At 34.7% G+C, this 72,089-nt stretch overlaps 2 protein-coding genes across 2 annotated transcripts; both read right to left on the reverse strand.

The window, feature by feature from the left end:
• Positions 1–32,343: 32,343 nt before the first annotated feature.
• Positions 32,344–36,195, reverse strand: LOC149373603 (uncharacterized). Its single transcript, XM_089596925.1, has one exon. The coding sequence runs from the start codon at positions 36,193–36,195 to the stop codon at positions 32,344–32,346; it is 3,852 nt and encodes a 1,283-aa protein (XP_089453051.1).
• Positions 36,196–36,249: 54 nt separating this feature from the next.
• On the reverse strand, positions 36,250–37,326 carry LOC149373604 (uncharacterized). The gene has a single exon (XM_089596926.1). It carries the CDS (start codon positions 37,324–37,326, stop codon positions 36,250–36,252), a length of 1,077 nt encoding a protein of 358 aa, XP_089453052.1.
• Between the last annotated feature and the right edge of the window lie 34,763 nt (positions 37,327–72,089).

The raw sequence follows: 72,089 nt of genomic DNA on the forward strand, positions 1-72,089 counted from the left end.
AAATAATTAGATAATATAGGGAGATATACATATATACATATATATATATATATATATATATATATATATATATATATATATATATACATATATCCCCATATAACTTAGTTGTACTGACGAAGGTGAGTCTCAGCCCCCCCTGTTTCCCTCTCAGCTCCCCCTCGATTTACATAGTTATTTGCTATTTTCTACGTCATTTTTAATCAAATTATATTTGAGTAACCTTCCCCCCGATCCCCCATGCTCCTCCTCAGCTCCTCTCAGCTCCCCTCAGCTCCCCCTTCCCCTTTAGCACCTCCTCAAAAAATAATTATTTATAGAATATTTTACCATCTGAAATGTTAAGAAATATCTGTAGTTTAGTACCCAAGTCATACCTCGTTTTTAGGGTTTTTCCAGTCACTGATCATAGGTCCCCTCTGTCTATTCTCTCCCCCTTACTCACTATATGTCTCTGAGAGGCTAGTATTTGTTTCACTTGATTGAACTTCTACATTCGGAAACTTTCGCTGGTCCATGTGTACTTTACCCAAATATAAAATTCTTTTTATTAACTAAGGACTTAATTTACATAAAGACATAATTCAGGAGCAGGTATAATTAAATAGACAAACACAATCAAGCTTTTAAAACAATAATTAATTCTCTTTATTCGATGTTGTGACGTTTCATACATCGTTTTAACCCATTTTTTTTTAAAACCCTTTCCACACTCTTCACATATTTTTTTTTATGGTTCTTATGAATTAACTTATGTCTGTTTAAATGTGACGATCTTTGGAGCTACATCTTTTCGAATTACTGAGAAATTACTTGCTAAACAATGTTTTTAATTTCTGATTTATTCTCGGAGTCAATTTAAATACAAATTCTTTTTGGATTCTTACATCTTGATAAAGCAACGTAAGATAATAAAGGGTTTTTAATATACAATCCTTAGGAATCAAACTCTGTCCTTGTGATTTGTTGATAGTCATAGAAAATGCAAATACAAAGGGAAACCTGGGAAACTGTTTTCTATATAAGACAAAAGGTAATGATGATGAGGTACCAGTATTCAATGATATTCTAGGAATATAAACTTTGCTTCCTTTTTTTGCCCCCTTATTATTTCTGCTCCTATGTTATACTTAAATAATTTTGTTATTTTTAATTTTGTGCCATTACAAAGACCATCTGATAGACCTATATTTCTTGCTAATATTACTACAGCATTTATATTATTTAATTTTAATTTGTGTGGTGAAGCACCTCATCTGATATTATTTAACAATTTTTTTGGAGAATTAATATATACGTCATCATCTGTGTTATAAATTTGTTTGTAAGTCGCATATGCTGCTGTTGTGAACTAATTCTTAGCCACTTATATAACCTACTGATGTATTTGCACTTTTTGTTTACAGATATTAATAAATTTATAACATGAATATCTTTTCTTATCCTTAAACTACAAAAACTTATTAGGAAAGACTTATTTACGTAAGTTTTTAATTATATGTATAATAAACGTTTTATGCATGCATGTTTGTTACGGGAAGTGCTCACAGTCTTCTGAAAAGATTTTCAAGCGTAACAAATAATAATGCACGTCAGTATTGATCACTACTGTTAAAGGATCTTATTCTGCATATAAACTTTTGTAGATAACCTAGATAACTTTATCATCTCAAGTATTATTCTACAAGTCCAATAATATTTACATCATTTACAGGCGTCTGAGATCGATTAAAAAAGAAGTAGCTAAACGTTCAGCATTAAAGTTGTTCCTCTAGGTTGAAAGAAGTTTTGTACAAATTTTCAGATCAATTTGCTTAGAATCAGTCAAGATACAGTCTTTTAGTATAGACGCAATATGTAAACAATGCCAGCGCTGCACCGGTACTGGTAATAAATTACTAAACTGATAAAACCATTTTTTAATCCCTAGTTTAATTTAAAATAGCTCTTTTGTCGAAATGGAAAACATTTTTAAGGTTTTTTCACGAAATATATATGCATGTATGTGTATGTATACATATATATATATATATATATATATATATATATATATAAATATGAAGTTATTCAAGACATTATGTCATTAAACATTACAATACGGTTTCAGCATCATAGTTATTCCCATCAATGCATATTAGTTTATACTGATGTATACGCAATATTAGGTTAGGGAGCGTGACAGCTGGGGTGGCACAGTGCTGGCATTGTTTACACATTGCGTCCATACTAAAATGACTGTATCTCGACTGATTCTAAGCGAATTGATCTAAAAATTCGTACAAAACTTCTTTTAACCTAAAGGAACAACTTTGTTGCTGAACGTTTTGCCAAGCTAAAACTTCCCCACACACTTTTTTTCGTTGAAGTTTGCAAGTAAGATATATAGTGCCCTGCTTATTTTTTATTTAATATTTATTTATTGTGATTAGTTTCTCAAACTCTGATTATTTGATTAGAAGAGCTAAAGTATTCTACGTATCCATGATAAATTTCAAATGGTTTCGAGCATAAATAACTGAAATACGGCGATTTATGTTTTAAAAAACTATTGAATCTAGGTGTTGGGAAAAAACGGTATTTATTTTTTATCTCATAAAGTATGACTTGTTTTTAAAAGTTGTGAGTACAGAAAAGACGTGGATTGTCATCTTTGAATAGCTTGTAATTTTTTTTCACCGATTCATAGGCTTTGGGAAATCGTCCCCTAGGTCGTGAACCTTTGTTTCGTTTCGAGCGTTAAGCATGTTATTGCATCCAGCCCTTCAATTGATTTTGCTTAATCACAAAAGTGTTATGAAATTTCAGTAATCTTTGAATATTTCTGCAATATTAAATAATTATGAAGCTCGAAAAAATTGTCAGATTGATTTGTACAATATACAATGACCTTTTATTATCACGATCTAATGTCCAATTTGTATTGACTTGTATGTAAAATTTTTATAAAATTAATTACAATCAAGCTAATAATAATGTGCTAAGCTGAGTTCTTATAAATGTCGTCGATGATCAAGTCGTTGCTGAAATAAAAAACCAACTCATTGAATGGAGCGACATTTTCGAAAATCATTTAAGTAAATGCAAAACGCTAAATTTGTATTAAAAAATAGGCTGCGTTCATAGTAAAGATATTTTATAAGATTGTCGATAAAAGCGCCCATGTAGTCCTTTGGTAAGTTTTTACGTTTAGAACACATGAGATATTGAACAGTTTATAGAACGACAAGTGAAACAATTGTATCAACTTCGTCATTATCTGTCAATACGGCAGATAAGTTAGGTAAAGTAAACCTAGAAAAATAGCTGTTATGTATGTGTGAAGGCAATTTTAGTGAAGTCTCGTGTATTATTGTCTTGTGTGCCCTATATTCGCCGATTCTAGCATTTTGATATGACCTGTCTCGTAAACCTCTTGCAAAACCACTCTATGACACACCCACTCATTGTTCTTGAATTTGAGGCGGTGTAAGATTGCATTATTAGAATTATCATTAAGTATCACGCTTTCTGGGGTGCACTTTCTCCATTCCACATTAGAACTAGGTAACTTTTTCCACCGTACAGCGTTAATTTAATTTGTTCTCAGTATCTATTCAGTCCCAACACAGGGGTGTGATAAGACATGTGCGTACAAACATGTTTATACAAAAATAATTATTACGTTTTAGAATACTGTGTGTTACCAACAACTTAAACTACAAGCAAGGATCTGTGATATATGCAACACTCTACAAAAATAATTTAATAAGTTGTCATACAACAATGTCAGAGTAATATGTATGCCACTCGATGTTACCAGTTTTGAAGTACATATTAAAAACTGAATACTACTCTCTCAAAAACACATCGTTATAGTGTCATCAATGAGGTACTGTGACTGCTATACGTAAACCCAGTCCGAGTACTCAAAAAGTACTTGATAATTTTTCAGAACTTCTCGATACTTCTGAATACTTAATACTCTGGGTAACAATACTAATTTTAATGAGTAGCGAATAATTTTTATATAAATAGTTGTAGTATCAAAAAATATTTTTAAAAAAAATTTTGTACGTCTTTACAGAATTATACGCTTGCTACATGTAACTCGTACTTTTAGTTGGATAAATATGTTTTTTTGAGCAGTTGACGGTTGGTCGCTTCGTCTTTATCCTGTCTATAGACAGAGATCACAGGTATATGTATCACTTAGCAAACTGAACAAGGACATAAATAATCCAGAACAAGTCATACGTTGAAGAAGACAGTCACTCAATTTAAAACAGGTGGGGATCAAATGAGAAAAAAAATTAATATTATTGATCATTCAGCTGCTCTAGCACAGTCCATTGAGTATCACCAAGTTGAATTACGCAGTAAGTCAGTGAAATACTTTAAGCTGCAGACTGAATATGATAAAAATAATAAAAATTTCTTTATTTTAATTATTGTACATGTACTTAGTTGTAGGATGTATATGTATACAAAATATATTGTTCCTTTAGCGTACTATATATAAAAACTATACACGATACCTACAACATAGTGCGTGTGCAATAAGTAAGATAAGTAATTTTTTAAATTGCTTTTAGACTATCTGCATATATACATACATACATATATATATATATATATATATATATATATATATATATATATATATATATACTTGTATACACACACCCCCACACACACATACACACACACACACATATATATATATATATATATATATATATATATATATATATCCTCCCTTACGAAGCTCTTCGATAAATGATATAATTTCATTGTCATGACTTGTATTTCCCGCCGACTTTTCAGCTATTAATGAGCGTAAACAATCTACTAACTCATTAGGATCATCCCAGTGTGTACAATCTACTTATTTTGTTTATTTGAGCAGTTTTGTAATGAGTCAGCAACGATTCACCTTTTTTACGAACCGTGAGATTGAATATTGGAGCAATCATTTTATTAAACTTATTACTATTATGGGTTTGTATAGATCCGCTTTTTTAAACCCTTTTCTGTTAACATTTAAAATTTTCAATAATACGTGGTATTTTTCAAAATCCTCCTGTGTCAACAGAGATTTATGATGATGCTTTTTGATAAGTGGCTTTATTATTCCTGAAGTCATTGAATACTTTATATCATTTATTTTAAATGATTATTTTCAAAGTCTATTCTCAAGTTGCCAAGATTTTACACCTCATTTTATGTTCGTACTTCAGACTTTAAATCCAATAAATCTTTGTGATTTTGACTAAGTATTTCTAAATAAAAATTATTTGATGATTTTTTGTTGACGAACAAAATCATAAGATTGGTCTTAAATAGTATTATGTAAGCCGGTATTATCATAATCATCATCATCACTTTTACTAATGGCAAACTCGAATGTTAAATCACTTTCACTGAATTTTTTTCTGTTTTTTTGTTGAATTACTTTATTAACTTAATTTTTTCTTAATCGTTTTTACTATAAGAATAATTGTGAGTAACAGAGTTATTACTATTATTTTTTGTTTTTTTTTTGTTTCCGCAGCAAGTTCCATTAGAGGGTCTGTAAGTAGTGTGAAAATTTAACTAAAAACTATTTCAGCCTCATTTTTCCCACACTTCAACAGTCTATACTTTTCTTTAACGGCCTCTTACACCTTCACTAACTGACACAGAACGATTATCTCTTGGTGATACATGATGATGCTCCAATATCTTGCAACAGACTGTAATGATTGTAATAGATTTTTTCTAAATGTACAGCAAAATTATCAAAGCCTTTTCTATATCAACCCTCATTTATTTGCCTATCCCTGTTTATAATAACGAATTCATGTTTATCATTATTCCAGCCATTAAAGCATAAATTTTGTGCTAAATGTAGGACATGTCTGAGTTTACATGATCATTGTACACATGCTTCAAGTTAACTTAATCTTGACAAAATAAGACTAAAAAGTTAACATTATCCCTTACGAGATGCTTTGGTACTTAAGCAGTGACTGACAAAGATAGAAGTAGTCCACATTTTTGTGTCTACCTATACAGAAAAAGGCTTTTACATTATTTTGTTTTTCACAAGCTGTATCATCAAAAATCATTATAAAATTCGGTAAAGCATCATCTGGTGAGACTACAGTTTTATGTTCGCTGAAAGGTAAGTATTTCACACCCTCTATAAGCTCCAATAAGTCTTTTAAAAACATATACTTCGGTTGATGTAGCGATTTTGAATATCCGTACACCTTCTCAAACTCAACTCTATTGGGATGTATGATTAAAACTAATAAGCTATTAGTTTTACCACAATTAGATGGACCACGAAGTACCGTGTAAATACTGTCGGGGAGTAGTTTTATATGTCGATTCAAACGCTTTTCTTGTTTTACAATAGCGTCAAAATTAGGAACTTGTAATTTTATGGATTGCTCTTCGAACTCCATATCCATACTGTATGGATAATCAGTTAAACCTAATCTTTTAATAAAATAGTACAACGCTCATATAGTATGAGCTCTTTATTTGACAACGAATTTGTCTACTATAAATACATTATTCATTTTCTCGAACGCTTAGTCATAATCTAAATCATCATGCGTCGTAAGAGAGGACACGGTCTTGTAAATAAAGTCATAAATCCTTTACCAGTAGAGCTTCATTTGCCAGGCTATTAATACTGTGGTCCAGGTACTTAGCTCGCTATGCGTCTTGCTAGAGGCGATCTAGGGGTAAATCCGCTAGACGCAGCGTGCAAAGAGCATTATATAGCGTATTAAAAAAATCGACAAGATTTAAAAGCCAGACATGAAGCAGATAAAATTTTAGCTGAGAAGGCTTGGCAAAGCGTTGAAGCTTTAGATTTAAGTATTGGTGAAAGAGCAGCAGCTGCCCTAGTGACTGGCGCTATGAAGGTTTAAAGTAAATTTGGTATGGGGTTGAAGCAAGAGAAAAAACAGAGTATTTAAAAAAGGAAAAGTAGGATGGGTAAGTCAAAAAAAAACAATGTAATGCTTTAAGTGCAGTTATTAAGGCTGCCTCACCAGACATGAATACTAGAAGAAAAAGTGCTCAAGATATTATTAGTAGTGCTTTAAAAGGTGCTCGTAGTGTGGTTAAAAAATCTGGAGGTAAAAAGTATGTAACGATTTCGCGCATCTTACGCCTTCCTACTTAGACTGGTGGAGCTTTACCTTTGATTCCCTTGTTTGCTGATTTGAGTGCAACCCATGGAAAAGCTGGAATTATAAAGAGCATTAATGCTGCTAAGTCAGCCAAACAGCAGCTAGCAGAAAGTCAGAGACATAATCAAACCATGAAAGCTATCGCTCTTGGAAAAGGTCTTTATCTTAAACTACATAAAACTGGATTAGAAGTATATTTTAAGCCTTACGCTGAAAAAGGTTTGAAAAAAAAACCTTGAAAAAACTTCAAAGAAATAAAATTACCTGATTGAGCTCTGACTAGCGTAGATTTGGTGAAATATTGTAAGATCTTAAAAATTCCTGATTTTTGTAGAGTATTCATGAGAAATAGTTCATCTGCTGACAGTTTATGATTTTGTGAATCAGTTATAGTAAATATTGATGATAAGAATGGACCTTGAACTCACTGGGTGGCTTATCGAAAACGTGGTAACAATGTTGTGTACTTTGACAGTTTTGGAGATCTGCAGCCACGTACTGACTTAATGTTGTATCTGATAGTTAGTAAAGTGAAATACAATCATAAGAGATATCAAGAATTCAACTTCTACAACTGCGGATATTTGTGCTGAAATTTTCTTTTAAAACAAATGTAACTTTCTTTTATGGGGGGAAACCACTTAGTTACACTTTAACAACCATGAAAGAAGCATTAACACTCAGCCTTTCGGGTACTTCCTCTATTTTAGAAGCACAGTATTTTCCACCAATTGAACTATCACCAAAACACAACTACGATTTTGGCTTAGTAGAACTTTTGTCTTTCAACTCAATCCCGAACATCGATGGAAATTGTTATAAATTTTATGCCGACAATTAAGTTATTGTATTACCAACAGGCAAATATGAGATTAAAGATATCACATTATTTTTTATTGAGGTATTACAACCTCGGGACATAACTTTCGATATCAAGCCAAACAATAATACGCTTCGAAGTGTTGTCAAGTGTAGTCATACTATTGATTTAAAACCCAAAGATTCAATAGGCTGTCTATTAGGTTTTACTCAGAGAGTTCTAAGAAATAATACCACTTATATTTCAGACTAACCTGTAGCTATTCTAACGATAAACGTATTATGAGTTAAATGTAACATCACAAGTGGAGATTACATAAACAGTCACAAAGTACACACGATTTACAAATTCTTTCCCGCTGTACTACCCAGATATAAGATTATTTAAGTTTCTTCACAAACAATTTATTAACCGATTATTGGACAAATCATTAATCATATGCAACTACGCATTGTAGATAAGGATGGTGATTTAGTCAATTTTCGTGGAGAAGTCATAACTATAAGATTGCACATAAAACTCTCCCCATAATTGGTATCGTTTGTAACCAGATAAATCATATAGGCAGCTCAATAAACACTCCAGCACTTAGTTGACAACGAGCTCTCAAACTATTGAGACGTCAGAGAAAAAAGTCCATCAAAGAATTGAGACATCTGAGAAAACGATTGACACGTCAAAAACTAACTCATGAAAACGTTCAGTTGATAAAAAGTCTTGGTCTAAAAATAAAAAGCTATGGTGGAAACTAAATTGGATACTTTTTTGTTGTATATAAAATGGACAAGATTCTAAGTATTCAGTCTCCAGTCGCATTTGACGGATCAATTGCGCACTATGAAATTCATACTCATCAGCCGTATGCATCATCAACATATGAAAATAGGGATAAAATTCGCATTTCAATTCAACATTAGGACTTGTGTTTTTTACTATCCAGAAGTTGTTCACATGTTTACGCAAGATTGGTCAAAGCAGATAAAAATACAGCAGTATCAAACACCACATTAATAAATTACGTCATGTGTCACTTATTTGAAGAAATACGATATGAGATAAATGTTATAGAGGTAGACAAGTGCAAAAATGTTGTTCTCAGAACCCTTATGAAAAATTGGCTTTCGCTTTATCCTAATTAAAACAAATCTATGATGAGTGCTAGTGAGCTTGGCGTTGGAGATAAAGAAGATGACAGTCTTACTAATAATAACTTTTACCTTGATATGATACTTTCGCTGAATATGATTTTAGGTTTTGCTGAAGACTATCGCAAGATAGTCGTTACTGTAAAACATGAACTTATACTTACAAGAGCAAGAAACAATATAAATGCCGTGTTGCAAACTCCAGTTAATGCTTATGCTGCTGTTCCTGCAGCCGCAGCAACTTGGGAAGACTTTAAAATAGTAATATCAAAGCTTGAGTGGCTTATACCCTATGTGGTTACGTCAGATTCTCATAAGGTTTGTTTATTAAATTATCTACAAAAAGATAAGTTTGTATGTATAAGTTTTTGAAGTTGGGAATTATATAAGTATCCCCTCTTACCTAGCACATCAAAACATATTTGGACAGTTGAGACATCAAATTAGTTGGAAAAGCCACGTTATGTTATTCTAGCCTTTTAAACAAACCGAAAAAATCAGAAAAACGTAAGCACTAGCATGTTTGATCACTGCACTTTCAGGAATGTGAAACTCTATTTAAATTAAAAATATTATCCTTATGGTGATCCTAACCTCGATATCACACATAATCAGTATGCATTGCTATATAACATGTATGCTAATTTTCAAAATTCATACTATGGCAAAGATTGTAAGCCTTCATTGGGCAAGCATCACTTTCTGAATCGAATACCTTTAATCGTCCTTAATTGTTTAAAACAAAACGAGTCATTAAAAAATCAAAAATGTTATGTGAGGCTAGAATTTGATTTGCGTGACAATTTTCCTGCCAATACATCAGCTTATTGCTTATTTTTACATGACCGTATCGTTCAGCAGAGTCCAATAAGTAGGCATGTTAAGAAACTTATGTAAAGCTACATACAGCTAGTTTATAGGCTCTACGAGCACTAGTTTATTCTCAACCATCATGGATAGAGGTTGGACCAACAGTTGGAGTAAAGAAGAAGCAAAAAATAAACGATGATAAGAAAAGTGGAAAAATTTATAAAGAAAAACGAGAAGAATGATGTGAAAGTTGAAAAAACAAAATCTGTGAAAAAATCAAAAGATAAAGACTGTAGAATTGTTTAATCAATATGTGGCATAAACAAAGGACAAGCAATTTCACAACTAATGTTAAACATTGAAAACTTTCTACTAAGGGCAACGATGATAAGAACAAGAAATCTTGGTTGAAAAACTTTGTCGATAAGTATTTAACCAACAAAGAAACTTGTCCTGCAAATGACGGTTATGAAAAGCTAAAGAAATAACACTTACTATCATAATAGCGAAGAAAATAGAGTATTTTGTAGACATGCAAGGTTTTCAGAAACCGGATATTGATTATGTACTCAAAGAATTGGCTATCCTTCCACTCGGTGCTATCGATACAGAAGCACACGTATTTCTATTTAAAGCACCCTTCAGCTGACGAAAAATACCATTAAAGTATAAACATAAAAATGTATACCTTGAACTTTATTGTTATGTACCAACCTGGGACTTTGGAGAAACTAAGTATTGAAAAAAAAATGGCTTGAAAGATTTGGATTTAAAGTCACTGATATGACAGACTATCCACGGTTGGAATTCCTAAGGTTAGATACTACTTGTGCTCATCACAACGGAGCCTACAGAGGCGCGTGTGCTCTTCATAATGTCAAGTGAATAAAAAAGTTTTACTTTAATATGGAATGCGTTGATGTTGATGTCGACTACGACGACAAGGACGACAATTATAAAGTGCTATGAAAATGTATTTTATTTTAAGAATGATTTGTTTAACAAATCATTTTGCAATTCTAGTTTTGTACATATCAAATTTTCATTTTAAAATAAACTGATTAATAAACAAAAATGTTAACAGTTATTTTCTTTTTACCTTACATCCTACAATATGATGCAACACCCTCGCTTACATTAAAAAATGCATATAACCATCGCATGTGCAAGCTGCACAAGACTTTACATATTTAAGCAGCGCACCAATCAACGCTGCAGGTGCACATGATGCGCACAACTCGAGCAGCGCTGCAGGTAGGACGCACAAGCGCTCGCAAAAAAAGGAAAATGACAGACCTTTTAATAGAAATTGTTGGTGAATTAAAATTAAACAAAAAAATAGTAATAATTTCATTACTCACAACTGTTTTTATAGTAAAAACGATGAAGAGAGTAATAAAGTTGATTTAATAAATTAATAGAAAAAAAAAATATGTAGGAAAGGTGATTTAACATTTGAGTCAGCTATTAGTGAAAGTGATGATACTGATACCAATTTAAATATTATTATTCATGAATAATGTTTCAGTTCTGTTCAAGTCCGTAAAAATTTATCAAATAATTATTTACAAATATGTGATCAGAACCAGAAAGATTCATTTAATTCAAAGTATGGCGTACTAAAAAAATGAAGTGTATAAGCTTGGTAATTCGTCAATATATTTTGGAAACAATCGTATTAAAATGAACGATAGAAGTTGTCCAATGAGTTATGGATTAATGGATCTACTCATCAAAAGTATCTTAATATATTGCTTATGACACATGAGAATTTGGAAAAATACTAATATTACAAACTTCAAACATCTATAGAAAAGAGTTTAAAAAAAAATCAGGTGTGGGTTTCGGGACTCCCAATAGATATGAAGCATCAAAGCATACGTTATCGATATCGGTAATATTAAGTTGTTTTTGATAAAAAAGAATTTACTTGTTTTACCTCAAATAATTTTAATTTTATATTTTTGTATTAAAAAGACAGTTTACTTACAAATATGTATTCTTACCAATGAATATTATAGGTTAGAAAAAAGCAAAAAAAATCATGTTCAAATTTTTTGTATTCATAAACAAATAAAAAAAAAGAACGAGAATGAACATCAATACACGGCAAAGAGTATTTTAACTACCTACCTATACATGTGTACATAGATATGTTCAACAGTACATTCACGTGTATTACTTTCTCTGTATCTTTCCTCTTTGTCTCTTTTTAGATACCTGTGCGTGATTGTGCACGTGCGCGAGCTTCGTTGACTCTTTACTGAAAACGGATTAATATGCAGGGGTTTGAGTGAACAAAATTGAAAGATCCTGAAAAAACTTTAAATTATAGTGAAATTTTGATATTTTAAAATCATCCTGTGCACCAAAAAGTAACTATTAAAAAATAATGAAAAAATAGTACTAATCTTAAAATTAATTCAACATTTTGTACAAGCACAAAATATTGATAAAAGCAGTACAAAAGAGCTATTGGTATATCTGTATGAATTCAATAGAGAGAAAGAGTGAGAGTGATAGCAGACGATAAATCACTTTTTCTTTCTTGCTTACTCTCACAGGTACTGCCAAAATGCATTTTTCATTTTTTTTTAACATTTAGCACTTGTCAAAACACAAAGAAAAGTGCTTATTATTAAAAAATTTTTCGTCCTACACGCTGGTAATTTTGTTTATTTATTTATTTTTTTTTGCATTTCAAACTGTTATGAGATATAAGCAAAACAAACTTTAAAACGTGGTTTTAACTTTATCTGACCACTTAAAAATAATTATATTTATTTGATTCGCAATAGTTAGGCTAAATTACACATTGTATACAAAACGCCGAATTGTCAATGAATATTCAAATTCAGAAGTTTCTCAGTTGATATCCAGAGGTAATAAGAACCTAAATCAGATCTGCGTGATACGTAGCAGAATGGATATGGTCCCTGACTACCAATTTAAAGTTGGGGGGCTCGATTTTCGGAGTCGAAAAAATTTGAAAATTTTTTTCAACACAAATATGTTTGTATACTATTTGCTTACTGGTATTCTAATTTATAAATTGTGATACGTCGTGCCTTGCTCGCCTTACAATCAGCAGCAAGACATGGCACTTATATAATTTTACTTTGTTATATTCACTATAGGGCTTGTTCAAAATTGAACTCAGTAAGATAGTGAACTATATAATTAATATCGCACGCCGGATTTGGGAGAGCGTGAAAAGGATGTAAAAAAAAAGGACACAACAATGAATGCACAACACACTTTCAAACACTTTAGCCGTTATCTATAAAAAAAAAATCTCTCTATTTAATTTTACTTGAACAAGTCATAATGCTTGCTTACTTGCAAGATAAAAAAAGGAAGAACTAATTTATGAGTCAGACGGAGAAATTAAGTGTCAATCGAAAATGTGAATCGTTTTTCGTTACAGAAATCTTACATAAAAACGATGCACGTGAAAATTATAAACACGAGCGCAAAGCCACTTACCGAAAAGGGCGTTTGAGGCTGACTCATAAATTAGTTCTTCCTTTTTTAATCTTGCAAGTAAGCAAGCATTATGACTTGTTAAAGTAAAATTAAATAGAGAGATTGTTTTTTTATAATAAGTGGCTAAAGTGTTTAAAAGTGTGTTGTGCATTTATTATTGTATCCTTTTTTTACATCCTTTTCACGCTCCCCCAAATCCGGCGTGCGATATAAATTATACAGTCCACTATCTTACTGAGCTTAACTTCGAACATGGTCCTTCGAGCCGGATGTGGGGAGGTGAAATATAGGTGTAGGACATTTTCCTTTTGTGTAAAACACGTGGTCGTTTTATCGGCCATCTTGGCTTCTTTTTGCGTTCTTCTCGGGCGACGAGGCTAACGCGGTCAACATGCCGGCGCGTAGTCCGTACGCACACACACACACATATATAGCTATATATATATATATATATATATATATATATATATATATATATATATATATATATATATATTTCTTTCTTTTCTTTATTCGTTTGTCGTCGGGTGCGAGCGAGTCCATTGTTTATTTCGGGGATTCACTGCTGCTGCTGGCTCCATGGGTCCTTTCATCTTCAGCGTGTGCTGCTGCCTGTCCCTGCAGGCTATTGTGATAACACCGCTGCTACTGCTCGTGCTTTGGTCATCGTGAGCGTGTGCTGCTGCCTGCCTCTGCAGGCTCTTGAGACAACACCGCTGCTGCTGCTGGCTCCACGGGTCCTTTCATCTTCAGCGTGTGCTGCTGCCAACTTATACAGGCTATTGAGTCAGCACCACTGCTGTCAAGTCCTGCAGGTCTTTCGAATCCAACATAACTACGAATACTTGGTCCTGTTTACACAGTTTGTAAAATTGTATATTTTGTGGTATGTAATATCAGTTCCTGATAGTTTTTCGTTTTTTTGTTTAACGATTGACTTGAATATATTTTTGCGAACTTAACTTTATGTGAGCACTTGTAAAAATTAAGAACACTACCATCGTTTAGTGTTATTGTTGAATTAGTTAGCTTTTGTCTGACTCAAATTTGGCTACGGTGCGTGGTTTGTATTTATTTATTGAATATTTATTACTTGAATTGAAATTTACCTTATTAAAATGGATAACCTTTATGAGGTACAAGTTAAACTGTTTAATAAAATTAAAGGTTCCTTTACAAACTTTAAGAAACTTAGCCAGGTAAAAAATGACCAGGGGTCAGGCTGACTCTAGGCTTTAACAACTCAGAGATACTTTTGAACATTTTGAATCTACTCATGATGATATTATGAATACAAAACCTTTACCCACAACTCATGATTATTTTAAAAATGAGTGCTATGAAGTGGGAGAGGATACTTTTTATTTAGTTCAGGGTGATTTTACCGATTTTTTCAATTCGCTTAGTGATCATTCGAATCCAACAGGCACCTTACCTCCTGCCAATGCCAATGTAAGTTTGTTTCAGAGTTTTTTCTTCTTTACCTTCATTAGACTTGCCATGCTATGATGGTGATTTTGCTAGTTGGGAGAATTTTTGCGATGTTAATAGAGCTATAGTCCATAGGAAGCAAGAATTACCAGCCATCATTAAATATTAACATCTTAGGGCGCAACTAAAGTGGGAAACTTCAGACCTCATTATAAATATACCCTTGTCTGAAGAGAGTTATATACCGGCCTGGGATACTATAACCCGGTATTATGATAGTAAGCGTCGTCTCATTAATACGTATACAACTACTATTCTCGGTTGTCAAGCTATGAGAGGCAGTTCTTGCTCTGAAATGAAGCGCATATCTAAGAAGATGATAAGTTCTGTTGATTCCTTGATATCTTTAGAGAGAGCAGTGGGAGATGCTGACATATTTATCGCTCTTGTAGTTAGTAGATTTGATCACAGGATTGGAGCGATAAATGGAAATTTCTGAAGTCCCATCGTCTCTGTGTTAATTGTTTTGGTCCTCACCTTAGTCAGGAGTGCTCTGTTAATAACAAGTGCTCACACTGCAACCAAAAGCATGACACCATTATGCACAGAGGGGATAAGTCCAGCTCTACATCTGTCTCTGCTAAAAACAAGCAAACAAAATCTGTAAATAACTTGACGAACTCTTTTACTGTACAAAACCAAGCTCAGATTTCTTCAGAGTCTAGTGTGAATGTACAGTCATGTAGTAGTAATAAAATCGTCTCACCCAAGGTGCTTCTAGCTACAGCTCGTGTTTTCGTGTATGCCACTAATGGATCTCGCATATTGGTACGAGCTCTCATTGATCAGTGCTCACAGAGTTGTTTTATCACTAAATCTCTTTGTGATATGCTGCATTTGAAACCGAGATCAGTTAGTTCGACTCTGTCAGGAGTGGGTGGACTGATTTCCATGGACGCTAGTAAATCAGTTGCTTTCAAATTTAGGCCTCATTTTAAGTCTGGTTTTGAGCACCTTGTTGATGCGTTAGTCGTGCCAAAAATTTCTTCCTACGAACCACCTCTAGGTAGTTGTTTGTAAAATTTAGATTATGGGAAAAATGTAATTCTAGCAGATCCAGAATTTTACAGTTTAGATAAAATTGATATTTTGTTAGATGCATCTGTCCATGCAAATATTATCGGTCAGGAAGTTCGCAAATTAGCCCCTGACTACCCAATTACCTCTGCTTCGCAAATTGGTTGGTTGTTATCGGGTCAGATGCCCTTTGGTTCAGGATTCAACTTGTCACAAAAATCACTAGTTATGGTTAATGTGGAGGAAACTCAGCTTAATGAGTTAGTTCAGTGGTTTTGGATTATTGAGGAACCTCTCAAGCCTTGAAAAATTTTGAGTAAAGACGAGATAGCCTGTGATGAGATTTTCATCAATTCACACTCTCGAGATTCAACCGGCAGGTATGTTGTACGGCTTCCTTCCAAGGTTAATCCTAAAACTCTTCCTGAACTACAGAGACAATCGTATCAATCAGCGTTGGCAGTTTTTCACCATTTAGAACGGAGGTTTGTGAGAGATAAGTCTCTACATGATGCTTATTCAGCATTCATGTCCGATTATATATCTTTGGGCCTTATGAAGGAATTACCGGTTGACAAATTAGCAGCTTGTTATCTACCTCATCATGGAGTTTTTAAAACAACAAGTTGCGAGTAGTTTTTAATGGATCAGCTTCTTGTAATTCTAGTTTCTCGCTCAATTCCATTTTACACTCTGGAGAGAATTTGTTGCTTAGCTTATTTTATATTATTATCAGATAGAGATTTTACCAATTCGTCTTTACTACTGACATTGAGAAAATGTTCCGGCAAGTTTTGGTAGCTCCTGAAGATCATGAGTTTCAGGCCATTTTATGGAGACCGAATGCATCTGTACCTATTCGATCTTACGTTTTAAACACTGTTACATATGGATTGACAAGTTCACCTTACTTGGCCACACGTGTTTTAAGGCAACTTGCCAAGGATTACACTGAATCTCATTCTATAGCTGCTCAAGCTCTTTGTGAAGACTTCTATGTAGATGATTGTTTGTCTGGTAGCCATATGTTAGAAGATGCTAAGATTAAATGTCGGCAACTAACTGAATTATGTGAATTAGGTCAATTTCCACTGAGAAAATGGTCAGCCAATTCATCTGAGTTGATAGCTGAGTTACCAGTAAGCCACTTATCTAGTAAGCCAAAGATCCTAAGCGATGATGAACCAATTGTTTCTGTTTTAGGCTTACATTGGAATCCTAGTAGTGACGAGTTTCGATTTTGCGTTACAGTAAATGTTGACACACCCGTTCACTGGACCAAACGTACTTGATTAGCACAGTTGTCAAAATTTTTTGACCCCTTAGGCTGGTTGGCTCCAACGATAATTTTTGCTAAAATACTATTTCAATCTCTTTGGTTGTTGCAAGTGTCTTGGGATGATTCTCTGTCACCTGATTTGGTTAAAACCTGGACTCATTGGTTAAATGAAACACCTTTGTTGAACGAAGTTCAAATACCTAGATGGAATCATTTTTCACTAGATTGTGAATCTCTCGAACTTTATGGTTTTGCCGACGCTTCTAAAAACGCCTATGCAGCGGCGGTTTATTTACGCGTTGTATGCGAGGGTGAGATTTTTGTACATCTTTAATTAGCCAAAATGAAAGTAGCTCCGATTAAAAAGCTAAGTATTCCAAGACTAGAGCTATGTGCTGCGGAATTGTTATCCACAGTAGTTAGTCATTTCTTTGATGTTAATTAATTGAAAGAAGTACCAGTTCACATGTGGTCCGATTCTAGGAATGTACTTTATTGGCTCAATGGACTTCCTTCCAAATGGCCAGTTTTCATAACTAATAGGTGTTCAAAAATTCATGAATTGACTCCATATGCTAAGTGGCATTATATCACGTCAAAGCAAAATCCAGCTGATGTAGCTTGTAGAGGTGTTCTTCCGCGCCAATTGCTGAATCAAATATTATGGTTTCAGGGCCCTAAGATTCTTCATGAATTGCACTCTAACTATCCAGAGTTTGGAGTAGAAATGATTGCCCCAACCTCTATAAATGTAAATATTTTAATGCCTTCTGTAAATAGTCTTGTAAATAATTCTGAGTCTTTTTATGTGACTCTATTAACTCGTTGTTCCAAGTGGGAACGGTTGCTAAGAGTAACAGCATATTGCCTTCGTTTTACATACCGTTGTTTACATTAAGTTAAACAAAAGAATTCATATTTACCTATATCTGGAAATCTTAAGCCCCCTTTACAGGCTAGTTTGCAGTTTATCGACTTGTATTCTTTTATTGTAGTTAACTTGATTCACCTTTCTACATCAGAAATTGATTGTGCTAGACTGTGTCTAGTTTATCAGCATCAACAATGTCACTTTTTCGCTGAGTTTAAGGTACTAATTAAAAATCAAGATCGTAGTTTAGAAGATAGCTTACCACTACTTTGATCCAGCCGTTTGCTTAATCTCACGCCGTTTATAAACTGCGGATTGATAAGAGTTGGGGGTAGATTGAGTAGAGCCTTACTTAATGATGATGCCAAACATCCCTTGATACTAACAGATAGAGATCAGTTAACATTTGTGCTCATTGACTATTATCACAGATTAACTTTACATGGTGGAGTGCGGTTGACGATTATTACACTTCGTCAAACGTACTGGATTGTAAGTGGTAGACGGACTGTAAGAGCTGAGCTTACTCGTTGCATCACTTGTAAAAGATACAAGTCTAAATCACAAACTCAGTTAATGGGAGACTTGCCTTGTTCTCGTGTTACTCAGAGTCCTCCTTTTCAAAAATCAGGGATCGATTATGCTGGCCCCTTTCCAATACGCTTGTCAAAACACAAGGGTAAAGGAACTTTCAAGGGTTACATTGCAGTTTTCATCTGCATGTCAACTCGTGCAGTACATCTTGAACTTGTGGAGGATTATATAAGGGAGGCCTTCGTAGCTGCCTTTCACAGATTTATTTCTAGACGTGGCCACTGCACAGATTTATTCAGTGATCATGGCACAAATTTCATCGGTGCTGATACTGAGTTGAAAAGAATGTTGGTAGAACGTAGTCGTGACCCTAGTTTTGCCTATGAATTAGGTAAATTAGGTACACAGTGGCACTTTATTCCTGCTTCTGCTCCAAATTTTGGGGGTTTATGGGAATCAGCAGTCAGATCCGCTAAGCATCATTTGAAGCGTGTAGTTGGCGATCAGATTTTGACAGTAGTTAAATTTTCTACTTTATTATGTAGAATAGAGGCATGCCTCAACTTTTGGCCCTTGGCTTGCCTTAATGATAATTCCTCTGAGCTTAATCCTCTTACTCCTGCTCATTTTTTGATCATGAGGTCTTCATTTCTTGTGCCAGAGCCCGATATTTCTTCTAAAAAGGTATCACCAATTGAACGCTGGAAGCTAGTGACACAACCTCTCCAAGTCTTCTGGAAAAGGTGGTCACTTAAATACCTTTCCACTTTACAAAGTCGTTGCAAGTGGCTGAATCCTCAACGCTCGGTTAAGCATGGTGATCTCGTGCTCATAAAAAACGAGTCTTCTCCACCTGGTAAATGGCCTTTAAGCATGGTTGTTGAAGTCCGTAAGGATGCCAAGTCTCTCGTCAGAGTCACCAAGATTAGAACCGTTTCATCTAGTTTTGTAAGGCTAATACACAAACTAATATCATTGCATACCGTGTCTGAACTTGAGTCAGGACACAATAATAACTAGTCTTATTGAGATTAATTTATTTTCTTCTTATTTACTATTATAATTATTAAATTTCATATGTAAAAGTCACTAACCTTGCAAAAATATGTATAAAATTATCAGTAATTTGTTTATTATGTTTTTTTTATTTTTGAATTATTTGCTACTGTACGTGGAAAGCGTTTCACTGCTTTATTTACACGGTACTTAGTTGTATATTATTTCTTTTGAAGCACGTTTGGTCTCACTCCTATCCATCAACCTTGGGACTATGTAAAACATCAGTATTCATGATTGTTACTGGCTGAATGTCATTATATCAACAAAAAAAAAACTTTCATTATTTAGAATTTTTGTAAGTGGAATGCGATCTACCCTTTTGTCTTTCTAAGACTTGTTATTAATATACATTCGTTACACTTCTGTCTATCAACCTTGGGACTATGTGCAACATCAGTAACATTATACTGATGTAAATAAAAAAATTTAGTTTATGAGAATTAAAATCTCGCGCTTTAGGATATTCTCTTACCTATAAGGGCCAATCATAAGCGTGCACGCGTCTATTAATACACCAATAGACTCTGTTTATACTTACCTTTGTCCAGCAGCTTGCTGCTGCTGTGGTTATCGTCAGTCAGCCTCAAACGCCCTTTTCGGTAAGTCGCTTTGCGCTCGTGTTTATAATTTTTACGTGTATCGTTTTTATACAAGATTTTTGTAACGAAAAACGATTCATATTTTCGATTGACACATAATTTCTCCATCTGACTCATAAATTAGTTCTTCCTTTTTTTATCTTGCAAGTGAGCAAGCATTATGACTTGTTAAAGTAAAATTAAATAGAGAGATTGTTTTTTTATAATCAACGGCTAAAGTGTTTAAAAGTGTTTTGTGCATTTATTATTGTGTCCTTTTTTTTTACATCCTTTTCACGCTCTCCCAAATTCGGCGTGCAATATAAATTATACAGTCCACTATCTTACTGAGTTCAATTTCGAACAGGGCTAAATAGATAGGATGGATAGCTGGCAATCAAACATGCATAAATGAGCGAGATCAATGTTCAAGCATTTATTTGAATTTAACATATACTCAGAACTTAACATTAATTCTATGCAAAGATTACCCTGCCTAACTATCCGACCTGGCCTGACTTCATGCAGTCTTAGCTCTGCGGGTGCAGGCTCGGCAGTTGCTGCTCGGCACAATGCTCAAACACGGTAGGGACAGAATATAAAAGAAATAGGCCTACCGTTTTCACTACTGCTGGGATCTTTTCAGCAGCACTATTTTCGGGCACCGGGAGATCTGACAGACAGGAGTCGGCACTTGGACCCAACAGTCCTTGGTAGTGTGTGCGTGTAGGTTGTCGCAGCCGTCCGGGTCGTCAACAGGTAGCCGTTGCTACGCCTCCTGCTGTCGCTCGGTACAGTACAACAGTATTATGTCTCGCACACACGCTCGTGGAAACGTACTACGCAAAGAAGCCCTCAGATCACACGTCCCGACGGAAAGCAGACAAGAGCGAGAGTGTCTCTCCTGTCTGCCCGCGAATTCGTGCAGCCCCGATACCATAGCTACCTACATAGGTATGCGTCGATGCGCACACATACCCGTCGCTGCACTCGGTCAAGAGCTGTCAGTGCTGCCTATAGTAGAGATAGGTGAAGGGATAGGTCAGTACAAGGGCCTTGGGTAAGGTAGTGTTGGTGTGCATTGTACCGCCTCTTCTCTTGTCTGCTACTACCACATATACATTTCTACGGTGACGTTGGTTTCCCACGTCACAAAATAAATACACGCTATATGCATAAAATACATGATATTTAATTACAAACATAAATACACACTTCTATACAGCTATATATACGTAACTTACGGTTAATACACAATGATACACTTTAATTTGAAAAAGGCTATATATCTACGTTAATAGTTATATAGTTACCGTATAAACATACATATATATACCCAAGATAAACCACGTGTGTATATATTCAGAGAAAGTGGACCAGAATTTTTGTTGCATATTTCCCCTCACGTGGCTGTTCACTGCCCGTCATGAGATCTTGCACATCATAAAACGGAGCTGTACGAACCCATAATGGTAATAAGTTTAATAAAATTATTGCTCCAATATTTGATCTCACGGTTCGTAAAAAAAGGTGGATCGTTGCTACCTCATTACAAAACTGTTCGAATAATGCAACAAGTAGATTATACACACTGAGATGATCCTAACGAATTAGTAGATGGCTTACGCTTATTGATACCTGATAAGTCGGCAGGAAATACAAGTCATGACAATGAAATAACATCAAACATTGAAGAGCTTTGTGAGGGAGGATATGTATATATTTATGCATGTCATTATTGCGGTAGCCAAGGTCCTCCTAGTACTGGGTCTAGTCGTGTGGGAGCGCGACGAGGTAAGTTTGAGAAAGCAGACAAACCTTCGGTAATCGCACTACTATTTACGTCAGATTTGCATACTTGAATTTTCAAATACCGAAAAACAAGTATTTTTGCCGGTATGCCTATTGTATTTTGGTTTAATTTAGTCTCTTTAATCCTACTCTACAGCTTTACGTTTTTATCATGAAGTTGGCTGCAAGCTGAAGTTTTCCGGTTTATAATTGGAATAGGCGTGTTCTTAAGATCAAGCAGAGCTACTAGTAGTGTGATGTTCGCTACAGGTATTTCCTACAACATGATGGTATAAATCGCGTGTAGCATTGGAAGTTCTCAGTGTCTAAGATAGTAGAGTACTCGCTTTCCACCTGGAGGGCTTGGGTTTGAGACTCCGCTCCGTTTTTTTCTCCCGCGTAACTCTGTGGTGTTTTGTATGTGACCTAATCACTAGGATATCATAATAGTATACAATTGGTCATGTGATGCCTATTTATCGTGGCATGCAGATTTGCAGATAATAGTACAGAACATCAATGCTTCAGAAGAGGGGGGGGTGGAGAATTCTCTCATAATAAAATACAAATAATGGAATAGATGTGGTGAATCAAAGTCTTGTATATCTGAGTATATGTGTTTTTACAGCCATAAAACAAAGACAGGCAAGACGTTGCGTTGCTAAGGTAGGATACTTACTCAGCGGTAAATTTTGAATACGCATGAAAGGTAAGTATCTCAAATACATCAATATACTGTCGTTCTAATCCTGAATTTTATGTGCTTTAAATATGAACACCCTAATAGTAGTATCTGTATGGAGATTTGTAATAAATTAAAAAGTTATCAGCAATGAATTTCATGACTTTTTAGTAACAGTAATAAGTTATTATTTATACCGTTTCACCGTAGTAAATATAAATTATAGATAAAAAATAGTGTTTACTCAAAAGAAAATTAAAACTTTCTATCTTAATAATAAGATCATTTCAAATAACAAGTCAATTAATAAAATTTACTAAAAAACTACTATTTTATTTTTAAAAAAAGCATTGCCACTTTACCCTACAGTTCCTAATAATTAATCAAGCCCACATTTGGTGACATAATTTGGAGCTCTAGGAGAAAAATAAGATGACTACGATTAAAACATAACCTTATTTCTTATTTTACTCAACCGTGTGTCATGAATCAAAGATGCAATCGAAAAACTAACTGATTTAGATATAATTTAATAAAACAGCTAACTACAACAAATCTTACAACACAGCTGTAGTACTATCAAAATAATCGATGATAGCCAATAAGTAGCCTTTCAAAATCACAAATCCCTGCTTGTTGGACCGTATTAAGATTTAAACTTAAGAGCTTCCTCTGAGAGCTTTTATGGTTTACTGGCTACCATGTATAAGGATAGTAGGTGCGATGACGGTATCCTTAAAAATAAGTATTCTTTATTATCCCCTTAACTTCTTTTTAATTTAAATAGCCCTAAGGGATCTCATTTCAACTAGATTACTTATGAAATATCGAGTCTTGGGCATCGAATATTTATAAGGTATCGTATTTAGGATTCGATATTTCTAAAAAAGTATCGGAGTATCGAGTAATGAGCACTTTTTAAAATCTTATATATATATATATATATATATATATATATATATATATATATATATATATATATATATATATATATATATATATATTGATGCATGTAATGATTGCTTCAGTATCAAAATGGGTGTTGACGTATTTGGTCAAAAATTGGATAGGACCAAAGGCGGTAGTCGAGGTCCTGCCGGTATTAAATATAAACTTACGGCAGATGGACAGTATGACTCAGATAATAAAAGGCTGTGCAATATTGGAACACCAAAATAGCCTTAAGATGCTGTAAATTACGCTTACTTGATTGAAGTAATTAAAAGACTTGAAAAAGAAATAAATACCTTTTGAATGTTTATATACAACTTGCAAAACAATTTTCATTTATTTAAGCTGATTCAAAAAACTTAAACCTAGAAAATTAATACATGGAGCAAATTGTTAAGAAACTCTATAAGGCAGCTAGGCGTAACTACCCTCGCCGAAAATTCAACATACGTGGCTTAGACGAAACTTGGCAAGCAGACCTTGTAGAGATGCAGCCTTACGCTCGTGAAAACAAAGGTTATCAGTGTATGCTAACTGTAATAGACGTTTTCTTCAACTACGCATGGGCTGTAGCTATTAAGAAAAAAACTGGTGAAGAAGTAACTGCAGCAACGCATTCGATATTGAAAAAAGGACGGGACAGCAATCTCAAAGCGCTATATGCAAGCGATTCAGTCGTACTTTGAAAGATTTGATGTGGAAAAAATTTGGTTTGCAAGGCAATTATAAATGGTTTAATTTGTTACAAACCTTACTTAATTTTATAACAATAGAAAAAACCGAACAATTGGTTTGAAACCAGAAGATGTAGTTAAAAATTAAGTTCAAATTTTAAAGAAGATGAAATAAAAATGTAAAAACAGTAGTAGTAAGTCTATGCCTAAATTTAAAATCGGTGATAAAGTACGAGTAAGCAAAACCAAACAAGCATTTGAAAAAGGGTATACGCCAAATTGGTCGACGGAAGTATTTACAATCATTCGAGTAGTAGCAACAAATTCAACAACGTGTCACGTACTCACAATAGTTAGACGAATAAATAAAAGTTTTTGTAAATTTTTTTTTTAAGATTAAAATTACAAGATTGTTATATGCATCGAATAATAATAAAAATGTTACATAGAAAGAATGTTAAATAAATACTCAAATTTAGAGAAAATCGTAATTCATTTTGTCTTTTTTTCACATTACGCATAAGAAAATGTAATGTGTTTTCCATTATACACTATAAATAATTTAAATTTATTTACTGCATCTAACAATTCATTCTAAAGTTTTTCGTTTTCAAACAGAGCTGAACTTATTCTAGTCTGCAGAAAAATTTGAAATTCATCGTCAAGTTCTGCAACTATCTTAGGTCTGAATTTAGTATAAACTTTTCTTAGTTTTGACACCATTTAATTTTGACTAATCAAGTGTGTCAATTCAGAAAGTCTCTTCGTAGGCAGAAAATCGCTGTCTGCAAGATCTATCTTTAACAAAACAAAAAATAAACATGATAATTAGCATAAAATACTAATTTATTACATACTATATGTAAATATGTGTAAATCTTTACTGTGGAAAATATATTACCTTTAATGTATCTAGGTTTTTTACATGGCGTTTCGATTAAAAAAACGAGAGATAAAGCTGATTTCAGCTTCCGTTAATTAAGTTCAACCTTGCTGGAATCTCTGCTTGAAAGTAGACTGAGCTTATATCGCTGCGACAACTCCTTATATAGTGCTAAACCCCTCCACTGTCGACTTATCTGTTAGCATTCTGCCTATTTTTGGCGAATCCAATACAGTAACTACCTTTACAGCTTCTCCTACGTAATTGGATATCCCTTCTATCGAGTCTTCCCTCTTATTGGATGATCCTACTTCCACTATGCTGTAATGACCTCACGGTAAATTATCTGTACAATCAAGTAGAAAATATCGTTTTTCGTCAGAAGCACTTAGTGCAATTTTTGTTTCTTTTTCACTAAAAAACTGATGATGACGCGATCTTATATTTTTTTGCTCTCGTTTAATAATAGTGTTTTCATGCAAATATGTTATGTAATCATCAAAAGTTATTGTTGCCTTTACAATGGAACTTTTCACACCTTTTGCTTTCTTTACAGGGTTTTGACCTTGAATTTTCACAATATACATTTTGCTTCTTAGTCCCACGAATTACAACATGATTTTCCTATTGAATTCGTCCTTCTTTCAACCAACAACTTTTTCATTAACGAGTGCTATTAGTATCTGTATACAAAAGTATGCACTGATCTTCTATTTCATTTCTCATAATGTTAGAATGAAATTGGAACACAAGTGTCTTTGACAGGTTCAAGACACTTAATCTAACGTATATTGGTTTTTTTATACAAACATCTGTATGGAGTAGTTGTATAGCCACAAGCTGCTCATCAAAAATATCACAGCTATAGAAATTCAGTCGTGTAATTTGTGTCTCAGCACCATATCTCCCCTCACATTTATTAATGAGTCTTACATCAGCTCATTTACGTTCATTTTCCATAGTTTTTTCATAAACGGCATTATTAAATATTTTATATAACATCTTCTCGAAGTTACTATAAGCATTTTGATGTTTTTTACTGTTCAAGTCGATGTTTTCCTTTAGCCAAGGACTCTGTTTAAACTGTAGAATTCTATGAATTTTTTTCATACGGAGACCATGACTTCCAGCTTGCTTGAGTGCACGGTAGTGTATCACATATCGTTCTTTGTCATACAAGGTGGTCATTAGTTTATTTTGGTTGGATCCAGGAGGTGTTATAATCTCAGCACAGAATGGTAAATCTTTATGAGCGTCGTGAAGGGTTTTATGATACTTAAGATCCACTTCAAGTATATAACCGATTTCAGCATCATCAGGCACGTTTAAAATACCTATTAACTTTGTATTTTAATTCCATTTAAAACCTGCATATGGTAACGGTTGGGTCATGGCCCTTCCATATAAGTTATTGACATCACAGTACATGAGGTATTTATCATTTTTATCTTCTTGATAGTTTTCTTTCATGTAAGGATTATTAGCTTTTGCATATCGATTGCAACATTGACTGATCCCACCTCGTATGCCGCGCTTGATAAACCTTGATAAATAAATTTAAAGCCAGATTCTTTATTTTGAAAATCATCCATATTTTTGTGTATCAGCTGTCGTACATTCATCTCAAACCGTTTATTCAAGTTAGTTGTCTGGTAAATAGTATGCGATTTCGTATTAAAATATTTTAGATTCACATCCCTGACATTATCTTTTACTATCACATATTCAGCTGTCAACATCGTATTAACTTTAAGTGCTTCATTTACCGCTAAAGATTGTTGAATTCATTGAACAAATTGTTCTTCGGCATCTTTAAGAAACTTTTTTATATCTAAGTGTTACAAATTCACAATTTAAGCCGTTGTGATGCGATTTTAAAATGCACTATTCACATCATTCAAACTTACGGATGCATCATTTTCATCACGAGGAGCTTATTTGCAGGTGCTATACCATCACCTTGAACACATACTGTAGGTGTTGATATTTTTGCTTCTCCTTCACTTTTACCTTGAATGCAATTAGAAGCTGCTGCTGGTACAATATCCTTATTATTATCATTACATGTAGTGGTCTTAGTTTTACATGTCTCAACTGATGTTATAATATTTTTGTTACTTTCTTGTACAAAAACTTTAGGCTCATTTGTAAATACCTCGACTGCTGTTGCCACTTGTTGCTCACTATCTGCCACTAAATCTTCGGGTTCATTCATAAATATTTGTTTTGCTTCTACTACTTCTAAATAATCATACAGTAGTTGTATAACAGTGTTTAATAAAGCCTCAGTAGATTGGAATTTTTGTTTTTCTGATGTTATTAAATTACTCCTTTGATTGAAAATATGAAAATCCTTAGCAATTGTAACGCTGGTGTTTATCAATCTTCGAATTTGAAATATATCAGTATCACTATTGATCACTTGTTAATATGACTGCCATATACAATGTGTCACATCTTTAAAATATTGAACAGTTGCCATGGCTAACTTGAAACTAGAAGTTAACCAAACGAACAATTTTGTAAAAGTAAGCGGTATTGGTGCTAGCAACTCCTTTAATATTCCAAGTTTGGCAATTATGAGAGGAATGGAGAGGGGATGTCAACGCATGCATGTATGGGCGTTAAACTAAAATTTATATATTATAAATCACATTTAGCTGTAAAATTTATTTATTTCATTACACTTGGCTAAGTAACATTAATTACATTTTTTGTATATAATGAAGTACATTGTAGATTTTCAAGGCTTTAAGAGCTTTGGTAACAACTTTATTTTCAAGGAAATTTCCTTTATTGACCTTGACATGGATACTTTCCTGGTCGTCATTTTACTCAAACCACCTTTTCCATTGGAGGACTTATCAAAAAAGTACCAAAAACACAATCAATGGTTGGAAGCTAATTTTTATGGTATAAACTGTAATTCTGGTAATATTTCTTACAAAAGGGGAATAGAAAAATTTGAACGTATGCTGTTTGACGTCGGAACAGTTTACGTCAAAGGTCGTGAGAAGAAAAAATGGTTGCAAAACACACTATCATGCGAGTATGTATCATTAACTGAATAAAAATAACTTAAGCATAATAATAATATACGTTTCCTTGTAAATAATAAATATACATTTTTCAGAGTTATTAATATTGAGGAGTATGGGTGCCCTGCTCTTGCATACTTCATACAAGACTACGTGTCATGCAAACATCGTAGCTTTCATATTAATTTAATGTGTGCTGAGAAGAATGTGCTAGCAATAAAAGATTTGATGCAAAGTCGTAAGAATAGTAAAATTCGAAAGATTACATAGTTACCTATTAATTATTCAAATGAAAATGAAACGAAAATTTTTTTTAATTAATGTTAAAACAAATAATACTTTTTGTAAGTAAATGTACTTTTAATTTTTTTTAAATAATTTGTAGTATTATTGTTGCCTGCAAGAAAAAATATATCAAGTTGAATGTTTGTGTAATTGAGACGAAATAGACAGGATTGTTATTAAAAAGTAGAAAAATTTGTTACATCACAAAGTTATTTTTCTTTTACATAAAAATTAAACATTCGTATGACATATTTTGTTTACATATGTACACTTAAACTTTAAATTTATCAGTTAATAATTTTTGAGGTAAAGCATTCTTATGATAATTATTTTTTTTGCATCTTTCTGTCTGAAATAAATCAGCTTTCCACTTCTTCTCTATTGCCTTTTGTTTTTTTTTTTTTTTAAAGCCCCTTTTCTTTGTGATTTTTTAATAATTTCTTTTTTATCTTTAATAAATTTTTTTCCCGAGCTTTTATTTTTCTTCCTTTTTTTTCAAGACATGTGTACTCTTACCATAAGCGCACATTTATCTTCTTTAGACCTCGTCTCAAAATTTTCGGATAATGGACAGTTTATTGCAAGTGATTGCGGTGGATATCACGTTGGCAAAAGGGATATATTTTTTTCTTCAGTCGTAGTTGGGACAAATACAGACTTTGAAACTTCAATGTTGTCGTTACATACTGCTGTAGCAATAATTTCATTTCTTTTAATAATTTTGAAACAATTTTCTAAAATTAAAAATAATCCTAACTTTTTTAAGTAAGCACCTACAGTATAACGTTGCTTTAAAATTTTTCTATCAACTATGTACTGCTTTGTATAGAAAATGCTCTAAACCTGTCGAGAAAAGAAGTCCTGTTAGGTATTGTTGATCTTCGGATTAGTCAGCATACGTAAGGGCTTTGAACTATACATGTAGAGCCATAATTATATGAGACAAGGTATGTGTTTGACATATAAATCATGCAAGGAAAAGAAAACTACTCGAACATTAAGCTGTTTTAATTTATCATAAAGGGACAAATTTGGAGCGACTCTTCTAAGCGGAAAGCATGAAAAAGTAAAGTGATGCTTCTAACTACACAACTGTTCAAGTATAGTCGCAGCTTTTTTTAGTATACTCACAGCTTCATGCGAGCTCTGATATACTCGCAGCGGCTAAGGCGCGCGGAAAAAAGAGAAGTTGTATCTCATACTCGCTTACAGAGAGGGGGTTGCAGAGATTTTACGCAAACTCAAGCAGCGCTGTGGTGGGAAGCTAGCTCTGATAAAGAGAAGTTATAAATAGGGGTTGTATCTTATTCTTTTCTCAGTTTCACTAATGCAACACAAGTAGTAGCAGCAGTGGTAAAAAAGAGAAGCTAGTAAAATAGAGAAGAAATTGAGAAAAAATAATTTTGAACCTTAAAATTCTCAATTCGTAGATATTTATCAAACGCATCATCATGAATTATATCATCATTATCCATGGCTTTCATAATGCTGATAGATGCATCAAACCAAAAAAATTTTCCGTGATTTCAACGCAAGGAAACGTTGTCGGGCACTAGACAGTCAAATCATCTTGCAATTTCAATGATATACCGCTGGATATGATAAAGCATAACAATTACCAGACACTAGAAGTTCACGAAATCGAATAACTTATAGGTGATATTACATTAAGTGACTTGAACTATCGTCTCACAACTATAACTGAAAATCTTTAAAAAATTTATACATGTGGAAGTGATGAAACCCAGTACTTTAGCTTAATTCTGACGCGGCAAGATCACGATTTATCGCAAATATGTTGTCTCTTCAAACATCTCGAAGATAAAGTTTCTTCTCTCAAATGTCTTGTACACGGGCACAATCATTTTGAAAAGAGAAAACTATTTTGTACCCTACATAAAGCGCACTTATTAAAACAATGGTTTATTACTAGCTCATCAGTCAAGTCATTAAAGAAAGGCAGTGATTCATACTATGCAGCATATAAACGTCTTAAAATGAAAAAACTGATGCCTAAGTGGATAAGTGATCACGACGTAGTTAGTTAAGTATAGCATATGGTAAAAGAAAAAGTAATGAAATTTTCACTGTACATACTTTTTATTTCAAGAATAAGGTGTCGTGTGGGAGCACAGCCGATCCAACATGGATTGCCTGGTCCAAATTAAAAAGGGATTAGGGCAGAATGAACAAAAAAAAGGGGGGGGGGGCTTACGTAACAAGAAATCAATCAAAAAAAATAGATAAAATAAAAACAGAAATAAAATTTAAAAAAAACGGGGGGGGGGAATAAATATAAATAAAGGGAAATAAAATAAAAAAAATAATAACAAAAAAATAAGTTGAGAGTTTAAATATTGATAATAGGGGTTATGATGCGTTGATTACCTGAAATTGAACAGAGGTTAATAAATAAATAAAGAAAACCAATTTAATGGGAAAAAGCCAGCGGCATAAAAAACCCAGATTTATTAAGAAACGAAGACAAATACAAATCGATGAAATTGTTAACTAATGAGATATGAAAATGCGGAATTTTAGATACGGACTGGTCTTGTGTGCGTAAATGCGGATGTGTGTGATTGTACGGAAGGACCTACTGGTAACGACTTCCGGTGTGTGAATATGCGAGGAATTAATGAAGGTAGGAACAGGATTCCCTTGCGAACCGGCGGGCCCTGCTCGGTCGCACGAGTCAGCGCAAGGCTGGTGAAAGCGGACCGACGTCCGGAAATGCGGAATTGCCCCTTGCGACAATTCAGACGCAGCTGGCGCTGCGATCGATGGATCGGGCGAGGAGTTAACTATTCCGTTTCGAGAGGCGTACAGGTCTAATGATGCGAACAAACTCATGCGAGAGGAGAGAGCGATAGCACGTTGGTTGGGTTGGCGAGGATGTAGAATATGCCCTGGTAATGGTAGCAAAAATGGCGGACTACAGAAAAGTAGAGAGAGAGAGAGAGGGAATGTACAGCCACTGGGAAAGGATTGAATGAAATGTGGAGCGTGTACGAGCAAGAAAGAATGAGAAAATGGATGAAATGAAACTAAGTATGTAGAATGTAAAGAAATGGGGAGATAGCAACAAGTAGAAAATAGCTTGAGAACGAAGGTGAAGATAATATAAAATTGAGAGAGATATAGATATATATTGAATAGGAAAGGGTTAGAGAGAGAATGTCAGACGTATAGGAGCAATAGATCAGCAGAGAAAAAGAGAGAGAGAGGTAGAGGAAGACGTGGAAGGGGTTTGAGTATGCGGAGATATGTAGAATGTTAGGAGAGAATGTGGGAAAGATACAGAGGGAGGTTAAATGATTAAACGTATAAGAGCGAGTATAATGAAAGGATGAGGTGACTTAGCGTTGGCGTGATCCTCTGGTGGTAAGCGTCTGGTACAGCCGTCGACTCCTGGTGTACGATGACCTGGAAGCGAGAAGGCAGCAAAATGCAGGCGTTGGTAGCAATGGAGATGCGTGTGGTTAGGCGTGCAAAAAGCAATAGAGCGAGAGAGCGCCGACAAGCATACGCGTAAGTCTCGACGCCCCACCCACTGCCGCTCGTACATTGGCCAGCCGTGAGCCAACCAGCGATGAGCTTAAGCGGGCGCAGAGAAGACATGAGAGAAAAGGTGTGTTTGAGTTGAACGGTATACAAACGCTCCGTTTGATTTCCGTCTCTCGACGGAACAGGCTCCCCCCGTTGCGAGATTAAGCGAGCAAAATTGTGGGTTATAGCGTATATGTTCGTGTGAAGTGTGCGCAACACAAGACCTGTATGTGATTATTGATTTTCGAGCAATGGACACAGATCGGTGATGTTTCGTTTGTATATTCCATTCCTTATCTTGACGTCGACGACCCTGACGACACCGTCGCTCCCAGGATACACCTTGATGACTACTCCCAGCGGCCAATGACAATTCGACTGAGATTTCTCCATTAAGATGACAACAGATCCGACCTTGATTTCTCCCTTTCCCTCGAGCCATTTTGTCCTTTTTTGAAGTTCGTTGAGATATTCTAAATGCCACCGTTTCCAAAAGTCCTGCCGCGCCTTCACAATGAATTTCCATGCTGGTAGTCGGTTATCTGGAACGGAAGTCAAATCGTGATCAGGCATCATCGTAAGAGGACGACCAATAAGGAAGTGTGCGGGTGTAAGCGCTGATGGGTCGTTTGGATCGCTTGACATTGAACTGATAGGTCGCGAATTTAAAATTGATTCGATTTCGATGCAAAGGGTATTGAGTTGTTCAAAGGTAAGCACTTGCTTTCCGATAACGCGTTTGAGATGATGTTTGAACGATTTTACCGCGGATTCCCAAATCCCACCGAAATGTGGTGACACTGGCGGATTGAAATGCCATTTGATGTTTTGCTTCGCAGCGTAACTGCTGATTGTATCGTGGAAAGAGTCTGAGTGGACTAGGTTGAAGATTTCGCGTAACTCATTATTTGCACCTACGAAATTGGTTCCGTTATCTGAGTATACGTGCGATGGGATTCCTCGTCGCCCTATAAACCTCTTAAACGCTCCAAGAAACGCTTCTGTGGTCATGTCGCTAGCTATTTCGATGTGGACGGACTTTGTGGGCATGCAGATGAAAACGCAACCGTAAGCTGGTAAAATCACTCGATTTCGGAACTTCTTCTCCTTTATGTTGATTGGCCCAAAATAATCAACGCCTACGTGCTGAAAAACCGCATTTTGTTGGACACGCGCTCGCGGCAAGTCGCTCATTTTGGCCTGAAGATTCATGGGTCGATGCCTAATGCATGTAATGCAATGCCTGACGATCCGCCTAACCTGATTCTTACCATCTAACAACCAAAAACGTTGACGAATCTTATACAGCGTGCCTTGAATTCCCGCGTGCAACAAAGACTGATGGACTTCCCTAATGATAAGATCGGTCACGTGATGATAGGAGGGCAACAAAATCGGGTACTTCTGACGATCAGGAATTTGTGCGTGTCGTAGTCGACCACCTACTCGAAGTAGACCGTCCGCGTCAATGAATGGATCGAACGCAGCGAGTTTGGTGTTCTTTGTACTTCCGGTTCCCTTGATCTGCTCAATCTCCTTGCCAAACTGTTCCTGTTGAATGAAAATTAAAAGCCTTGTTTCTGCTCTGGACCTTTCTGCAATCGAGAGTGGTGCCTTGGTTCGATCAGACGCATGACGCCAGCGCAAGCAATAAGACAAGGAGCTAACTAACGCAAAGTAGGATGAGGATCGCTTGTAGAATGGTGGACTCGTGGATGATTCCTGAAACGACAAATTTGACGCAGTTGGTGTTGCGGAATGAGAGGGTTTCGAAGTCGATAAGAGACAAGTTGACGCCTTCAAGCCTGGTAAATCGATGTTGTGATTTCTCGTTGAATTTGGCCATGCTTCTTCTGGACCATACAACCAAGACTTTCCTGACTTCCACTCACGATTCTCGACGAACTCGGCCGGGTTTTGTCCCCTGGAAAGAACATCCGCGAAATTGTTTTTACTTGCCACGTGACGCCACTCTATCGTTGATGACAACTCTTGGATTTCAGCGACACGATTTCCTTCAAAGACTTTGAGGACCTGAGGGGATTTCTTGATCCACTGCAACACGATCTCAGAATCGGACCAAAATACGACCTTGTTAATGACAAAGGGAAAGGATTCCCTACACTCCTTGAACAATCGAACCAGCGTTAAGGCGCCGCACAACTCAAGTCGAGGAATCGTTGTTTGTTTGACTGGGGCGACGCGGGATTTCGCACAAGCTAAGCGCACGAGAACCTTCCCAGACCTATCCACTGATCTCACATACAAACAAGCCCCATATCCTCGGTTGCTGGCGTCGCAAAACCCGTGGATTTGAATCGTGACAGCGTGTGGCAAAAGAAGGTGTCTTGGAAACGATACCCCTTCCAATAAGTTAAGCTGCTTAGCAAACGAGGCCCACTTGGTGAACAGGTCCTGAGGTACAGATTCGTCCCAGCCTACCTTTGATTTCCAACACTCCTGCATAATAACCTTGGCTGCGAATACAACTGGACCTAACAAACCTAGAGGATCAAAAATTCGAGCTATTTCTGACAAGATGTTTCTCTTCGTGATTGTTGCGGGCAACTTGATTGGATTGACCGTGTATAGGAATTCATCGGACTTTGAATCCCATGTTAGTCCTAACGTCTTGACTACAGGATCTCCCTCGACGACAGACTCTGTTCTAAAAACTCGTCCCTCTAAATTATCTAACGCGTGTCGATGGTTCGAAGCCCATTTCCTGATAGTAAATCCCCCACGAGCCAACAGTTGAATAAGTTCGTTGCGAATCTGTACGACTTCTGCTACTGAATCAGCCCCACTAAGCAAGTCATCTACGTAAAAATCGCGTTTCAAGATGGCACTGGCCTTTGGAAAATCTGCCTTTTCGTCCTCAGCCAATTGATGGATTGTACGAATAGCTAAGAATGGAGCGGACGACACGCCAAACGTGACGGTGTTCAACTCAAATGTCCTGATTCTGCCCTCGTGGAACCAAAAGATTTGCTGATACAACCTATCACGAGGATCGACAAGGATCTGCCTGTACATACGCTCTATATCAGCCGTGATAACGAACGTGTGAGTGCGGAATCGAAAAATGTGATCGAAGAGTTTTGGCTGTATTGTAGGTCCCACCATGAGCATTTCATTCAAGGAGAGGCCTTTATCTGTTTTGGCTGAAGCATTGAACACCACTCGAGTTTTTGTGGTGGTACTAGATGGTTTGAGTACTGCATGGTGAGGCATAAAATACCCTCCAAAACTCTCATTATTGACGAGCGTCATGTGACCTAAATCGATGTACTCCTGCATAACCTTAGTGTACTCTACACGAAGTTCAGAGTTCCCAAGAAACCGTTGTTTCATGGCTTGGAATTGTCGGAACGCCTTAGCCCGTGAATTTCCGAGAGGTACAGCTGACTGCTTGAATGGTAATCTAACGACATATCGACCACTACTATCGCGTCTCGTGTTTTCGACATAATGGGTTTCGCACGCAGTCTCTTCTGGGGTGTAACCTAACTGACTACCAACCTCTTCTAATTCCCAAAACTTCGTGAGCTGTTCGTTCAACTCGACTAAATTGCACGTAGCTACGCTATCTCGATTTTGGTCTATTCCCCCTACAACCACCCAACCAAGCTGCGTTTTCTGCAAGTAAAGATCGTAGTTTTCTCGAGCCAAGTGAATCTGACCGACTGACAGAAAAGATAGAGTCTCACCTGAACCTATAAGAATGTCGACCGGACGAGGAACGTGGAACTGCGGATCAGCTAATCGAAGGTTATGCGGAATATCGATTACTTCCCGTGGAAATGGTTCGCTTGGAATCTTGCTGGTGATATTGGGGACTACAAGGCAATTTAGAGTCTTCTGGAATTCATTGACTCGCGAACGAATGACGAGTTCAATAGACCCCTTCGATATGGAGCCACTTCCTCCAAAGCCTCTAATGGGCATTTCGCAAGCCTGCAGCTGAAATTGGAGTTGTTGCACGAAACGCTCCGTCACGAAATGATTAGTGGAACAAGTATCCAACAGTGTACGACCTTCGATGAAGCTCTCCTTCTTTGACTTGACCCAAATGACCGCGCTCATGAGAAGTTGAGATGTGAGTGACCTAGACACAGCACTGAAAATATCTAAACCTAGTCATGTGTGAGAAGCGTTGTTGGACGAATTTCCACCAAGAGTTCCACCAGACTTCGCTGTTGACTGGGACGTCTTCGGGTCCGCATGCAACAAGGTGTTGTGGTACTTATCGCATCGCCTGCAATGCCCCAGGTTGCACTTTCCGACATGTGAACGCAAACAATTGAAGCACAAACGATGTGTTCTGACGAAATCCCACCGAGCTTGGACCGACAAAGTAGCAAACTCTGGACAACGATACAGCGAGTGTGCTTGACCGCATTTCACGCATGGCTGCTCTGCTGTAGTCACGAGGATCCGAGCACCGTCGTTGGTCTTCCTCGCTTTCCTGGGTTCCAGATTCGGCTTGCCGGCTGATTCGATGGCGTCTTTGAACTGCGGACAATCATTCTCCATGGTGTACATCCTCGAAACTACCCCTTCGATGAACGAATAAAATGTTTCAAGGTTCGGGAGCTCGTCCACCGCAAGCGAGTCCTCCCATCTTTGACGAATGGGCGATGGTAAGGCCCTTTCAAGTAAGCGAACGACCATACGGGGAGGTTGCATACCACCAAGAGACTCCAACGAATTCAAGTGCTGCTTCACCTTGTCAACCATTATGGACAAATCCTTGGAAGTAGCAGTTTTCAACGGCGGAATGTCGAGGATTGCATCAAGATGCTTGGAGATCAGAATACGCCGACGCTCGTACGAATCGACCAGAGTTTTCCAAGCCTTGTCATAGTTCTCCGCGCTGATGGTATAAATCGAGATCTTGTTCAACGCTTCGCCCTGTAAAGTATTCCGCAAATACATAAACTTGACCAGTTTATCGATGTCACTGCGTGAATTGATCATCGTCAAGAAAGTGTTTTTGTACGACAACCATTCTTCGTGCCCACCGCTAAACCTTGGAAGTTCCGCTACTGGGAGTTTTAAGAGACGCTGGTGTTCTACAAAAGTCGAAGAGCCCATTCCTCCTCCCTGACCTACTAAAGACGCATTGTTCATCCCGTCGGGAGCATTCAACTTCGCAATGTCGCTGGCTATCTTGTAATACCGCTTACTGATTTCTGGCCACGTCTCTACTTCCATTACCTTTCCGTTCTCAACACTAAGCGCTTCTATTAAGTCCTCACATTCTTAAAATTTACGGGTTAGGTCCCCCCAACGTAAAGTCGCGCTGACTTTGTCGACGTCTGGGCCCCCTACAAATTTTTCCAAACCGTCTAATCGATCCGAAAATAGCCTTGCCTTTATCGATAAACTCTTGGAAGTTGCAACTGCCATCCTGATGGCGTTAATACCACGGGTCCCTCTTCTTGTTTATAAAATAAAAACTACCCACTCTCCACCTTTATGGTTCCCCCAAAAAAAAAACTAATGTAAAGAAATATCTTAAAACCAAGCTGATTCTAATTAGAAAAAAGTGAAAAAGGTTAACAACAAAAAGAACAAAGAAAACAAATCTTATCTGTATTGACGACGTTGACTCAACTTCTGACAGCTGGGAGAAGGTTGATCCGTGGGAGCGACGGCGTTGGAAACAACGATGATTGATGGGGATGTTGATGAGGCAGTAAACTTCAAACCTCACAGGAGGCACCAAAATTGTCGTGTGGGAGCACAGCCGATCCAACATGGATTGCCTGGTCCAAATTAAAAAGGGATTAGGGCAGAATGAACAAAAAAAAGGGGGGGGGGGGCTTACGTAACAAGAAATCAATCAAAAAAAATAGATAAAATAAAAACAGAAATAAAATTTAAAAAAAACGGGGGGGGGGAATAAATATAAATAAAGGGAAATAAAATAAAAAAAATAATAACAAAAAAATAAGTTGAGAGTTTAAATATTGATAATAGGGGTTATGATGCGTTGATTACCTGAAATTGAACAGAGGTTAATAAATAAATAAAGAAAACCAATTTAATGGGAAAAAGCCAGCGGCATAAAAAACCCAGATTTATTAAGAAACGAAGACAAATACAAATCGATGAAATTGTTAACTAATGAGATATGAAAATGCGGAATTTTAGATACGGACTGGTCTTGTGTGCGTAAATGCGGATGTGTGTGATTGTACGGAAGGACCTACTGGTAACGACTTCCGGTGTGTGAATATGCGAGGAATTAATGAAGGTAGGAACAGGATTCCCTTGCGAACCGGCGGGCCCTGCTCGGTCGCACGAGTCAGCGCAAGGCTGGTGAAAGCGGACCGACGTCCGGAAATGCGGAATTGCCCCTTGCGACAATTCAGACGCAGCTGGCGCTGCGATCGATGGATCGGGCGAGGAGTTAACTATTCCGTTTCGAGAGGCGTACAGGTCTAATGATGCGAACAAACTCATGCGAGAGGAGAGAGCGATAGCACGTTGGTTGGGTTGGCGAGGATGTAGAATATGCCCTGGTAATGGTAGCAAAAATGGCGGACTACAGAAAAGTAGAGAGAGAGAGAGAGGGAATGTACAGCCACTGGGAAAGGATTGAATGAAATGTGGAGCGTGTACGAGCAAGAAAGAATGAGAAAATGGATGAAATGAAACTAAGTATGTAGAATGTAAAGAAATGGGGAGATAGCAACAAGTAGAAAATAGCTTGAGAACGAAGGTGAAGATAATATAAAATTGAGAGAGATATAGATATATATTGAATAGGAAAGGGTTAGAGAGAGAATGTCAGACGTATAGGAGCAATAGATCAGCAGAGAAAAAGAGAGAGAGAGGTAGAGGAAGACGTGGAAGGGGTTTGAGTATGCGGAGATATGTAGAATGTTAGGAGAGAATGTGGGAAAGATACAGAGGGAGGTTAAATGATTAAACGTATAAGAGCGAGTATAATGAAAGGATGAGGTGACTTAGCGTTGGCGTGATCCTCTGGTGGTAAGCGTCTGGTACAGCCGTCGACTCCTGGTGTACGATGACCTGGAAGCGAGAAGGCAGCAAAATGCAGGCGTTGGTAGCAATGGAGATGCGTGCGGTTAGGCGTGCAAAAAGCAATAGAGCGAGAGAGCGCCGACAAGCATACGCGTAAGTCTTGACGCCCCACCCACTGCCGCTCGTACATTGGCCAGCCGTGAGCCAACCAGCGATGAGCTTAAGCGGGCGCAGAGAAGACATGAGAGAAAAGGTGTGTTTGAGTTGAACGGTATACAAACGCTCCGTTTGATTTCCGTCTCTCGACGGAACATAAGGTGTTTAACAAATAACTTTGCAATTCTAGTTTTGTACATGTCAATTTTTTTTTTTTCAATAAACTGATTGATTAAAAATATACAACAACATAACCAGTTATTTTCCTTTCACCTCACATCCTACAATATGATGCAACACCCTCGCTTACATTGAAAAATGCATATAACCATCGCATCTGCAAGCTGCACAAGATTTCACATATTCAAACAGCGCACCAATCAACGCTGCAGACGCGCATTTGACTGCGCACAATTTGAGCAGCGCTACAGGTAGGACGCACGCAAAAAAAGGAAACTGCTGGGCCCACTCGCTCATTGGCCGCAGGGGAAGCAGGGGCACGCCACAGAGGGGTACACGCTGTGAAGAGGAGTGCTTCATCTTTGATTCCCTTGTTTGCTGGTTTGAGTGCAACCAGTGCCATAGCTCACGAAATAGCTGGAATTATGAAGAGCATTAATGCTGTTTAGTCAGCCTAAAAGCAGCTAGCAGAAAGTCTGAGACACAATAAAACAATGGAAGCTATCACCCATGGAAAAGGTCTTTATCTTAAACCACATAAAACTAGATTAAGAGTCTATTTAATGTCTTACTCTGGGAAAGGTTTGGAAAAAAACTTAATAAAAAAAGTTCAATGAAATAAAATTCTCTTATCGAGCTCTGACTAACATAGATTTAATGAAATATTCTAAGATCTTAAAAATTTTCCATTTTTGTGGAGAATTTATGAGAAAGAATTGACCTGCTGACGGTCTATGGTTTTTTGAAATAGCTATAGTAAATTTTGATAATAAGAATGGACCTGGAACTCACTACATTCTTGGCTTAGTAGAACTTTTGTTATTTAACTCAATCCCAAATATTAATAAAAATTAAAAGAAACTTTATGTCAGCAACCAAGTGATTGTATTACCAACAGGCAGTTAAAAGATTAATGATATTATATTATTTTTGATTGAGGTATTACCACCTCGCAACATAACTCACGGTATTAAACCAAACAATAATACGCTTCGAAGTGTTACTAAGTGCAGTCATACGATTAGTTTTAGACCTGAAGATTCCATAGGCTGTCTATTAGGTCTCAGAGGGTTCTATAAAACAATGCCACTCACATTTCAGACTTACCTGTAGCTATTCTAAAGATACACGCATAAGGAGTTGAATGTAACATCACAAGTGGAGCTTACATTAACAATCACAATGTACAAAAGATTCATTAATTTTTTTCTACTGTACTACCTTGGAAGGGTCTCAAATAAATTTTGTTTTCGAAATTAGGTCGTTGCGTGAAAAATTTCGTCGAGGTTCAAGAGAATCTGGGGAGAAGGCGTGGTTACGGCATTGACCTCTATATTGACATGCGATTGGTTATGGATCACAACGGAACAGGTGATATCGATTACGTGAATGAGGGATGAAGAGGGGGGATGGGGGCTAAGGTGTACTGAGAGATCGAAAAAGGTAAGAAGGCAGTATTTAGATTCGGGTTGAAAAGAAAAGAACTTAGAGAGCAAGTAAGGTAAGTGAATCCTTTCATGGCTTGAGGGAGCGTAAGTTGTAAGACTTTTAAGAATTGGTAAAGCCATCAATTGCATAATACACTAATTAAATAATGGCCCCGATTTTGCTTAACAAGTAAGTTGGGGATGTTCGCTCATGGCAACTCTCTTGATGTCACTCGTATTTCCATCGCGCTGTTTTGTATTCGGTCGTTTGGTGCTGAGGCTCTTGTGGTTCTTTTCTTCCTTGCACCGATTTTTCATCTGTTTTTCGCATCAGTGGTGAATATTAATTTGAGTTTGGAATCTACTTGCCCATAGCAATTTTTTTTGATTATTATTTAAAAATAGTTGATATTTTATTGTGTTGTGAGCGTTTTGAGACCTTCTCCTTAGCCTTCTATTTCTGAAGTTACTTGATTATAATTATGCAAAGCCACGTAGCGTGCATTTTATATTAATAAGTAATATATGCCATAGTGAATTAAGAATTCTGCTGTGACTTTAGCGGATTTATTTAAAGTGTGCTACTCAATTAATTTCCACGAAATTGGATCGTTGTAAGCCTAATACTGTTTTATTTTATAGTTAGATAAAATTTGTGTTAATTCTCTAATTGTGAGGAGCAAATGGCAAGCCAAGAGAGTACGACATATTGATTTGTTAGTTTTAAGTGTTCTATGATCTTGATTTAACTTTTAACCTTTGCGATATAACAAGATTAAGCCTACTTAAATTGCTTTATATTATAGTTGGATAAAATTTTTGTTAATTCTTTAATTGCGAGGAGCAAATAATCAGCCAAAGGAGTACGGCATATTGTTTCCTTGATGTTTAGTCTTCTATGTTCTCGATTTAATTTTTGATCTTTGCGATATAACAAGATTAAGCCTACTTAAATTGCTTTATATTATAGTTGGATAAAATTTTTGGTAATTCTTTAATTGCAAGGAGCAAATGATCAGCCAAAGGAGTATGGCATATTGGTTTCTTGATGTTTAGTTTTCTATGTTCTCGATTTAATTTTTGATCTTTGCGTTGTAAGCCTATTTAAAATAGTTGACTCTACCATAATTTATTGCTTAATTGACGCATACATAAGTGTGTCATTTGTGTACATACCACGTAAGCTTCTGAGTCGTTAAGACAACGATACTCGTTTTGGTCAAGGTGATTCGGGGAAGCATGATAGTATTATTGTTATGAGATTATCCATATTTCTTACGCCTTAACGCTCACACGATTATTACTTAGGTATCTATATCGGGGATTCCCGCATGCATCGGATAAAATTGTAAATATATTGTGGTAGAAAAAAGAAGAAAGGAAGGAAAATTCAATCTGTTAGCGTTGATTAATATTTTACATTAAGATCATATTTTGTCGAAGGTACATGAATAATTTGATATTAATAACATATGCTTAGCTATCTTTTGTATTAAGCTATTATTTTCGCCTGCAACCTGCTTCGATCCTCGGTGTCCATAAATATTTTGAATTTAAAAACCTTATGTAAGAAATGAGAATTTTGCTACCTGGATATAAGATTTTTGAAGTTCTTTCACAAATAATTTATTTACCGATCATTGGATGTATTACTGATCATATACAACTACGCATTGTAGATCAGGATGGTGATTTAGTCAATATTCGTGGAGAAGTCATAACTATAAGATTGCACATAAAACTGTCTCCATAATTGGTATCGTTTATAACCAGATAAGTCATATAAGCAGCTCAATATACATCCCAGCACTCTGTCAACAACAAGCTCTCAAAGCGTTGAGACGTCAGAGAAAAAAGTCTATCAAAGCATCAAGTCATCCAAGAAGACGATTGACACGTCAAAAACTAGCTCATCAAAACAATCAGCTTATGGAAAGTCTTGGTCTAAAAATAAAAAGCCATGGTAAAAACTGAATTGGATACTTTTTTGTTGTATACGAAATGAACAAGATTCTAAGTATTTAGTCTCCAGTCACATTTAACGAATCTATTGCGCACTATAAGATTCATGTTCATCAGCCGTATGCATCATCGACACATGGCAATAGCAATTAAATTCGCATTTCCATTCAACATCCAGACTGTTAGGTGACGACTTGCGTAAATTAATAAATTTCTATTTTTATTTTATTTTATCCTGTTATATTTCATTCCCAATGACAAAATTTTAAGACTCTTTACAGAGTCATACTTAATGAGAGTCGTCGCCTAACAAAGCTGACTGTGTACTTCGTGGCCCTTGGAAGCGTCAAGTGACAACCGAAGCGAGCTATGGAGCCTAAACACATGAAGTCAGCAAGTACCGGCCCTATAGCAAGTAAGACGAAGAGGTTTTAACTAAAACTTCGTGTAAGGTGCATTTCTTTGCGCGGCGTTTTAGTTAGTAGCCCGCTGCCACTCATCAAGTGCAGACGTAATAACTAATTTTATAAGATTAACCAGATGTTCCGTCTATTCTTTCCTTTTCTGTCTTATTTTATATGTATACTAGTAATATAAAATAAAGTGATATAAAACTAATTGGAAAAGAAATTTAAATTTTCATAAAATAATAAATAACAAATAAATAAATAAAAGAATAAATAATTATAAATCGATGGAAAGAGGAAGTGTAGGCCATCAGAATCAATAATTAGCGGAAAGAAAGGTAAGTTAATCTGGATATTATATTCAACACTCTACTTTTTTCTTCCTTTTAATTTTTCTTAAACAAACGAATAGTTGGACTATCTGCTGTCCCGCAGCCTGTAAAAGAGCGTGAGACTGTAGTCCACAGTTTTTAGTTTTTGATTTAAAGCTGAAAACAAACTTAAATGACATTAAACGTTATTTAACAAAATTGGTAGCAAAGCGTGGCTTATGGTCTCTAGCTATTTGTTTGTATGTTATGTATTCTCTTATTACTATTTTTCTCTTAAGAAACACCAAACACCATTTAATAAAGCATGTTAATGAATGACGCGTAATACCCCATACAGTACACTGTGCGTGGACGCGTATATGCTGTGCTTTTGTGGATAGCATAATATATGGGATATTTCGTTACACCAAAAAAAGAAAAAAATAATAAATAAAGTAAAAAAAAGAGAATAATAAATATAATACTACATTAAATAATAAACGGAAAAATAAATAAGAGTTAACTGTCGTTAAAATAACAAAAAAATAAATAAGTAATAATATTATAATGTGTTTCAAATGATAATAGAAAAATGAGAAAATAGTGACCTCTTATACTACGCGCTTACAAGACAGAACAAATACACTGTTCCTACCCTGAATCTGCTAACCAGAGCGGTTCATCCCTCTTGTCCTGCTGAAATAGCGGACATTCTATACCCCAGATCTGCTAACCAGAGCGGTCTTTCTCTTCCTACCCTGAATCTGCTAACCAGAGCGGTTCATCCCCATTAGTCCTGCTGAAATAGCGGACCCTCTTTACCCTAGATCTGCTACTTAAAGCGGTCTATCAAAATAACAAATACATACACACAGAAATATTTGCACGTAATAGTGTTAGTAGAAGAAGAACCCTTGAAAAAACGGAGTAAAGATTTAATATAATTAATGATTTCACTTATTTACCCACGATTGTTTATAAAATAATATTTCATGAAACCGCCAACGAATAATTTTGCGAGTAATAAAAAAGGTAAGAGAAGTGGGAGAAAATTGTTTGTGCAGGAGCTTATAAGATAGAAAAACGTTCTAGAAAAAAAATTAGATTTTATTAATAATCAGTTACAAAATTACTATAACTGTGATACATTAAACAGTAATTTTTAAAAAAACAAAAAAATTGAAAAACAAGTAGTAAGTACGTTTCAGAAAAATAATTTTTATAATTCAGAAATTAATGTTCAGCGGAAATGCGATAATTTGAAAATTCGATTAAATACACAATTTGATGAATTTATTGCTTTCACGAAAAAAGAGTTTCTTAAAGGCACTCAAGAACATATAAACGCATAGGCAGAAGATTACTCATATACATACGAATATATAAAAAAATTATTAATACGGTACTTAAACCGTGACCGTTGAGCCCATTCTTGCTTAAAGAAAAAAAAAGTGTTAAGTTAAGTCGGATACTCTCGTACAGAAAGAGCCCTTCAATATTTCACCTCGCACTAGCTGATGCTCGCGTAGCAATTTGTATGTATAGCTACACATGCCACATTAAAAATCCCTGCGCCGTACTCCCTTGCTTAAAGCAGATAATATCATATAAGCGTGCTCGATTACTCTCTCTCACTTTAGTTTTTGGGCATATACATAGTACACTTATCGTATACCTATAAAAATTAAAGCAAACTTATTGCACTTGCATGCGTTAAGCAAACGCTAACATTAAAGACATACACATCCACACACGAATACACAGATATATATATATATAGATATACATAAAATTATTTCTTTATTACTTATGTCTTCTGCGATAAATGTCAAGGATTTGATAGAATATTTTTCCAAAACAAATAAACAAAACAAAATAGTACTATAATTTTTTTTTGTTAGTATTACACACGTAAAGGATAGAAAAAAAAAAAAAAATTAAAATAAAAAAGGTTTACAAAAAAAAAAAAAAAAAAAAAAAAAACCCGCACGTAAAGTATTATACAACTAAAAAAATGGTCAATGAAAACGATGATACCAATATCACAGTAGCCGAAGCGCTGATGGAGTCTCTTAATGCCAACTTCTCATTTCAGCATGCGATTAAATCCATCCCTATATTCGATGGGAAAAATATTCCACTGAAGGATTATATACAAGATGTTAAGAATGGAGGAATCTGGGTCAGAGATGATCAAAAAGATTTATATAAAAGAGCAGTATTGCAAAATCTACGAGGTGTTGCACGTATAAGCGTAAGTGGCCAAGATTTCGAAAACCTTAAAGCATTTATTACCCATTTAGAAAAAAAATATGCAACAGGCAAAACCGTTGCTTACTATCAAACTCAGCTACAGAAAGGGCACCAACGACAAGGCCAATCGGTTGGTGAAATTTATGATTATGTAAACCTACTGCTAAGCAGTGCTGAAAAAGCCTTGATGGAAGATAAAGGCAATACATACAACGCACATATGATGACCCCTATGAAAGACATGGCGTTAGACATGTTCATAAAAAGACTAGCACCTATGATAAGCCAGCAGGTAGATGCGAAAGAACCTGCTTCTCTAGCCGACGCCTTTGATTACGCGTTGAGATTGGAGAGCCGAACGAGAGCGGGTATAATTCCGGATACGCGATATCAAGGACTACCTCGTAGTGACTTTAGAAATAATTTAAACAACTCATATCAACAGCAGAATAGGTATCCCGATCAGACATTTTCATCACATCAAGTGGCACAAGTTAATGAACAACAGATCGACAATGAGAATAATCACGCTGATAGGCAGTATAATAATTATCAAAATTATAATAGACAATAACAACAACAAAGTAATGGACAGAATTACTGTAAAAATTATCAGAATCAGAAAAGAAATTTGAATTTTCAAAATCAATCGAGAAACTCTAATTATTATCAGAATGATTTTGGACGATATAATAACGAAAATCCTAATGATTATTACACTCAAAGAATGCTAATTTTATTCCTGGTCATAATCAAGGACACCGAGGCAGAGGTCAGAATTACAATAGGTATTCCCGAAATAATAATTATAATAGTTAAAATCAACAAAGTTTTAATTCTAACTATCAGAATCAGAACTTTTAAAATCAATACCAACCAGGAGGCGACCGTTTGCCGCATCATTTAAACTCTCAGGCGCCTCACCCCAATCGTCGTTCAGAGGTGAGCCCCCAAAGACAGAATTCAACCCCTACACCGAATGTTTCAGCGCAGGTAATGAAAAGAGCAACAGAAGTAAAACCGTCCACATTGGTACCTGCCAGAGACTTGAAGTAGACGACGAGCCTACAAGCATAAGGTTATCAATCCCAGAAGGGAAAAATCACTTTATAACACTCATGCTCGAAAACGGCGCCGCCACAAATCTGATTAAATTAGATCAGTTGCACCCATATTTACGAGTAGAGACTAGTGAAATTATTAACCTCACTGGAATCACACCTTACCCAGTTTTAACTTAAGGAACAACGTATATGACCATACAAGAAAAACCTACAATTTTTAATGTGATTCTTAACGATTTTCCGATAAAAGATGGCGGTTTACTGGGTCGAAACTTTTGTAAGGAACGACGAGCCACATTATCATATTATTATGATGCTATAGTACTAGATGATGACGTAATAAACCCCATCCCTTTTTTAAAAACTCTTGAGGAAATAGAGCGATTGGAAATAGGTGAAAAAGAGCAAAAAACCATAAAACTCAAAAAACAAGCACAGGAAAATCAAATTTTAGCTACAACCCTTGATACTAACAAAGAGACGGAATGCCTTAAGGATAAAATTAACCAACAGAAATTTTATGACGAATACATCGTAGGCCCACCCGAAAGGTCAAATACAGCTAAGTACGAAAAATTTGGAGACATAAAAGCTGATTTTCATTTTCGAGATAAGTTTGATAAATTGATCTTATAAGAAAGAGGTTAAAATCTTATGAAGGCCACTGATAATAAAACTGATAAAAGTGGGATATACAGTGAAAATAATGAATAAGTCGACCAACGCCATGCCATTGAACAGAATAAAAATACTCCCAGTGTAGAACATTGCCCTAATGAGGAACAAAAAAACACCAGTAAAGCAACTAAATATATGATTAAGGCTCGAACACGTCAAATAGTAAGAATTAATTTAATTAATACTAATTTAACTGAAGGATACTTACCACGAATAGATGTAGGGTGTGATAACATACATTTAGAAGAAGGAATAGTAAAAAATGAGAACGGTCCATGTAATATTATGGCAATAAATACTAATAAGGATGATATTACGATTGAAATAGACCCAAAAGAAATCCTACCTTTCGAATACATTGCACCTGAATTTGATCCCGATACTAGCAGCGAACATGAAAAATCAATTGTTAAAAATAAACGAGAGAGAATAAACGACCTAAAAGGACTCGTGCACACCGGTCATTTAAACTTGGAAGAACGAGACCAAATATATCAATTGATTTCTGAATTCCCAGGAATCTTCTTGTTACCAGGAGACACTTTACCTTGTACTAACCTCGTCGCACACAAAATCCCGACGGAAAATAACATCCCTATAACATTTAACAATATCGTCACCCACCAGTACATAGAAAAGTTTTAGAGGAACACGTAGCAAAAAAACTTAACGATGGAATAATTGAACCTTCGTCATCACCGTATAACTCACCTCTTTGAATAGTCCCTAAAAAACCTGATAGCCAGGGAAGACCAAGATGGAGGGTAGTAATTGATTTCCGAGAACTTAATAAAAAGACCATTGGTGATGCATATCCATGGCCTAATATCGCAGATATTATGGACCAGTTGGGAGGAGCCGTATATTTTTCAGTTTTCGATTTGGCAAGTGGATTCCAACAAATCCCCATGGATAAACATGATAAGTATGAAACAGCATTTACGACACCTCATGGACATAACCAATACAGACGAATGCTCGAAGGCCTGAAAAACGCACCTGCTACGTTCCAACGACTGATGGATCTCATATTGAGAGGCTTATTGAATGTTGAATTGCTAGTGTATTTAGATGATATTGTTATTTACGCAAAAGATCTAGTAGATCACGAGCGTCAAGTTAGGTTACTTTTTGATCGGTTAAGATTAGCAAATATGGTACTTCAACCAGATAAAGTTGAATTTTTGCGAAAAGAAGTAATATTTCTTGGGCATAATAGTGAGCCAACGAGAGATTGAAATAGACCCTAAAAAGATACAAGCCGTAAGAGAATTTCCCCGACGAAAAACTATGAAAAATATTAGACAATTTTTAGGACTAGCAGGTTACTATAGACGCTTTATTAAAGATTTTTCAAAAATAGCTAAACCATTATCAGATTTATTAAAAAAGGGAGAAAAATTTGAATGGACTAAAGTGCAGGAAAAGAGTTTTGAAATACTAAAGGATCCCCTATGCCAAGAGCCTATTTTATAATTCTCCGACTTTAGTAAATCATTCAAGTTAACAACAGATGCATCTGACTATGCAATTGGAGCGGTATTGAGTCAAGAAAAAGATGGGTTTGACCATCCTGTCGCTTACCTTTCAAGAACTTTAAATAAAGCCGAAATAAATTATTCCACGACTGAAAAGGAATGTCTAGCCGCACTATATGCAGTGCATCACTTTCGTTCGTATTTATTAGGAGATAAATTCGTTCTCGTAGCCGATCATGAGCCATTGAATTGGATGCATACAAAAAAAGACCCAGGTCAGCGTTTGATGCGCTGGATGTTTAAGTTCAACGATTATGAATACACTTTTAAATACAAACCAGGAAGACTCAATACTAACGCTGATGCATTGTATAGAAACCCAGTAGGACCATTTCTTTATGCAGAAAATAATATAAACAATGAATTACCATTACTAAGAGTTATGATGATGGGTTGAAAGAAAATAGAGGAAAAGAAGAAAACAGAATTACTAAGTCAGAGGAAAGGAATAGTAAGAGCACTCAAATTAACGACGATCAAACCTAAAGCATTGCCAACAACCTCGAAGAAAATAATAGGAGTAACTAAAAAAAAAAGCATGACCAAATCATAACCAGATGTACCTAAGTTGATCAAGGGCCCTGGACGACCCCTTGGTTCAAAAACAAACACGGTACGGCCCAAATTATATCATGGTGTGATTACTCAAAGAACCCGAACAAAAACATTTCCACAGCCACAGAAATCATCTGCATCTCAACCGAATATATTAAGAAATGTCACTAAAAATACATCAAAATATTCTAGCTCATTAAAAGTGAATTTTTCAGAATCGGTAGCCTCAACAGCTTACAGTAGCAATACGAATTAAGGAACTACAGAAATAAAACATAATAGTTCTAAAAATGAGGAAATAACACAATTACCAGTTAGAGCTATAATTAACCATGGTGCATCGCCAAGAACAAGTATGTTCTCCGAAAATGACCCAAGCGATACTGAAGAATCGTCAAGAGAAGATACTCAAATACCAATATGTGACCCTAGACGAAGTGGATTACGGCAAAAACTGACTGAAACAGAAATAGATTCGAATACGGATACTGATTTAGACTCAGACATGACAAATACTGAAATTTCCGTTACACCAATTTCACTTAGCGAAAGTTTAAATGATGACGTTTTTGAAGACCAACCTAAAACTACGACAAATAATACTGATGAAGTTACTTATAAAGAAATAGAAAAGTTAACAAAGAGATTTAACCAAAGCCTTCAAGAATATTTGGACAAGTCTAACAACGATGATGAGCCCGAACAGGCCGATTTTTTATAAGTAACTAGATTTTCTGATGGAGATAAACCGGACCCCGAAATTCAAGACATATTAACCAAAATGGACACCTACGATTCTAATAATTTTGATGACTCTGTATTAGATAAGTCTTAAACCCCTATTCGATGAAGAATAAATTTTAAGAAAATATAGGACAAGTGGAAAATTATCAATTACCTCACGTATTTAGGAAAATACACCCTTAAGTTCTAGCACACTGACGCAAACGAGTACTTCTGCTACTGCAAAAAACAGACGATCTAAAGCGCCGGACTTGCAACAAATAACAGAAGAAACCCTGGATAACTTAAATGAAAACAACAAACAAATAAACTGCAATGAAAATAAATCAATGAATCGAACTATTGCACCTGATTTTATGTTACTTTCGGACTTACACTCTTTTCAACCCATCAATCGATACAAACAACAGCACGGAAAAGTGTATGTAAGTCTTAGTGATAGTAGCAGTAGTACTGATAATTATAAGAACGAAAATGGAGCTAAGCTAGTAAACAATGTCATTACCACCAGATATTGCCTTACATACAAAAGAGACAATATAGTTCATTTTATTAGCAAGGATTGTTAATCAGTCACATCTGCCTCAAGGCTGTTGAGATCGATAGGTGCACTGGACTTTAGCTATTTAAAATCGAAGAAACCAAGAGTTGGCCAAGTTTTAATATCACCTTATGAAGGACATAATATACTGTCAATCGTTATTGATGAAACGTCGACTGATTTAGTATCTTCAGAAAGTCTTACAAAAGCTTTTAAAGCGCTTAAAAAAATATTATTGAGACGAAATCTTAAAACCTTCCGAATTTCAAGAAGGGGAGATCTTACAGACAAATTAGAACCTGGCTTGATAACAGAAATGTTATTAACAATTTTTGATAAAACACCTATACAAATTACTGTCTGTTACGGTAAGGTTGATTTTCCGAAAATCTAAGAACGTAATAAAATAATCTAAACATTACATGACAGCCCTGTTGGAGGACACAAGGGAATAAACCAAACTTATCGGAAAATAAGAGAACGGTTTTATTGGCCCGGAATGAGAAATGATATTTTTAATTATGTCCGTAAATGCAGCAAGTGTCAAGAGAAAAAAATTGAACGACTGAAAACAAGAGAACCCTTGGTACTTACAGATACACCTATTGGAGCTTTCAATAAGGTTTCCATTGATACCGTTGGTAAATTAAGAATAACACCAAATGGTAACTGCCATTTGCTGACCATACAGTGTAATTTGACTAAATGTATCATATTAGTCCCTGTACCAGACCTAAGATCAAGCACTCTTGCCGATGCACTCGTACAAAATCTAATATTAGTTTACGGTGCGCCTAGAGCAATTCTATCAGATAAACATGCTACATTTATGTCTAATTTATTGGAACAACTTATGAGATTCCTCAAAACCAATCATCTAACTACATCAGCATACCACCCTCAAACAAACGGATCACTAGAGCGAAGTCATGCTGCCCTAGCTGACTTTATACAAACTTACTCTGAAATACATGATGACTGGGACAACTGAGCAAAATTTACAGCTTTCACGTATAACACGAGTGTACATGCAGCTACAAATTTTACCCCTTATGAACTAGTATTTGGGAGAGTAGCGCGGTTGCCCTTGAAGATACCTAAAGATGAAAGATTATGTACATACCCACTATATTTACAAGATCTTATAAGGCGACTTTAAGAAATGCAAATTGCGGCAGGAAATCAACAAATAAAGATAAAAGTACAAGCAAAAACAAGATATGATAAAAAATTAAAGCCTCTAAATGTTGAACCAGGAGATTACGTTTGGGTAAAGAAAGAAGTGCGTTCCCATAAATTTGATCACTTTTATAATGAACCCCTGAAGGTTAGAACAGTTTTAGAGGAAAATAATGTGTTACTTGAAAAAAACAATGGTGAAACCATACGCAAACATACAGATAAATTAAAGCTAGTTCCCCGATAATAATATCTTGTAAGAAACATATTCTACATGTCTTCTAGAGGAAAAAAACACAACGATGCAGATTATATTGGCCATCTTAATGACAATAGCGTTCGAAGGCCGCGCAGATTTAAAATATGCTAATCATGGCAACTATAGGATAGAACCACTTGAAACAAACCCTGGAATATACTACGAACGAATCGGTATGACAAAAATTAAGAGAGCCGATTGGAAAATTGTGATATGGCTGTATGTTAATAAATTTATATTGGAACAAACACCTACTCAAGGATTAAACGGAACTTTTCGATATTGTATTGTACAGTTTGGTTATTCTAACTGCACTCGCTATATGGAAATGGACCTCTTGAATTTAACAATAAAGCGATTGACAAACCTCAAAGCAACACTATTGAACATAATAAATACTGTGGAAATCCATGCAGGAGATAACATTATTCTACCCCCCAGCATACGAGCAAAAAGACTGATACCTTTTGGAATTATTGGGAGTATTGCTAAAGGACTTTACGGCTTAGTCACAGAAGATGATATTAACGTTATAAACACTAACATCAATAATTTGGATACCAATCAAAAAGAATATATTAAATTGTACGAACAAAATAACCATATTTTTGCAGCCGCATTCAAAGAACTATACAATACCATGAAACGCCATGAGCATATTTTAAAACAAGTTGCTGATATATTGACTTCAGGACAGGATTTTACTCTTGACAGATATCTGATTCATTTGTCAGCATACCTCAGAAGAACTGAGGCTACCCTAGATCACATTATTCGTTCCCATGAAGATCTGATTGACATCTTGCATGATTTACAAAGAGGTCAAGCACATCCAAAGCTATTTTCTCCAAATATATTTAGAACAGTAGCCCGGGATGTAAAGAACCTTGCGGGAAATCTAGAATTTGTAGCATTAATAGAAAACCTTTATGCTGGCGAAATAAGTACCCTAAGCAAATTAGATGTTGTACATCAAGAAAAGAGAACCATGGTACTATTACATTTGCCACTTGTAGATCGAACCCCTTACAATCTTTATAGACTACATCCAGTCATGATACCCCAATCTGGACAAAATGGATCTGCCTACATCTAACCGTCGTACCCTTACTTAGCAGTAGCAGCAGACCATAATTCGTATTTACGACTAAACGAAGTTACTTTCAACCAATGTGATAAGACGGTATATGGTTATATATCCTCGGCTATGGAACCGCTGAAGGAACCCTATTCTATGAACGAATGTGAAATTCTTATGTTATTACAACCTAGACCAGGAGTATTTAAATACTGTGAAATTATGTTTACGCCGAAAACCGAAAGCCAATGGATTTATTTACCAGCTGATAGGTCATAATTATTCTCAACACCCACTAAAGAACAATTGAACATTATCTGTCCTAATAAAATGGATCAATAAGAAAGAGTAAAAGGTATAGGTCTTCTACGAATGAATGATGGATGTATGGGAAAAACTCACAGATTAACCTTAACGAGTGAACATAAAATAATCACTCAATTACAATATATCTATCAGGTAGAAGTGAACTTAAACTTAACAGTACTACATAAACCCTTAAAAGACACTGATGACTTCCATGACGCTATAAAATTGATTCGAGAATTAAACTTTAATGAACAAGCATGGACAGATAAAGAATTAAATGTACAAAATATAATAAATCAAATGAAGAAAATACGGACCCTAAAGTTGGAGAAAAAACAAACTTCTCTTTTTTCTTTAATACGAAATGTCATTGAAGCTATTATTATTATGATTATAATAGCAATACTCATCAGCAAAGCAAAAGGCTGTTTCAAGAAAATTATGAAACGTAGTGTCTCGGAAAAATTTATGAAACGTACCATCAACCCACTGAACGCAGAACCCCGAGTAACCATAAAACAAGAACCAAATGAACACAAACCAACTAAACTGTATGTTGAAATTGAAGAAAAACAAAAAATACCTAAATCTTCTAAAGCTAGAGCTATAATAAAGACACGGAGTTTGATACTCCCACGCCATACACCCCAAAAACTGGAAATGGACTCATAAATCAATAGTAATTTGATACTATTTTCCTTCCAGATAGAACAATGAACCCCGAATATGAAACAACAATAAAGACTAGAGTCAACATAAACCAACCTTTACACGAAGTTATCGAACAATTAGAAAATAAAGGAAATATTAAGGAAATGCACATACTTACGGATTTACATAGTTATGAACTTTGAACTATAACCGCCAAATACAATAGTGATTCATTTACTAAAGTAACTGATAAAACACTAAATACAGGAAGACAAGATTAAACACTTTTTCCTTTTAAGATGAAATCCACTGTTTGTCAAGCAGAAAAGATTTCTTTATTAACACCATCAAGAAACGAAAATGATACACAAAACATTGATCCAAAAAGACTTATGTGTCTTCTGCCATGGGATATAGAAGAAAAGAAAAGGGAAAGAGATTTCTTTAATCATTTCTCTCAATTTGGCACCCTATAATATTGTTATGCCGTTAAAGATCGGCGGGGACAATTATCCCAAGGATATGTAAAATACATGGATCCTAAAAGCGCTATTTTAGCATTGCAGAACGATGAACCTGAATATCGCACGAAATACGCTGAACCAATTAAAAGGAGTACAAAAAACAAAATAAACTGAAAATTGACTCACTAATTATGTCAACAACAAGTTGAGTTAATGACCTACCACAGACATGTGATTACATGCAAAAGACAACGCTGTACACAAACTACAGAAACGAAGTCAATCCTTACCAAAACCGTTGATCTACGAGAAAAGATCACAAGTAGCAGAAAATAAACTCAATACTTAAACCCTACCATTCAACTAGCCACCTCCTACGTCAAACACACATCACTTAGTTCTAAGATTTTAACTTTAAGCTTTGTAAAATCAATTTTTTTCTTTCACGTATTCCTTCTTCTTAACTTTACTTTATTTTTTAATTTTATCTGTAGGATTTATATGAAGTACGTTTATTATTTGTAAAAAATAATAATAATTAGGCTTTAAATTTAAAAGCGCATGTTGTATTCTATTTTAGCTGCATGTTACTCTATTGTCAAAATTCTTTTTCTCTCCTCTTTTGTAATATTAAGCTTTAGCATGTATTAAAACTACTCATTTAATTGTATTACAAATACACAAATATTTCCGCATAGCATGATAAGTAATAATTGTATCTATCCATAAATTCCCTACCCATTATCTAATAGTTTCATAAACCTAATTTTATTCTCATATCTGCATTCCATACATCACTTACGAACAATAACAACACGAAGTACACTACAAGAACACTCATACATGTACAGTATCAAGTGATGATCCTCACAACATCCATCATATTTACGCTTGCAGAATTACACACACAATAGACTAACAAAACGCTAATATCATAGAAGCAATGGCTGATGGATCCCAGCTTAGCATACTGCTGCAAGGCGATTATAGTAGGCTAATGCTAAAAAAAATTCTGGAAAACTTCGGGATAGTGAGGTCCATCGAACGGAAACCCTGTGCTATGGGGTACTCAAGTTACAAAGTGGCATTCCTTTCACCACGTGAGGTAGCGATAGCGGCTGATAACCTAAATGCAGCGCCAACGCTACAGGAGCTATTCGACTCATTGTCGAATGTATCGGACGAGAGTAATTGGGCAAAGTCAACGGCACCTGTCCCCTTTCCAAATAAAAGACAAATCAAGGTCCACAATATTTTGGAAAATGGACGTTGGTTAAACATAATGACCGAAGAACCAATTGATAAGTGCCAATTGGAAACATCGCTTAACAGGTCCGATGTTATCATTAGAAGAACAGCCATGTTTGGCCCCGTACACCAGCTACGAGGCCGAATATTACCAACTATGAGATGCAGCAGTTGCTGCAGCAACCTTAAATAATACAACAACCATTGAAATAGAAGACAAATCATCTTCACGAAACATCGAAGCACCAACTAAGAATGTAGAGTCAACGACGGAAGTCAAAACCTTTAAAAAAGTTAATGAAGAAGAGCTTAGTCCAATAATACGATTCGTAAGAGTAAATCGTACTAGGACTTAAATAAGCGTCTTTTTAAAAAAACCTATTAACACAAACTATATTATTGAATTTTTCGAAAACAAATATCCAATAGAAGATATTCATTTTTCAACCAAAAAACAAACACGGGAAGATATTATTCCCGTTCATATAACGTATGGATCCGCTGAGTGGGCAGAAAACATGCGCCAGATAGTAGTGTATTGCATAATTCAGCAGCCAAAAAATGTAATCACAAAAAAACCAAAAACAGAAAACACGATCAAAATAAATAACGATCCAAAAGACAATGACTCACTTCCGCAAAAAGTAGTATCTAAGTTGTAAATGACCTTTGGCCCTTTGAGCCATTGAAACTACTACCCATTAAATGTTAAACGCGACGATGGAAGACAGTTATACCTAAGCTTCGCTACATACTGTAACGAAGAATCGACGGAAAGGGCCCTCAAAGGATTCAAAATGTATGGGGCGAATTACTCCCAAAGAGACTCGCCAAAAAACCGTGAAATAATAACACATTCATCGTGTGGAAATTTAATATCCAAATGCCACCTTGAGGTGCACAGTCTTCTGTGCGAAACACAAATAAAATTAAGAAAGATCTGCCCATCATGCCAGGAAAATATCAACTTAGTAAAATACGACTGGCACTATAAACTATGCCTTGAGATGGGAGTGTCAGCAAATCTTGATGCACTTAATAGACTAGTAATCAACAACACAAAATCAAGGGCCAAGGAGAAGAAGGAGACGTGATATTCACGAGTCCATTCCTTCACTTACTCTCAGTCCCGAATAAACAAATGTAATAATTCTGTAAATTAATACCTTATTACATTACTATAAGGATTATTGTAAAATGTTTATGTTATGTAACTCATGAATGTTTACTTATAAGCTGAAAATATAGCAAAAAAAAAAAAAAAAAAAAAAACCAATAAAATAATATAATACAATATATTCACCGAGGACGGTGATAGTTTTAAGAAGGGGAGGCTGTTAGGTGACGACTTGCGTAAATTAATAAATTTCTATTTTTATTCTATTTTATCCTGTTATATTTTCTTCCCAATCATAGAATTTTAAGACTCTTTACAGAGTCATACTCAACGAGAGTCGTCGCCTAACAAAGCTGACTGTGTACTTCGTGGCTCTTGGAAGCGTCAAATGACAACCGAAGCGAGCCATGAAGCCTTAACACATGAAGTCAGCAAGTACCGGCCCCATAGCAAGTAAGACGAAGAGGTTTTAACTAAAACTTCGTGTAAGGTGCATTTCTTTGCGCGGCGTTTTAGTTAGTAGCCCGCTGCCGCTCATCAAGTGCAGACGTAATAACTAATTTTAAAAGATTAATCAGACGTTCCGTCTATTTTTTCCTTTTCTGTTTTATTTTATATGTATACTAGTAATATAAAATAAAGTGATATAAAACTAATTGGAAAAGGAATTTAAATTATTATAAAATAATAAATAACAAATAAATAAATAAAAGAATAAATAATTATAAATCGACGGAAAGAGGAAGTGCAGGCCATCAGAATCAATAATTAGCGGAAAGAAAGGTAAGTTAATCTGGATATTATATTCAACACTCTACTTCTTTCTTCCTTTCAATTTTTCTTAAATAAACAAATAGTTGGACTATCTGCTGTCCCACAGCCTGTGAAGGAGCGTGAGACTGTAGTCCACAGTTTTCAGTTATTTAATTAAAGCTGGAAACAAACTTAAATGACATTAAACGTTATTTAACACATATTTTTACCGTCCAGAAGTTCTTTACATGTTTACGGACGATTGGTCAAAGTAGATGAAAATACAGCAGTAACAAATACCGTATTGATAAATAACACCATTTGTCAATTGTTTGCAGAAATACTATGAGATCAATGCTATAGAAGTAGACAGATCCAAAAATGATGAACTAACAACCCTGATGAAAAACTGGCTGTCGCATTGTCTTGATAAAAAAAGTCTATGATGGATGATAATTGGCTTTGCGTTTGAGAAGAAGAAAATGATATCCTACTAATTGTAACGGCTACTTTGATACCATACTTTCACTGAATATGATTTTAGGTCTTGCTGAAGACTATCGTAAGATAGTTGTTAATGTAAAACATGAGCTTATACTTACGAGATCAAATAATGATATAAATGCCGTGTTGCAAGCTCCAGTTGATGCCAATGCTGCTGATCTTACGGCCGTAGCTACTTGAAAAGACCCTAATATAAGATTTTCATAAAATTTGTTTATTAAATTATCTGCAAAAATATAAGTTTGTATCTATGAGTTTTTGATCTTGGAAATCATATAAGTATCTCTTCTTACATAGCATATCAAAACATATTTGAACAGTTAGAACATCTAATTAGTTGGAAAAGCCGCGTTATGTTATTTAAGCCTTCCAAACAAACCGAAAAAATCAAAAAAATGTAATAGCTAGTAGTAATCTAAGAAATGTAAAACTATATTTAAATTTACGATATTATTGTATGCCTTCGTTAGGCAAACATTACATTCTCGATCGAATACCTTCAATCGTTATTTATTGTTCCAAATAAAACAAGTTGTTGAAAAATGCTCCAGTAGATGTGAGGCTAGAATTGATTTACATAACAATTTCTCTGTCAACATATCAGCATATTGCTTAATTTTAAATGACCATGTTGTTCAGTATAGTCCAAAAATGGGGAAGTCAAGATGCGCATGTAAAGCTATATAAAGTTACTTCATGGGCTCTACGAGTATAAGTTCATTCTTACCTATCATAGATAAAGGTCAAAGCAACAGTTAAAGGAAAGAAGAAGCAAAAAATAAACGACGACAAGAAGAGTGGGAAAAATTTATGAAGAGAAACGAGAAGAAAGATGTGAAGGTTGAAAGCATAAAATCTGTAGGAAAATTCTAAGATAAAGACTGTCGAATTGTAAGAAAAAATCAATTTGTGTAATCAATATGTTGCATAAACTAAGGACAAGCAATTTCACGACTAATGTTAAACATCAAAAACTTTCTACTAAGGGCGACGATAATAAGAACAAGAAATCTTAGTTAAAAAAATTTGTCAATAAGTATTTAACCAACAAAGGAACTTGTCCTGCAAATGACGGTCATGAAAAGCTAAAGAAATAACACTTACTATCATAATAGCGAAGAATATGGAGTATTTCGTAGACATGCAAGGTTTCCAGAAACCGGATATTGATTATGTACTCAAAGAATTGGCTATCCTTCTTCTCGGTGCTATCGATACAGAAGTACACATATTTCTATTTAAAGCACCCTTCAGCTGACGAAAAATACCACTAAAGTATAAACATAAAAATGTATACCTTGAACTTTATTGTCATGTACCAACCTGGGACTTCGGAGAAACTGAGTATTGAAACAAAAATGGCTAGAAAGATTTGGATTTAAAGTCACTGATATGACAGACTATCCACGGTAGGAATTTCCAAGGTTAGATACTACTTGTGCTCATCACAACGGAGTCTACAGATGCACGTGTGCTCTTCATAATGTCAAGTGAATAAAAAAGTTTTATTTTAATATGGAATGCGTTGATGTTGATGACGACGACGATGACAAAGACGATAATAATAAAGAGCTGTGAAAATATATTTCATTTTAAGAATGATATGTTTCACAAATCATTTTGCGAGTTTAGTTTCTACATGTAAATGTTTTTAATTTTCAGTAAACTGATGGATCAAAATAAACAAAAATGTTAACAGTTATTTTTCTTCCACTTTACATCTTATATTATTATGCAACACACTTGCTTACATAAAAAAAAAAGAAAAAGAAAAATGCATATAACCATTGCAAGCTGCACAAGATTTTACATATTCAAGCAGCTTGTGCAAACCAGCTTTGCAGAAGCATATTGCAGTGCGTACAACTCAAGTAGCGCTGCAGATAGCACGTAAAAACTAAAGCGGCGTGAGCAAAAAAATGGAAACTGTTGGATCTGCTCGGCCATCAGCCGCTGGGGAAGCAGGGTCAAGCCGCAGAGGGAGTCATGTCGTGAAGATGGGGGAAGTTGTTCTAGAACTATCATAGCTTATCTACATTAGACATAAACCAAGAATAATACTATATAATTTTAATTTAAATAATTTTTATTTTAATATAGTGGATGCGAATAGTAAAATATCTTTTTTAGGAATAAAGTTAATTCTCTAGTTAATTCTCTGACTACCAGTTGTAACAATTTTGATACCGTCAAATTGTTAGTAGAATACTGTGATTATAACTTATACTATATTTCATATGAAAATTCATTAAGTTTAAAGAAAAAGTTCAATACCCTACGTCTGCAGAAAACAATACTCTACCCTCCGTGTGATATTGTCTTGAACGTGAGTGCCAATGACCTAACGCCGTCTTATGTCTCAGGAATTGTAAACACTGTAAATGACGAAAATATAGAAAGTATTAAGTAGCACTGGTCATGTAACCTTTTGAATACACAATTTACTCTGTATGTCCAAGGAGTATTGAAATTGGGTGAAACTGTCAATTTTAGTCCGTGTCTTAAAAGATATAATTATTTTAACATTTTCAAAATACTGAAGATTTCTTGCATTACTTAGAAACTTCCAATCCAATTCTAGAAAAATTCATTCAAACCGTCCATAGTAACATGTACATGACTAAGCCACTCACATTTAAAGAAGAAGTACTTCTTGAAAATTTATAAAGAACTGAAGTATTTCTCAAAAGTAATAAACACCTTATGATATCAAAGGCTGATAAGAGCAATTGTACACTTGTCATCAAAAAAGATAGCTGACCGCAAATACTACTTACTGCTAGAAAAAAGTCCATTAAATAAATTAATAAATGACACCAAAAATATTGAAAAAATAAATGGAATTAATATGGCGTATTCAAGGATATGAAGCCGTTTGATAGTAATATTCACAAAAAAGATTTCGCAAAATGTTGTGGCTTAACTAAAATACACAAGAAAATTTTCCAGTGAGGATCATAAGTTCAGTTGTTAATACTTCAATGTATGATCTCTCAAAATTCTTATCCGATTTTTTAAGTAAAAACATTCCTTTAGCAGATTCACATGTTAACAACAGTTTGAAATTTAGAAATGAATTTAAAAACTTGTATTACCTCCTGGTTACACGTTTAGAATTCTGGGTGTTGTTAGTCTTTTCTCTAAGACTAGTGAAGCTCTTATAATTTAAACAATAAAGCTGTTTTGGCCACACATTTGAAAAACAAATTTAATTTATCTCTTACAGAACTGTGTGACGGCATTTCATTTCTTTTAAACTCAACCTTTTTTGCATTCAATCAAAAGTTTTACAAACACATTTTCGGATCTCCTACGGGCAGTCCCATTACTTCGATCTTATGTGATCTAGCTATGTGGTTATTGGAGACACATTGCATTGAGAAATTATGTTTTAATGTTCCGCTCTACGTAAGATATGTTGACGATATCTTAATTTGTATTTCTACTCTTACGATAAATAACACTTTGTATGTTTTTAATAGTTATAGCCCTAGTCTTCAATTTACTGGAGAAAAAAGTATCAACAACACAATTTATTTTTTAGATTTAAAGATTATTGTCCAACCTAATAATAGTTATCACTAATTGGTACAGAAAGTCTACGCATTTTGGCAGGTATCTCAATTTTTATCACATCATCCAACTTGTCACAAAATAAGTATTGTTTATACCTTAGTGGATTATAGCGAAAAATTGTGAGATGAAATGTTTCATTCTGATAACCTCTAATGAATAACAAATTTTCTAATTGCCAATAGTTGTCATCTCGATTTTATAGAAAAATACAAGAAACGAAGATTAAAAATTATTGAAAATTCTCATATCAATAACAACAATAATAATTCTATCCCGTCATCTCATAAACTTTTCTTAAGTTGCCATACATTCCTAGTTTTATATAACACTGTTAAACATTATTGAAATAAAAATAGCACGAAAGTAGTTTTTAGTATCAACAATAAGTTTAACTCTATAATTGCATTAGGTAGAAACAAAACCGAGCGTCTTGACAAAAAAAAAATTATTTATTCTTTCCTTGTGCAGATTGCGATAGATATTTTATAGGTTAATCGTCAACAGCTTTAAAAACTAGACTCTATGAACACAATAGAGATATTATAAATAAGAAAAATAACTCAGTGTTATGTAAACATAATTTTTATCTTGGACACAACATCGAATTTGATAAAGTAAAGATATTAAACGTAGTATCAAATTTTAAAAAACGACTTGTCCCTGAAATGATAAATATACAACATCATGTACACGATATAAATAGACAAACAGATACGGAAGAATTAAAAAATTTCCATACACCGATTCTACTATCGACCAATTCTTACGAAAAATTGTAACCCTAATTTTTGACGCGTTTCGTGCCGGCGAAAATTATATCATCCTCGTATGAAATTTGCAGTCTGTTTAAATATTCTAAGTTTCTATTGTAGCTGGTGTTGTACATTCTACGCTTGTTACGTGCGGCTCTTATCTTTTATCTGTGAGTATTTACTTACACAAATACATGTTTTGGCTGTGTATTCCAGGTTGTGTGAAATTAAAATTTACTGTAACTTTACATTTTATACGCAGTGGACGTTTGGTAAGTGTCTTGCTCTCTTCCATTGTTTTTTGTTAAGTGAAGCTTTTGTTTCAACTTTAAATAATGTTTTTTTATTTTTTTTTAACCTTTGTAGTACCCGATGAGGGTCAGGATATAATATGCAAATGACCGAAATGTCGTTTTTTAGTTAAACAATGAAAACATTTTAACAGTATTACCATTCGACGTATTATTTTAAATTAAAAGAAAAAACCTTAAGCCTAAATTACTTAAGATTTTTTCCAGTTAAGAATAAAAATAATGGTACCATTAGATTTCGTGCTATCTAAACTATTTAATTACATACGTCTTATTTTGTAACACTAGAGCAAGGGCACCTCCTTAATATAGGTATATATATATATATATATATATATATATTTATCTACTTATCTAAAGGAAGAACTAGATTTTTGTAAGATTTAAACCACAAACAATACAGTAAGTTGTTATAAAATCATTTTTTTCTTATATTAAGAAGCATCTTGTGAATACAGGCCTCTAGAATTAGAAAAACGGTCAGCATGATTTCTTCCAAAGAAGAGTTAAACTACAAATATATTAATTTTCAAGTCATTTGACAATTTCATATTTTTTAAAATAGTTAATGAATATTAGGTAACATTTTCACGTGTGACGGTCATACTGTCATAATGAATCCAAATTTTAACTTTTTACTACTTCTAGAAAGTGAGCTAGATATTTCCAAAATTACGAAAAAAACGTTATTTTCGCCAATTCCGAGTAATTTAATAGTCTAATTTTTCTCTCTAAGGATCAATCTTCTGTATTTTTTATGATGCTCATTTGCTGTATTTGACTTTGTTTCGTACGAGTTTTGGTTTTTACTGCGAATGCAAGAAACTGGTTTTATCATTCTTGTACATTTTTTGGTACCTCTTTTGAAAATTTCTTATCATTTTTATTGAAACTTATTTTTTACAGTTAAAATTTGAATAAAACAAAATTAAAAATTTATCGTCCCAAAAGCTAATTCAACCTGTTGGCACGATTTGGATCTGAAGAACTACTTCAGTAATACATTTGTCAGTCGACAGCACGACAGGTGACGAGTAAGTCAACCAAACTTACGAATTCTCGCGTACCTGCGCCTGATGAGGCTGACGCATATTGTCAGCGAAACGTTGCGCATCAATAAATCAACGCAAGAAAATTGAAATACACTTTACTTGTATTTATTTATTTTCTTTCATTTCGCCCCCAACGGATCACTGATCACTTTGAATTTCCTACTTCAGTAATAGATGCCAGTAAAAAGCTGTGGACCACTAAACTGAGGAATATGATTTCATACAAATATGTTTAAGGGCATACATTAACCAGTAAATTTATAGTATTGAGATATAAAAAAAAAGTTACTATACAGCATCATTAAAAGTTTGTGTGTGATGTTTGTACTTCTGGCACCGTTTTCATAAGTTTTGAAGTAGATACGAAATGATGCACCATTTGATACATTTTGAAAATTTTATTTCTCATAAGGGTTTGTTCAAGCGAAAACCGATTATGCGACTTTACTTTACAGTTCGTAACATATTTCTAATTAAAATTTTTTTTTTACTTTTTTTACTTTGGTTTAATTAAACATTAAATGAATAAATAATTTATTTAATAAAATATATATTTTGGTACTCGTTTTTTTCACAAATTTGAAAATCAATACATATAAGCACAGCAGCTTTCATACGTATTTAAAACCATTTATTCACTTATCATTAATTTGTTTCTTTTATAATAAGTAAATAATTGTTTATACAATTTTTTACACTTTTTCATAGTTTTTAAAAATTAAAAAAAAATTGTTTGTACTGTACAAATACGATAAATATTTTTTATTGCGTTTTCTTCTTTTACAAAATTTAGAGAGGTGAAAGGAGCGTAAATGTATGCAGCAACGCTGGAAATTATTTTTCTTAAATGGATCAGGTTACATACACGCTTTTACACAAACTTGACCTCTCATTTCTTGTGTTATAAAAAAAAATATAGATCTATTTGAAAATAAAACAGGTTTATCTAAAATTAAGCTTTCATACAAACACAAATCAGGGGGTTCATACAGATCTTATAAATGTTAAATGCTAACTTTTAAAATTAAACATGTAAAAGAGGGTACAGTTGAATAATCTGAAATTGTTTTTGGTATTTCTTATGGTATTTTTAGTATACTTTTAATGCTTGAATAATATCTGTCAAAAAAACTTGTGTGAGGAACTTCTGGGAGAGACATTGTTTAGATTGTATTGTAGTATAATACATTGTTTATAATGTTTCAGTTATTAAAAGAAAAAAAAGAAAAAATTCAAAACAAAAACTTCTTTCTTCTACATTTTCATACACTCCAGGGAAATATAGAAAGTAAAATTTACAGAATGAAACTAATGAGATAATGTGTTGAAAAACATTAAAAATTACTCATTCCATTTATCTTTATGTGTAGGTGTTATAACAACGTCTGAGTCTTTGGATCGAGAAAAGCAATCGGCACACGAGATAATTATAGAGGCACGAGATCAGGGCACATATTCACAAGCTTCTAGAGTGCCAGTCAAGATATATGTTCTTGATGTGAATGATAATTCACCTGAAATAATAAATCCTCAAGATAAAGTCGTAAGTATTCGTGAAGGACAACCAACTAGTACTGAAGTTACCAAAATTGTGGCTGTAGACAAGGACTTGGGCGATAATTCCACTATTAAGTACTTCATTTTACAAGGTAAAATTCAGATCAAATAGAGATAGTTGTTTTTTTTCTTTAAAAGTCACAATAATTATTATATCAAAACAATGTTATACAAAAACTTTTGCTCACAAGCTGTGCCACCTGCAGCACTGCTGCAGAATAGCCATCATGGTATCTTAAAGTTGTATGTAGATATACGACCACATCTTCCATTTTCTTAAAAAAAATATACGTGTACCGATACAATTACAAGTAAGAAAACATAAGGTGGTGCGAATTTTGAAACGAGTTGGACAAAAGTTAATTTATAGTTCAGTTCACAGGAAAAAATTAATAGGAATAAGTGAACTTTCAAAGTTTAGATTTGTTTTTATCTAATTCTCATGTAGTTTTTCCATAGAACATTATTTTTCACTAATTTTTCTTATTGTTTTAACAATGTATTTCAACAATTTTGTTCTTTCAAACCTTGAGATAAGCCATTAAATATACTTATCAACATAACTATTGCTTTAAATTTAAATTTAATTAATGAGGTAGCAGACCCGTATAAAAATTATTGGAAATGAGTAATCTATTGTTTATATACTTTTAAAAGTAGTCCCGTAAAATTTTTCCAGCTCCCGAGCAGAAGATCCTTTACATATAGTATTTCTGAGAAATGCCGTAGTCTGACATAATCTGATCAGATTCTTTTTAACATATGATTCTTTACCCTCTAAGTTATTGGTTGTATACTATATGTTACGGCTTGGTAACATAAGCATTCAAAACTTATTTAGAATAGGTTACAGTTATAACATCTGTTAGTAAAGGTTTGGAGCATGGAGTGCGTAGGAAGAAGCTCCACTAGTATGAGTTGGTGTATATATGTATACAAAATTTCGTTCATACGTTAACAGCTATTTAGACTAACTATACATGCAAAAGCCTGACATTACTCTGTCACTCTGCATATTTATGCTGTTACCTTTGAAGTATTCAAAAATCGCCTCAAATTTATTGTGAATTAATCACTTACGCAGCAATGGAGACATCTTATTCATATAGCTTCCAAATCATCAGATCCCAGTTGAAATACACGTACAAGTAGTTAGTTTTCTAGCCAAGTAAGTTGAATTTCAGTAACGAACTTTGAAGTGTATGTTACGAAACCCCTAAATTTAACCTGCCACAGCCTTAGCCAATGTGTTACTGTGGCCACTGGTTACTTATTTTGTATTATTATTACTGATTTTGAAATTGCCATATTAAATTTTCGATTTTTTGTCATTCTAAAAAATTTATTTTATAATTTTTTTTGATTGTCAGATTAATAGAACCAAACCGTTTTGACAACTTTCTTGAGGTATTTTTTATCAAGATTTTTGCGGCCTCTACCATCTACTAGGCACTTATTATAAAGTAATGCTTTAACTTGTTTAAATAGAACCAAAAAGATTGTATACAAAAATATACAAATATTTTTTAAATAGCTTTGATTTTTACTAATTAAATCAAAAATTATAGGTTCCTAAAAAAAAATTTTCCTCTAAAATAAAATTATTTTTCAAGTCTTTGGAAAAAAAAAATTAAGGAGCATTGAAACTAAAAAACGTTGTGCTTTGTTATAAAACATCACAATTTTTAAAATAGTTTTTTGCGTATAATTTTTTAAAACTTAAAAGAATGTTTCGTTATGTCTATTATATATTAATAATTATGTTTCAAGAATTGTCGTAAATTCTCAATTATAAGTTTTTTTTGCAAATATCTGTTTGGTTTATTTTTTTTTTTCACTAAAAAATGTGAAAAAATTTACTGCTAAGAGTGAATAAAATAAAAAGCATCATTCTTCTTGTGATTCTTTAGAGAAAAAAAAAATACTGAATTGAGATTCCTGGACATTAAAACATTTAGAAAAAATAGAAGATCTAAGTACTCAAAACTTGTGCTTCACAGCACCATTTGCTGTACATGCAACGTTGGCCTACCAAATAGCTTCTCAAGCTTTTATGTACAGTATTCTTATCTTCAATTTGGAGCACATGCTTCTTATAAAGAAGATACCCATCATATATTAGGAAGTTATGAGACTTACTTCACAGACATTGTTTATCAGATCGTGAAAAATTATACTAAATTTTTTTAGTATTTCTCATGAAATGGTTTTTCAGTCTACAAAGCAGTAAAATTTAAAATAACTACGTACGCCTCAACCACTAGCTTATTGTTCATACTTGTTTTAAAGAAGCAAAAAAATGAGAAGAAGTAACCAAAAAAAATAAAAAAACTAGTGCAAATGAGCTCATCTGATCCCAAACATTCAATCATAGTTCAATATTGAGTGGACTTTGTGTGAAAGAAGGAGGCGTATCAAGTCACAGATTAGGATTTGGGAATAGTAATAAAAAACACCTAACTTCTTAATAAGTAATAAGTAAAACTTGTAATTAATGTTGGCAATTCAATTAGTTTAGCAATACTTCTGAATACAATCATACCAATCAGTTACGCAAGTAATGCTAATATACATTAGTAGTAAGCGAAGTGAGAAGCGTTTGCAAAGCTAAGTGTTCGTAGACTAAAATAATAATGCTAATAAGCTACCTCAGACATCAAATAAACAAAGGTAGAATATTTATATTAGTAATGTTAGTAGTAATACGTGTAATAAATGTCAGATAAAGCTAATGGTATAATATAATGTAGAAGCAAAACATAAAGATAGAACAGGTAAACAGTTCATCTCTGCAAAGAAACGTTATTATAAATCAAATCAAAGCTTGGGATTTCTCGAACTATACAATAAGAGGTCTTTCCGTATTATAAATTTCAAAGTCAAAGTTTAACTATAAATTTAATAACACTGATTCGCTAGCTAAAGCTTTAAATATAACAATGCAGTTAAAACAAGATTAAATAAAACACTGTGTACAAATAACATGCGTTTAATCCTGAACAACTATCTTGAAAAGTATGTGTCATGGTGTATCATCGAAATATATTAATTGGCACATATATGAGTTTTTCATCAGATTTTGTTGCATGAAAAAGGATATCGTTTGTTTATTTAATAACTATTTGTTCAATATTATGTTTCTCTTCCCCTTAACGTACCTTTTGTTGTATAATATTTACGCTTAAAAGTCAAATAAAACGAGCATATAAGCATTTAAAAGTGAGCATAAAAAGGATACCTAAGGTAGGGATGGACGATACTCCTAAGTATCGAGCATTGAGTCTGCAGTGCTTAAGGTAGCTCCTTCGTCTACTGTTCTAGTCAAGTAGGAGAGTTTCAATTGTGAACATATACGTACAGACGTATATCAGTGTTAGTGTTCTGTTACCGTCTGTTATTTAGAGCGATGAAGCAGATTTTCACGTCTTTCTTGGCAAATATGTTTAGAAAATGCCCGATTACCAGAATTTTACGTGAGAGGATTGAGAAGAACAGAGATTTTTCTACAAGTACATCATAATTTATCTGCTGAGGTTTTTTATTGTGAGTTGGGAAATGCCTGTAAAGCTGATATTTTCATGCTCTGCTACATAAGCTTGTGTGAAAGGTACAACTTTGAGCTGAAATATCTCGAGATTTTGGTCCACTTGGGGTACAAACAAGGACACCGTTAGATTCAGTTGATTAGAATCTATTAAATAAAACATATTTCATTCCGTAGGTTTTCGCAAGTGAGCTACATTAAAAGTATCGTAGTATGGTAAAGGCTTCTGCTATTTATCACAGTGGAAATTCAATCCAAATTAATTTTTCTAGTAAAAAATTGTTTCATTGTTATGTATAGTGCGAGTACATTTTCTTGGTTCGAAAGTAAGTACGGATACTATAACGTTGGCTTATTTTGTGTCATATAAAATCTTTATTCAAGAGTCCGTAAAGATAAGTGATAAAAAAAAAATGTAATAAAGCAATTGTAGACGAGGATGATTATACCGTCAAACTTTTTACTAGTCGAATATCGTTTTAGCCTATACAGAACAAGTTTAAGGCCCTTATCAGGTGTAATAATTGGTCGTACAACGGATAACGTGTTCATTACCTAAGATATTCAATCAGCGACTACCTTGGTACCAGTAGTAAGTTTCTTAGTTGGGGGTGCTGGTATCATAACCTATCAATTGTTGCTTGGTTCCACTGCACTGTGTTGTTGTTTGTTGCACGGAATCGTTTAATTTATTCATGCAAGATTTCTAGGCATCTTCTGACGTGTGACTAATTGGTAGTACCAAATACGATGTTATTGCAGGAGCATGAATTAATAATTTATGAACTGTTGCGGCATGGGATACCAACCACATTTTATCGCTGTTTTCAATAAATTCTGATTGAATTTCTCAACATTTGTATCAAAACCAGATTATAAAGCTGATAATATAACGTAAAGCCGATAAATTAGATCCTTGTTAACTCCAGTTACGGTTGCAGAAACTTTGATCTTTAAAAAAAACCTCCAGCGACAATGCCATCATTTAGTTTAGCAACATTAAACCCATCTCAGGTATATAAATGTACGTAATAAAATAAGAGTTCGTCATTATTACTTGTATTTTGAAACATCAAGATTTTGTCCAAACCCCCTTCTGCCCTCACAGACCACCCACTGCCCCTCAAGCAATTTTTTGGACCTCCCAACACTTTTGAACAACTCTACGTAAACCCTTTCGATTTTTACGGATCATAATATGTATAGACACGTAAACCTGTCGTATATGCATGTATACTTATACGCGTATATATTTCTTTTACATATGTATTTATGTTCATTCATTTTTAGTCTACTTCGTTATCTCAGTTTGATAAGACGAAAAATTTCTTTTTTGCTAATTTAAATGAGATTCAAATTCCAATTTCCGTGCAAATTTAAACCATGTAACGTTTTTTTCAACATCGTCCTTGTAGTATAATAAAATGATAAAATTAACTTTGATGGATCCTAAGTCGATGTACAACAGTGCCTCATGCAAAGAGAAGCAACTCATATAGAGCAACGTATGCCCGTTTCTCTATTTGTTTCTTAATTACACAAGCAATAATTTGGACAAACGTGCAGTAAAAAAAAGCTTACTATGCCTCAAATACATGTGTGGTGAGATAAAGGGAAAAGAGCAAACATTTGTTTCATCAACTCCCTCGCTAAGCAAGAGATCAAAGAGGTTTGGAGAAAAAACGGAGAATAATCTTTACTTACGACCTTCTCCTTCTTGCATACGTGTCCTTGAACGACAAAAAGCTCTGGCTGCTGAAAACTCAAGGACAACGTTCCTGATGTTGGAAATAAGCTAAAGAACAAAAAGAGCATGCACTTATCAGCAATCACAAATGATACAGAAGTTCATATGGACAACAAAAAAATTAAATTTAAGAATTTACATTTTTCAGATGTAAAATGATTATTAGCATATCACAAATTTATAAACGAAGAAGCACTTCAACAAAAGTAAACTAAGAAAAAGTATTTAAGCAAGTATAATTGTACATTCAAGTAATAATCATTGGCATATTTAAGCAAATATAGTTGTGCATTGAAGCAATAATCAATGGTGCATTTAAGAAATAATCAATGGTGCACTTAAACAATATAATGGTGCATTTAAGAAATTATTGAAATGATGCCAAGATGACTCATGACAAAATGGGATTCTAAGCTTAGAAACCAGAAAAACTAAGGAACTAAGTCAAGCTTGCTCTGAACCTAGAATTCCAAGGTCCCTGTCTCTCCAAACCTCAAAGACGCCGATGCAATCTCAGTGGTAGGCACTGCTTTCCTTGTTTGGCCGAGGGGGACGGTGTGGCAAGCCATATGTCGGTCCAAACTAGGTGGTAATGATGACGCTGCATGACTAAACATGCATTAGGCTATTCCGCCGTCGTCATGCGCTTTTTGTGTGCATCATCAATTGCTTCTCTTCTTGCGCGGGCCTATTTAGAAAACAAGATTGGCAATTTACATCGCGTCAAGTAATATGAATAATAATAATCATCAAATAAAATATGGCAGGTCACAAACTCAATAAGCTAAGTAAATACAATTAACTTTTTAATGAACAGATCACAATTTTTCTACTAAACCCCCACTGCCCCTTTAGCTGCTGACAGAGACTCTACTAATATTTACGGACTTTGATGTGTATAAATACGTGTGGGTATCATATATGTGTATATGCACGTATGTGTCTACATTTTATTCACATATTCATACATTTTGTTTTCTTTTTAATTTACAGACAGACAGATATATAATAAATACAAATTTCTTTATGGTATTCTATCGTACAAAGACATATTGTATTAAATTAAT

The sequence above is a fragment of the Copidosoma floridanum genome, unplaced genomic scaffold (genome assembly GCF_036245765.1).
Source record: "Copidosoma floridanum isolate Cflo_tuat_1 unplaced genomic scaffold, Cflo_Japanese_pri ptg000030l, whole genome shotgun sequence".
NCBI lineage: Eukaryota > Metazoa > Arthropoda > Insecta > Hymenoptera > Encyrtidae > Copidosoma > Copidosoma floridanum.

Coding starts and splice junctions, on each gene's coding strand:
- LOC149373603 (XM_089596925.1), bottom strand. CDS start 36,195: ATGAGCGCGGTCATTTGGGTCAAGTCAAAGAAGGAGAGCTTCATCGAA.
- LOC149373604 (XM_089596926.1), bottom strand. CDS start 37,326: ATGGAAGTAGAGACGTGGCCAGAAATCAGTAAGCGGTATTACAAGATA.